At 32.0% G+C, this 71,842-nt stretch overlaps 1 protein-coding gene across 1 annotated transcript; it reads left to right on the top strand.

Annotated features, from left to right (window-relative positions):
• The first annotated feature begins 30,669 nt into the window (after positions 1-30,669).
• Positions 30,670-52,216, top strand: LOC127719854 (TAR DNA-binding protein 43-like). Its single transcript, XM_052226186.1, has 4 exons — positions 30,670-31,033; positions 32,884-33,080; positions 36,125-36,265; positions 43,619-52,216. Exons 1-4 carry the CDS (start codon positions 30,796-30,798, stop codon positions 44,387-44,389), a joined length of 1,347 nt encoding a protein of 448 aa, XP_052082146.1. The 5' UTR covers positions 30,670-30,795; the 3' UTR covers positions 44,390-52,216.
• The last annotated feature ends 19,626 nt before the right edge of the window (positions 52,217-71,842 follow it).

Genomic DNA, 71,842 nt, shown 5'->3' with positions numbered 1-71,842 from the left:
AGATTTAATATACAACGCACATAAGTTCGAAGAACTGCACCAAAATATAACAGAAGATGCTGATGCTATTAATAACACTGTGAATGAAATGAATGTTATTTTGAAAAATATTTTTGAAAAATACACGTCACATAGAGTAGAGAAGAAGAACGAACAATACTCTGTGATGATTTCACTGGTCTTTATACGAACGTTATACGAGACAAACCATGGATAACAGACGATCGTAAAATACTGTGTAAGAACTACAAGCATGCTCTTATTAAGTTTAACCGTAATCACTCCGAGGAAAATAGACTGAAAAAGAACTTAGATAAACCCAAAATACAAAGTTATCGAGAATAAACTGAAGCGGAATTATAAAAACAAACATGGAAGCATGTTTAACGCAATGAGAAAATCGTATCCGAAACGTTTTTACCGAAGGGGAAATTTTTCTGAGTTTTTTAACTGTGACATTGGTCTAATGCAAGGAGAATCATTATCACCTTTTGTGTATGCTATGTATGTCAATGACATTGAAATAGAATTGACAGGGTCGTCAATCGTATGACATGAGAATGCTCAATCTTTATTTATTAATATATGCTGACGGTACTGTTATTTTTTTTAAATATAAATGATCTTCAAAAAATGATAGATGTTGTTCAAATATGTTCTGAAGGGTATAATGTGCATATAAATATGTTAAAAACTAAGATAGTTGTATTTAGAAACAGAGGTGTTATCAAAGCAGAAGAAAAATGGTTCATTAATGGAGAGAATATTGAGTTATGTGATGAATTTATATAAAAAGAGTCTGCTGTTAAATTATAATGGTGTTTTTACTAATTTACTCAGAAAATGCTGTCAAATCAAGGTAAAAAGCTGTTTTCAGTTTATTTAGTAAGATTCAAGAAGACTATTTTAATACAGAGACACACTAACTGTCTTTATTTGATACATATGTTTCAAGCATAGAGAATTATGGTAGTGAAGTGTGGGGATATCATAAAGCAATTGACATTGAAACTCTTTACTTAATTTTTTTAAAGAGGACTTTGAAAGTAAAAAAGAGAACTAAAAATTACTTGGTGTATTTTGAACTAGGAAGAGTTCCATTGTATATGCAGAGGTACTTTTAAATGATGAAATATTGGTGTTAATTGTTAAAAAATGACAATTGTATTTTGAAAAATTGTTATGCAGAAATGCTGGCGGCTAGCAATGAAAAAAGTAAAAATAAACTGAATTGTAAAATAAGAGATTTATTGTGTAATTATGGCTTAAGTAATATATTGTTGACACAAAATGTTTAAATATAGAAGTTTTATAGCTGATTTCAAACAGCGTGTTACGGATAGATTATTTCTGAAGCATTGTCTTCTAATTGTCAGTTTTACAAATACATATATGACAGTCATGGATTGCTGTTTTATCTTAGTAGACCTATTTAACCATTAATAAACAAGTACCGTTTACATGCACATAACTTTCACATTGAAACTGGACTTGGTTTTTGGATATAAACAGAAATGCTAGAATATGTATTTACCTCTTGTTTCACATGTCAATGTGACGGAGTGTTTTTAAATAAAGCATATTGTATTGTATTGTAATTTGGCAGTGGTTAAATAATACAAAATAACAAATGTGTCAGGTTTTCCAGATACCAACTTGAACCAATAATTAATCATTCGTTATTTGATTAAAATTTCTAATGGATATCTTCCAAATTCACCATAGATCATAAAATCAGGAGTAGACGTATATGTATGTATATATATGTTGTGTACAAGTTATCATTTTGTACAAATTATAATTTGTACAAAAAAAAATGTACAAATTATAATTTGTATTTTGACTTTGTACAAATTGTAATTTGTACAAAAAGTGCCTGTACACATTATAATTTGTACAAAATAAGGCTTAATTTCACTTATAACTACAATATTTTACATAGAATAAGTTTCAAATGAAATGATAAAAAATAATTTTAATTTTAATTATGAATCAATATGAAACCCACTGATAACTCCATTTACAATATAATACTATAATTTAATTTTGGATGTAACGCGTCTTCTGATTGGCTGACGTTGTTTTGTAATGATCAGCTCATAGACATAATTTTGTCATGTGACCGTGACGTCATCAACGTTTTTTCATGGTTTACTACGGTTTAAAATGGAATTTAGAATTAAATTATAAGAAATGACTGTAATATTATTTCTGTCTATTCGAAATAACATAAAAAATGTGGTGCACACTTTAAAATAACCCGCTACGCGGGTTATTCAGTGTGCACCACATTTTTGATGTTATTTCTTCATAGACAGAAAAAATATTACAGTCATTCCTTAAATACATAATATACAATGCTCTTATTTGTTGGAGTAGAAGTGCGAACCATGACACCTCGAATTACACAATACATTCTGCTTTTTGCATTTACAATTCGAATTGTTACAATCGCCTTAATTTGCAAGAGAGATAACCCTGTCCACCGGTTTTTGAAATTTTTTTGACAGCTGCTCAGGGAAAGTTGTAAATCAAGAAACTGTGTAACAGACAAAAAAAGAGTCATTAATTGATTCTAGTTGGTTTCTGCTTAAGACTAGACTCCTGATATATTACCAGCTATTGTCCCTACACAATAGCCAACATTTCCTACTTCCACAACAACACCTTGTATATTCCTCGGATCGTTCGGTGCTCAGTCATATTGTGGAATTGGGACATTGTCTCCAATATATAACTTGCTCAGTTTCTGTTTTGTATTTCTTGTTAGGACATCCCCTTCCCAGACAATGTCCGTTTTCGACTTCCTCTGATACAACTTTAATAGTTGTACTAGTTGATCCACAAAGCGCAAACCTTCAGACACAATTGCTGAACTTCTTGATAGAATTTATCCTGTTGATCAACAATACTAGCCATTTTAGTGAACACTTTAACTTTTAATTTTGCAAATGACAATTTGAAAGACCAGTTTATCTCTGTATCGATGTAATGCATTGGCTTTATAAGAATAAAGATATAAAGACCAGTGAACAGGAGTTCAATTTATAACCCCAAGGCAATATACATGAATCAATATGACTTGAAAAATTGTATTGAAAAGTTTCTATAGTGTGTAGCACTTACGATTTGTACAAAGTCAAAATACACATTATAATTTGTACAATTTTTTTTGTACAAATTATAATTTGTACAAAATGATAACTTGTACACAACATATATATAGTATATGATGTTTACTATTTTCAAGGATTTGTATAGTGAGATCACTATCTCACTATACAAATCCTTGCTATTTTTAATGTAATATTGATACCTATAAGCTCTATTGCTTTCGGAATAAAAATATATATTATGCTTTTTAATTTTATTTGATATTCAAATAGAAATTTTCATCACACAAAATGTATTGTTGATTAAATTAACCGTATCATAAGTCGTTTTCTACATATACTTAAATTTCCTCTTTCATGCCTTATCAACATGAATTATTATTAATTTTTTTTTAATTTCATTTTCTTTAGAATAAAGTTTAGAATATAGCAAAGTACTCTCGACCAATGAAATTGTAGGATTGGATGCCTCTTAATTGTGAAGAATGAATGTAAATCATGTTCTTAGTAACGGATTATCCTATTATTTGGGTCTATTTACAGTTCAAAACAAAGAGTTTCTATAAATGAGTTACAACTGCCCTGAAGCACATTTATCAGATTGAAAGAATTTATCACAGAGTGATTGAAACTGACTAAAAGTTGAATTGTGAAACAAACAAAAATCTCAAAATAAGTTGAAGTTCACTGGTGCAGTAAAATTGGTACCGTGAATGTTATTATGAAAATATTAATAACTTCAGATTACTATAAAATTAAACAATACCAAAGCAATGCAAAAAAAAAAGGAAAAAAATCTTTCAGATAAAAAATAAATTAAATCTTTAGCTTTCCAAAACTTTGATTACTTGATCAGCGGTTGGGGAGAATAGTTATTTCCAATACATGTATTCCGATAAAAATAAACAGGAATTTAGTTTTGAACATATTAAAAACTTTTAAGGGCATTATTTTTGAACATTTCCCTGACATAATGAAACAGTATTTGATGTAAAAAGCCGGACCAAATTATTGGCTGTGAAATAAAATTTAGTTGTAACTCAAATGTATTAATTGATTTAAACTGTAAATAAAAAAAGGATAATTCCTCACTAAAATATTACATGATTTACATTCATACTCACAATCAGGAAACATACAATTCCTACCTTTTCTTTCTACTGTTGTGTCACCTAATATCTATAACGCATTTTTTTAAAAATATTTCCCAAATGATAAGAAAGTCCTCACATCACTAAAACTAATCCATAAATGACATGCCGAAAAAGGAAGTCATGCATCAATTATAAACATTGCTCTGACAATGAAACTAATTGATAGATCATTTGAGCCTTGAGCACTTTACAATATTCTAAGTTTGTAAGAGAATGATAATCCCTCACTTCATGATAAGTACTCGCTAACGCTCGTACTTATTCATGAAGAAAGGGATTATCATTCTCTTACATATACAAAGTGCTTACAATCAATGAAATTGTAGTTTTCTTAATTGTGAAGAATATAAAACATGTTTTTAGTAAGGATTATCCTGTTGTTTCTAAACAAAGAATTTCTCTATGCACGAATGAGTTAAAACAGCCCTGAAGCACATTTTTACGGATGAATGTTGTCTACTTATATAGTCTATAAAAACATTATAATAACATAAAAATAAATCATTTATAGGGTGCAAAAACATATAGAGAGAGAGAGAGAGAGAGAGAGAGAGAGAGAGAGAGAGAGAGAATTATGGACAGAAACCATTAAAAATAAAGAAAAATGGTCTAAAATTAAAGAATACAGAAATGTAGTACCCCCAATCCAGACCCTCATGAATGATATTTACCAAAAACATTAGGCTTAAAGCTTTCCTGAAATCCGATATCTGCGTCTGCGGTTAGTTTTTTTTGTCCATGCTATGATTTTTTGGCACATCGGGCAAGGAAAAGTTTAATAATAGGAATAACTATTTTTAACTGGACCTCTGCTGTTGTTTCTCTCTTACTAATCTACACAGACATAGTTTGTGTCGAAGTATCAATCAGCCAGTTAATAACTATTTCAAACATTCCGTACAACCAAGGATGATTGTGTAACTATATATATAGTAATATAATATACTATACAAATCCTTGGTACAATCAAACAAGAAAGTAAATTTATTTTTTTAATTTTAGGCAGATTATTTCCTCCAATTCTTATTTGAATATTTCAATTTTAGTTGATAACGTCACACAAAGCAGTAGCATTTGATGTAAACATGGTAAAAAGTGTATTAAATATTGAAATAGATAAAATTGTAAATCAGGTGGGTTTAAAATTAATTGATTTAATTAATAAACTAGACAAATCCTTATATATTTCAGTAATACTCACAATTATAAACGTTTACAATTTGTACTAAAATTTCCCGTCAAAATATAAGAAATTCCTTGCATCACTTAAACTAGCTATATAGCCCTTTACTGAAACGCCAAAAATGAAATCATACATGTACATTGATTTATAGATTCTCACTGACCAAGAAACAGATAAAAGGAGATCCCTGAGGACTTAATATAATTACAGCATTTAAAATTTATAAAAGATTTAACAATTTCCTTTCTTCATTGACCGGAAGCACTTTACATGCTACTTTCTGAATGGGATTATCATTTACTTTGTAATTATTATCCTATTATCCTTATTTACAATAACAGGACAAGAACGCGTTTGCGCAAATATTTTTGAAAATGCAGTATTTCATTTACGCTATACAAAAATATACTGCCTTTGCGCCAATCTAATTAAAATATTTAACTCTGATTTCGTTATACATCTTATATATACGAGCATGCGAGTTAATATAGATATAAATTTTAAGTAGATTGTCTTTGCGCCATTTTACAGGTAACATATGACGTAAAACTTTATATATACATTGTATCCTAATTACTAACTTTGTATAAGAAATATCCCCCCCTGGAAATTTTAGTGAGTTCTTACCAATTTCTCAAACAAAACTAAGAGTCACTTATAAGGTATAGACCCAGTTACATTTTGTTTATGTTTTAAAAGCATTTTCAAAAATGTTGTAAAAATATCATAGAAAAATATATCAAAATCACGTTTAAATGGATTGTAAAGCGTTAATGTTCATGAACAAGATAGATATTTATACAACCGGAGACAAACAGAAGAAATAAGTCGTTACTGTTTATAATGACCACACATTATATATAGGTGGAAGTCATATAGATGTACAAAAAAACACACCTTGCAAAGCCAGAATCACAACCGTGTGGAAATCAAAACCATTATGAAAACATTTTGTGAACACATCCACGGTGCAGACCAGCCGGAAGTCGAATCAAAGATTATCATACTTATATCGAAAAAGAGAGCGGACATACATGCTCAAAGGGCCAAGTGAGTTTTTTTCATCACTTGGCGTCCGTCATCCGTCGTCCGTCGTCCGTTAACTTTTACAAAAATCTTCTCCTCTGAAACTACTGGGCCAAATTTAACCAAACTTGGCCACAATCATCACTAGGGTATCTAATTTATAAAATATGTCCGATGACCCCGCCTGCCAACCAAGACGGCCGACATGGCTAAAAATAGAACATAGGGGTAAAATGCAGTTTTTGGCTTATATCTATGAAACTAAAGCATTTAGAGCAAATCTGACATGAGGTAAATATGTTCATCAGGTTAAGATCTATCTTCCCTGAAATATTCAGACGAATCAGACAACCCGTTGTTGGGTTGCTGCCAACTGAATTAGTAATTTTAAGGAAATTTTGCAGATTTTGGTTATTATCTTGAATATTATTATAGATAGAGATAAACTGTACACAGCAATAATGTTCAGCAAAGTAAGATCTACAAATAGGTCAACATGACCAAAATGATCAATTGACCCCTTAAGGAGTTATTGCCCTTTATAGTCAATTTTTAACAATTTTTCATAAATTTTTGTAATCTTTTACAAAAATCTTCTCTTCTGAAACTACTCGGCCAAATTTACCCAAACTTGGCCACAATCATCACTAGGGTATCTAGTTTAAAAAATGTGTCCGATGACCCTGCCTGCCAACCAACATGTCAGACATGGCTAAAAATAGAACTTAGCGGGAAAATGCAGTTTTTGACTTATATCTCTGAAACTAAAGCAAATGTATAACGGTTGCATTATTTCATGCATCAATTGTAAAGAAAAATATCAGGTGAGCGACACAGGCTCCTTGGAGCCTCTAGTTAGTGTATGTTACAGTTATGGGTAAAAACCCAGTAGATGTTTGATTTTTAATTATTCGTCAGTTACATCAGACGTCAGTATAGAAAATAATGCTCCTTCGACATGAGACTGTGAAACATCGAAGTTTAGATATGATCCCTATGGCCATGTTATTACAGGGACCTCAACATCGTTCAAGACCGAGAGGTTATAAACTTTCTGAAAAAAATATCGTCCACCATCGAAAATAAATTGGGAAGAGTGTCGTCAGGTTATTAAAGATGCTCTTTCATCCTATTGTAAAAAATGGTGTAAACGAGAAAAATCTGACAAAAAGTCACTTGATTACTATTTGAATAAATGTCTAAATATTGTTGATATTCGGATATCACATTTCGAAAATAATTAAGAAATAAATAAAAAAATAAGTAATACGCCCATTTCTAGGATTAAAGAATTTAAGTACTCGCAAAACGTTTTGTGTTCGTACCGGCCAACAAAGCAACCAACAATGGGTGGTGGTATGACGTAAATACTACGCGGAAGTCATTAAGAATGAAATTATACATTCAACTACATTCAAGGCCGTACGTTCCACAGAGAGTCATATAGTAAATAATCATGTCACTACTACAGCTCAGCTTAAGGCATCTTCTGAACATTTGAAGGTCCCCACTATGTATTGGTTACCTAAACTACACAAAAAAAACCCGTCAAATATCGTTTCATCACGGCCTCTATTAAATGTTCTACTACTAATCTTTCAGTGCTTTTAACGAGTTCCTTAACTACTATCAAAGAACTGATCATTATGTTTTGTTAGGGGCCTTTTATAGCCGACTATACGGTATGGGTTTTTCTCATTGTTGAAGGCCGTACAGTTGCCTATAATTGCTTACATCCACTTTATTTGAACTTTGGTTGATAGTTGTCTCATTGGCAATCATACCTCATCTCCTTATTTTTATATGAAAATAGCGGAATTAGATATAAGAAGATGTGGTATGATTGCCAATGAGACAACTCTCCATCCAAGTCACAATTTGTAAACGTAAACCATTATAGGTCAAAGTACGGCCTTCAACAGCAAGCTATAAAGGGCCCCATAATGACTAGTGTAAAACCATTCAAACAGGAAAACCAACGGTCTAATATATATAAAAAACGAGAAACGAGAAATACTTATGAACCACATCAACAAACGACAACCACTGAACATCAGATTCCTGACTTAGGACAGGTGCAAACAAATGCAGCGGATTTAAACGTTTTAATAGGCGCCAACCTTCACCCTACCTGAAACAATAGTGTAACTTCAAAAACATAGAAAGACACACTATAAAATATCAATTGAAATGGCTTAACTCAATCAAAAGACATGCATATTAACAAAAACAAGTGAATTAACCATTTTTGGAGTGTAAAAATCTTTGGACGTTTTAGATAAATTACGTGCTTTTTATTTTCCCTTTGATTCGGTTGACAGTTTTGACTTTTCCACTCTTTACACTACACTTCCACACAATCTTATCAAACAAAACTTTTCCTATTTAATTAAATGGTCGGACGAAAAATCTGATTGAAAATTTATTTGCTGCGACTCATAGAGAGCCTTTTTAAAACGAAAAAGGTAAATATGCTAGGTATTCTTACTGGAGGTGTGATGAGATGATTAAAGCCATTAATTTTCTCCTTTATTACATTTGTGTACGTTTCGGCAATTATGTTTATCGACAGATTTTAGGTATTCCTATGGGCACCAATTGTGCCCCTTCAATAGCAGACGTGTTCCTGTAGTGTTATGATTCACAGTTTATGGTCAAACTCAGTAAAGACCCGTCTAAATTCCATTTAATTGATAAATTCAACATTTGCCGTTATCTTGATGATATTTTTTCGTTAAATAATCAAGAATTCTCTATATATACTGCCGAAATTATCCTACAGAAACTTACCATAAATAAATCAAATATTAACAGCAATTAGTGTCCTTTCCAAGATTTAGACATTTCAGTTTTACACCAGAAACCCTACACAAAAATTTACGACAAAAGGGGTGATTTTTCTTTCCCTGTTGTTAATTTTCCTTTTTTGGGCGGAGATGTTCCTCTGGCACCGTCTTACGGGGTTTATATATCCCAACTCGTTCGTTATGCCCGTGTCTGTAGTGACGTTTTGGACTTCAATGCGCGTTATCTATGTATTACTGGTAAATTATTAAGTCAGGGATTTCTTTACTAAATTCTTCCATCGATACAAAGATTTGGTTTGCAAGTTTGGCTGTACCTTATTTCAGACGGAATAGAACATCCTAAATTTTACAATGATGCTGTTTACCGAGCCCGGAAATTTATATACGATCCGGGTAAACTTATTACTCCTTTAAATTAACTTATTCTCTAAGGTTATTAATTCAACACTGTAATTAGATCTTTGAATAGTGTTTTAATTGGTATAAATATTGATTGTGTTATCAGTAAATAAAAACCATACTAAATAGTATTGTTATACACATATGCACTTTAACGGTACTAAAATATGTCGATACCTTTATTTTGGCATTGCACAGGGTCATGTTTTTCTCTGACAGTTAATGAAGCCTTTACACTAAATCCATTTGATGATTGATGTGTACTGATTGATAGTTTAGTCTTAGATACATGATTTTTATTAGTTGTTATTGGCTTTGAACTAGCTGTCTATAACTGCGAGTACTCTCAGATCTGTACTTAATGTCTTTTTTGTTGTTGTTAGGGATGAGGGATGGATAAATACCCTGCCACGTTCGGTCTATGTTTTTGTTTGATGTTTTTCTTCTTTGTATCGATTTGATGAGTTAAGCCTTTTTCAACTGATTATTATAGTTTGTACTGATGTTGTGCTGTTATACCACTGTCCCATGTTAAGGGAGGGTTGAGCGCTCAAAAACATGTTTAATCCCGCCACATTCTATATGTGCCTGTCCCTAGTCAGGAGCCTATATTTCAGTGGTTGTCGTTGGTTCATGTCTGTCATATTTGTTTTCCGTCAACTGTTTTGTTATAAATTATGCCGTTAGTTTTCTCATATTTTTCATGTTGGGGCCTTTTAAAGCCGACTATACGGTATGGGTTTTTCTCATTGTCGAAGGCCGAACAGTTGCCTCTCATTGCTTACATCCACTTCATTTGAACTTTGGTGGATAGTTGTCTCATTGGCAATCATACAAAACCTCTTAGGACTGTAAAAAAATGGAAGCTGATTATTAATGTTGAAAAAACAAAATACTATTTTTTTCAGGTGGTAGATTTCCACAAAATTTGATTTTTTTATCAATGATAGTAAGAATAAAATTGTCAAAGACTACAAGCATCTTGGTATATTTTTCGCAAGAAGTGGTTCGTTTTTGACAAGAAAATATCTATATGAACAAGGTATGAAAGCAATGTACTCTGCCTTAAAAAATGCAGACAGAACAATCTATCTATAGAGTGTCAGCTAAGTAGATATTTTTGATAAAGCTGTAGTGCCAGTTCTTCTATATGCCTCAGAAATATGAGGTTTTAAACATTTTGATAAATTGGAACGTATCCACCTCAGATTTTGTAAGATGATTCTACATTTTAAACAAAGCACACCCAATTTTATTGTTTTTGCCGAGCTTGGCAGATATCCGATATCATTAAAGGCTAAAGTTTGTATGATAAATTTCTGGGGAAGATTATGAAATGATAAAAAAAGTAAAATATCTTGTCTACTATATTCACTTTTATTCATCAATTTTACTACTAGTATTTATGGATATCAAAACAAGTGGCTTGTTTATATCAAAAAGTAAAATAACAAAATACCGAACTCCAAGGAAAATTCAAAACGGAAAGTCCTTTACCAAATGGCAAAACCAAAAGCTCAAAAAAATCAAACGAAACGAATACAACTGACTTGGTACAGACATTTCCTTATGAAGAAAATGGTGGTAAACCTGGTTTTATAGCTAACTAATTTAAAACCTCACACTTGTATGACAGTCATATAGAATTCCATTATTTTGACAACAATGTGTTAGCAAAACAAACAGACATAATAGGTAAAAATGCCATCAATGGGATACAGCAGTCAACATAGTGTTATAATCTTAATCACTATGATAAAAAATAACTATTTCAACAAAGAAATGGCATTTAGACACTCTATAGACAAAGAACATGATGATAAGCAAAAAATGAAAGACAAGAAAACAAAAATGACAATAGCACAATTACACAGTGGCGGGATGTATAAATACCAAGCCATGCCAAAAGTATATTACCAAAAATGAACTAAACAGTAAAGGTTAAAAAATATACAAAGTCAAATAAAGAGAACACCACTGCGGACAGAATTTTTGTCAATCTAATGGATAATTCCTTTGTAGAACATGTAGATGAGCCAGCAATATACCGTTGTTTGTACGGAATTTTGTGAAAGTATCCAATACAAACAAGATAAGTCCTCTGATTTGCTGTTCAATGTAATGTTCATTGATTCCATGAAGGACTTATGATTAGCCAAAATCTCATCTCAAATGATATTTTTTGTGGGATTACCTGAGTGCTTAATTATTCGTAATTCATTTTCAAGACACTCGTAGTAGTTTCTCTGTATCTATTAACGGATTTTGGTCTATTATTCACACTTTTTTTTAACTTATGAATTCGACGTTTTGTCAGAGACCTGATTGTTTTGACCCATTCTGACAAAGTGTCCAGTTCAACTTCTTCTCCTTTAGCCCATGCTCTGGCGTAGTCCTCAATGGAATCCATTATTATTTTGCAGTTATGGTTCCAATTGATGTGTTGGAGTTCTCTGAACTTAGGACCATGATATTTCACCTTTCGGAGATGATCATGTTGAAGTATGTTTAGATCCTCAGTAATAATAACATGGCCAGAGGGGCTGTAAATATAAGGCGAGTGGGAACAGTCACATGTCAGAGGTTTGTTTTTAGGTGTTCTTCTAAATCAAGGTCCTGCAGTGCTTGTTGATAGTTAAATACTTTAAGTGCAATGGTTAAAATATTCTAGACAGTTGTGGAATGTCAACCATATGGCATATGCAATTTGCTGTTAAATGGGTATCAAAAAGTCAAAAAGACCAACAATTACAAGATCAATATAAACTGTCATGTTTGTCAGATATAAATACTTTACCGAAAGGGTTATGTTATAGAATTTTTAAGACAGAAATTAAGTTTGAGAAATATTCTAATATTTTGTCAACTAACCATTTGTATACATTGTGCAAATTTAAATATAGTAGTCATTGATTGCCAGTTGAAACAGGAAGATGGCATGGTCTTTCAAGCTCGAGACGATAAAGTATGTCACTTTGTGGCTCAACTGAAATTGGTGACGAATACCACTACATTATGACTTGTTTAACACTAAATAGATAGAACAAAATGCATATTTAATATTTTATTGAAAACTGCAAATACATACACATTTGATGTTTTATTCAATTCTTAAAATACTATAAAATTAGAAAAATATGTGTAAATTTATTAAGATTATTAGTGTGAAAGTATGTCCTACTGGTTAAACTATTATTTTTTTTCGTCAAACAAATTATGGGATTTTACTATCACTTCCTTTACTGAAGCATATGTGGATGCAAAGGTAATTGACAATACAAGGTATCCTCGTTACTTATATCAAGATTATGGTATTGTTTGTTTGCAACATCGATGCCAGATCATTTTTTAAGATATTAAAACTGCATGTATTCATTTTATGCGAAATAATGGTGCACACTTAGTAAAATACAACACCAAAATTGACCAAAAGTTTAATGGAGGTTTACAGTTACCTTATATTGAATCAAAGATGTATGCAGTTAGATTAAATATTTAGCCAGATTTTTAGACAAGATTTATAAAGTGCTATAGAAGTCTACATTTAGATATTTTATTTTAAAAAAAAATTGATATTAACTTATCAGAAGAATTATTATGCATGTCATTACCAGAAAACTTGATATGTATTCCGAATGTTTGTAAAGAAATAATTTAATTTTGGAGTGTAACACCTCTTCTGGTTGGATGAAAGAATTTTGTCTATCAGCTCATAGACATTTTTTTGTCATGTGACTGTGACGTCATCAGCTCTTTTTCATGATTTACTCTTTAAAAATGGAATTTAGAATTAAATTATAAGAAATGACTGTAATATTTTTTCTGTCAATTCGAAATAACCTCAAAAATGTGGCGCACACTTTTAAATAACACGCTACGTAGGTTATTCAGTGTGCACCACATTTTTTATGTTATTTCTTCAAGGAAAGAAAAAATATAACAGTCATTCCTTAAATGTTCAAAGGTTTTGATCTTATACGAGATAATGTTGAATTTGATCTTAGCACTTAAAATATATCCGATCAACCTTTATTTTGTAATTCAAATGTGTTGTTTGGTGGAAAAACTATTATATGGTATGATTTTATAAATGCTGGAATTTTTCAGGTAAAAGATATATGTTATGAGGTTATTTTTTTTTTACTAGAAATGGCTATAGTTGAAATGATAAAAAATATAACTCTTCATTGTGATATTAAAAATATTGTAAAAATATATGATATTTTAAAAGTAATATTGCCTAAAGAATGGACTGAAACTATTCGTAAAGATGTTCATAGGAGAAATCTATCTCGCTCTGTAAATGTTGCTGTTATTTTCAAATACAAATTGTCAGAGTTATCTATGTGTTCTACAAAAGAATTATATGTATTACTTACTATTAAACTTTATCAGTATCCTGTTTGCTATAAAAAGTGGACGGAACTTTTTTTAGATTGAAGATCATGAACTTTGTTAAGTGTGGAACAACGTCAATTCTTACTGGAAACCATCTATATAAATGGATCTTGATTTTAAAATAGCACATCATTGTATTTGTACTAATTGTAAACTTATGACTATGAAATTTATTAATTACAATGTATGTTATAACATTAACGGTACCAATTTTTCTGATGTATGTATGTGAAAAGGAAGTAGAAAATATCACTCATTTATTTTTATTATGTTCTGAACTAGTAGAATTTCATACGTTTGTGCAACAGAAGTTGTTGGTTTTATTTACTAATGGTAACTCTGATAAAATGAATGCAGTAGTGTATGAAGAAGTATTTATGTTTGGTTTAATTGGGTCATTTAAAGATGTAAATGTTAGCCATGTCAACTTCATGTAATTTATAGCATTTATTGCATTAACTATTTAATGATTATTGTTGTGTTGATGATATATGACATTATTGTTTTGTAAAATTGAGAATGGACATGGGGAATGTGTCAAAGAGACAACAACTCGACCATAGAGCAGACAACAGCCGAAGGCCACCAATGGGTCTTCAATGCAGCGAGAAACTCCAGCACCAGGAGGCGTCTTCAGCTGACCCCCAAACAAATGTGTATACTAGTTTAGTGATAATGGACGTTATACTAAACTCCAAATTATACACAGGAAACTAAAATTAAAAATGATACAAGACTAACAAAGGCCAGAGGCTGACTATTCTTGTGTAACATGTAACATAATCATTGTATAAAAATGTTTAAAAAATATTAGAATAAAGATAAAAAAAAAGTCCAACAATAGCCATCGGAAACATACTATTTCTGCTAAAACTGTAGTGTTAACTGTAGCTTTAATTACACAACAAGACATTCACAATTGCAAACTTTACATTTGGAACTTAACAATCTACATTCAAGACTGGAATTGTTTCTCTAGCTTATCATAACAAGTACCAGTTTTCAAACAACTCTTAAACAGTTTCCAATGTGGATACAATTTCAGTTTATCAGAGAATAAAGATTTTCTAATGCAAAATATTGACTTTAATGCTTTGAACACAGATGGCTAACTGTGTTAGAAAAAAATTCTAGGAGACTTAAATAAAATTCCAAAATATGTATATTCTTTGGTCAAATTAACTGTCTGATCATTGAATTTATGTTTTTAATTTTTAAAATCCTTCCCGACTTATTGAAAATCATTACAGTAGTTTTGTGTAGATTAAAAGTCAAATTCCACTTAACACAGTAAGCCAACCTCTGATTCTGATATTCTGATATATGTAAGTATTAACACAAACTCAGCTGCATATAATAGACAGACATTCCCCATTTCCATTCTCAATTTTATGGTATATTTTTGTCATTTAGTTTAGTAGGATCACATTAGCTACCAATATTAATATAGTGATTAAGTCTATGGCAAGCCGTTTTACTATTTATTCTAACTTCAAGATATCTCATATAATATATAAAATGTCTTATATAATCTTATTTTTATAAGATATCTTATATAATCTAGTTTTTATAAGATATCAGATATCTTATATACTTTATAAGATATCTTCTAAATTTTATAAGATATCTTATAAAGTATATAAGATATCTTCTAAAGTTTATAAGATATCTTATATAGAAAATTATATGAGATATCTTATAAATTATATGAGATATTTTATAAACTATATAAGATATCTTATAGAAAATATATAAGATATCTTATAAACTATATGAGCTATCTTATAAAGTTTATTAGATATCTTGAAGTTAGAATAAATTGTAAAACGGATTGCCATATATATAAGAAGATGTGGTATGAATGCCAATGAGACAACCCTCCACAAGAGACCAAATGGCACAGAAATTAATAACTACAGGTCACCGTACGGCCTTCAACAATGAGCAAAGCCCATACCGCATAATCAGCTAATAAAAGGCCCCGAAATGACAAATGTAAAACAATAGAAATGAGAAAACTAACGGTCTAATTTATTTAAAAAATAATGAACGAAAAACAAATATGTTACATAAAAAACAAACGACAACCACTGAATTACAGGCACATACAGAATGTGGCGGGGTTAAACTAGTTCGAAGGCGCCAACCCTCCTCTAACCTTGGACAGTGGTGTAACAGTACAACATAAGAAGAAACTATAAAAATCAGTTGAAAAAAGCTGAACTCATCAGATGGACAAAAATAGATATAATATAAGTCATTTATATACAGATAGAACAATGAAAGGCATTCAATGCACGCTTGTTTTTCTCCAACGGGATTCTGTTAACCCTTCGTTTAAGGTAACACGATAAAAATGACTGTACGTTTAACTTATAAGTTATCTTTCCTGACGTTATTGAACAACGTTCATAGATACCATTACCAGTCAATAGAGCAGGCTGCGTCGAGTTTCTGGCGGTTGACCACACACTACATGTAGGCTGTACTTTTATCGCGAAACGAAAAAATAATAGATTAACATTTTCAATAAACATTTTTATAGTATCTTTGCATAGATGCAGAGTGTGGAGGATTTGATGCAATACGTTATTTGACATTGATTGCTTCGTCGTCTTCCTCCCATTCTTCTTCTCATTCTTTACATTTAAATATATACGTTTTAAATATTCTGTAAGCATTTGTACGATTTATCTATATGTGTTCTTATGCATAGCAGACTGAGCTTTTTATTCTGGTTTTTTTTTTTTTTTTTTTTTTTTTTTTTGGAAATAAATTCTTATTAATAATGCACGCCGTTTCCCGATGAAATTTATTTTGAAAAGAATACAGATAGAATTTAGCGAGAGAAAAAAAGGACCGTACAAGCAGACGTGGAAACTCATACAAAAAAATGGTTTGTTGGCATGGAATGAAAAAAGAAGAGTTGAGCTATTTGGCCGAACAACTTTTCCTATGTTTCAAGTCTTTGAAATTTATTGGACCGTACAGAAGAAATCCGATATGGTTTCGGAATTAAGCTTGTTTAAAATAAACTACAAACATTGTAATCGTATACGCACACTCTACACAGGACAGCTACATCGGAACCAGGAGAAAGTACGCACACTCTACACAGGACAGCTACATCGGAATCAGGAGAAAGTACGCACACTCTACACAGGACAGCTACATCGGAATCAGGAGAAAGTACGCACACTCTACACAGGACAGCTACATCGGAATCAGGAGAAAGTACGCACACTCTACACAGGACAGCTACATCGGAATCAGGAGAAAGTACGCTCACTCTACACAGGACAGCTACATCGGAATCAGGAGAAAGTACGCACACTCTACACAGGACAGCTACATCGGAACAAGGAGAAAGTACGCACACTCTACACAGGATAGCTACATCGGAATCATTAAAAATTTGCACACTCTACACAGGACAGCTACATCGGAACAAGGAGAAAGTACGCACACTCTACACAGGACAGCTACATCGGAATCAGAAGAAAGTACGCACACTCTGCACAGGACAGCTACATCGGAATCAGGAGAAAGTTAGCAAAGACTTATCAATAAACATATGGGATGTCAACACTAAATATCCATTCAGATCCCCTTACATTTTTTTTTCAATTCCATTCTGAAATAAATGATTTTCACGAAATTTACAATCAAACGATTCATTAAAAATTTGTGACCCCACAATAAATGAATGATCGGTGCTTCGATGCAGGTATATCCAGAAAAGAGCGTCGAACGCAAACAAATTATAAAAAGATACTTTCATTAACCTATTTTATTCAAACGGCAAAAAAAAACTGATTAATAGAACAGAGTTCCAATGCTCCCCACGTTGTTCATATTATATCTGTCCATGGCCATTATAACTTTAAAAAAAAATTTGGTTTGTTCTTTAAATTTTGATAAATATCGTTAACAGAGAAATTCAGGCTTGAGAGCAAATGCAATGCAATTTCCGATATAATTAATATTTCCAAGGGGCATAACTCTTTTAAAAAAAATTGATCGGCACTGATTTTCGAAATTATCCAAGACAATGCTGATATAAACCTTTGATATACCCTTTATAAAGATCTGGCAAAAATTGTACACGTGAGAACGCTTACAATGCAATTTTCCGTATAATTAATATTTCCAAGGGGCATAACTCTTTAAAATAAATGATCAGCACTGATTTTCAAACTTGTCAGCGACAATGCTGATATAAACCTAATATATAAGTTTTATAAAAATCTGGCAAGAACTATATACGTAAGAGCGCTAACAAGACCGGACGGACGGAAGGACGGACGCCCGGTATTTCTTTGTGCCAACAACGCGTCGCGCGGGGGAGAAAACAACGAGATCATTTTGATTTTAGATTCATGTTATTTGCACTTGGGTCTTCGGGGATGGGTGTGTGTTTTTGGTGTTTTTAGTTGGACATGATATACAGGTACAGCTGATGAAAAACGCACCTTTTCGCAAATTGGGGAGACAAAAGACTCACAGACGATTAGCAAATGTGCCTTTTGGGTGGAGGGGCATATTGCTCACATAGGCGTCGGGGAAAGCCCGAGAGTATTCGCAGTCTAATAAGGAGTTTTTACAATAAGTATACAAGTGTGTATGTAAAATAAAAGGATTGTTTTTGTTTGTGTGCATAAATGTAGATGTGGAATATACAATAAAACAGCAACTGGCCAATTAACGACATACAAAACCAAAGAAATCTAGATAACACGTGACTATTGCAAGATGGACGAGTATTTTTTTACTGCTAATTTGTAGTTCAAATAAAGATTCATTGATCCCTTGAATTGGAAAGTTAATAAGTATATTTAGTATAGCAAGTATTAAATCTATCAAATTATAACATCACATGTTCACAACAAAAGTTAGATTTCAACTATAACAGCAACGTATTTCAGTCTCCTAGTACATATTTGTTAAAGTCTTTAAACTTCTTGTATTTCAGGAGAAAACTCAAACCATTATGAAATAAGGCGATGTGGTATGATTGCCAATGAGACAACTTTCCATCAAAGACCAAATGACATAGATGTTAGCTTGTTTACATTACTACATTTGAAATCTCCCAGTTACCATTCCACTCTGAGCTGCTTATTCAGAAAAATATTTTGCCTCCAAATGCCTTATACAATAGAACATCATCATATATGCTAATATATATTTTTTCTCCCTCGACAAAATGCTGGTAGCATATTGTTTTACCCGTGTTCGTTCGACAGTCCGTACCGCGCTTGGTATATAGGGTTTATACGGCTGATTTCTTAGGACTACAGAGGGCTAAATTATGTACCTGGTGTTAGTACATATACTTAAAATGCGCATCTTGTCAGATTTGATTTTAATGACGGGTTGCTGAATTTGGCATTTTGATAGTATATTGCGATAGTGTATTTTATCAGGTTGTTGGTTTTCTATATAATTTTTACAACTAACAGAATGTTAAACCTTTTTTGCTGCATCAAATGTGTGTTTTAGACAGAACTATTTCAAATTGTATTGTATCGTCCTGAAAATGTGTGAACTATTTGCCACTGGACGTAAAGCAACCATCAATCAATCAATTCATTTTCTACTTCAACATCACTGTTTACCAAATAAAATTTTTGAAGCACTTATACAATACTTCACTACCTATGAAAAATAATAACGTTATTAGATGTATTCAGTAACGACACGTTTTCTTTCAAATTTTAAGCGTATCGGTCAACTTTGAAGCAGTTTATCTAAAAAAAACAAGGATGGTGATATATGTGTTTCCATACATGCATGGATTCAGTATACCATCCTGGATATTATGTTAGTTTTTAGTCTTTCTCAGTATATAAGAACACAGCCATCCATTGAAAATCTAAAAATAATATGTTAAAAAAAGGCATTTTCCCTATATATCTATGTAAATTTGTCGCCAAAATTGACGTTTTCTAATAAAAGTTACAAAAAAACAAAAATGATGACCCTCATTTTTATTTCAAATTCTAATGTAACTCGAATCAAAGTTCAAGTTTGCCAAAAATTAAAAAAATCAGGAGATATGCCATTTGGTATCGTGTTACCTTAATTACACAGAATAGATTCCTCTACATATCTTTAAGAATGTTATGAAATGAGACATGATTTATATTATAAAAACATGGTTTGTACAAAAAAACTGTATTTCGATTAATTGTGATTAAATAAGTTTACATACATTGCTGTACATGAACATGAATTTGTAACACCATTAGCGCCACAAGCTTTGCTATTCTTTACAGATTGTAGTTCAAATATTTAATCCTCAGTTGGTTTGTCATTATTGAGTATACTGGAGTTAAAGTGGTCATAGACTTTATACATCAGAATTTTCTTAAAGTATTCGAGCAATTCCTGATCAGAATATCTGTTGGGTTTCAAAGTATATATATTTATGGCTCTTTAAAAATTCTTCAGGATTAAACTTTTCTGCCTCCAAAATAGTATCGAAAAACTTTTATCATAATTGCTCTATTATTAAACTCTATTTCTGTTGTAATATATATAGTCTCAAAGTTTTAACCGAAGGTGTTTCACAAAAACCTTCTAATCAAACTAAGCATTTAAGATTTCTGTACTTATTTTCACATTCCCCTTCATATCATGGTTTCTTAATTTTCCTCTTTAAGTACCATATTGATTTAGCTTGCAAGTGGATTAGCCTAATTAAAGATATTTTACCTTTAGAATCTTCTAATGTTCGCACGTTCGAATTATTCTTGACATGGATTCTGTACACATCTCAATGAGAAATATATTATATTATGCGTAATTTGTGCGTTTTTTCCGAAACTTCTATATTTTTTATAGTGAATGTATATAAAGTTCATGGATATAAGGAAGGAAATCATCTAATGTATCATCAACTTTGTTTTCTTTTTTTTTATAAATGAGAGTCTGGATGGGGTTCATTGAATAGAGAATAATGGGCCAATACTGCAGAAAATGGACAAAAAAAAAAGAATAGAGAAAAATAGGCCTAAAAAATAAAGACTAGAGAATAATGGGGTGCTAAAATATAAAGAATAGAGATTAATGGCCAAAAAATAAATAGAATAGAGAAAAATGACCTAAATTGTTATAGAATTCAGAAATGAAGGTCCCCTTCCAGACCCTAAAAAAAGATCGTAAAATCGAACTCATCGCATAGCATTTAATTTATTTTGAATTCTTGACACTTTAGTACACGTGTAATGAAGGAAGTAAAAAGCATAGACCTGTCATCCTCAGACTGGCTATAACAATTCTGATCTTAAATTTCTGAACTCAAATAACCATAAATTAAACTTTCAACAATAGCTAGAACAAAAACAAACACACACAAAAAAACTAGATTAGTTCACAATTATATGCAAACAATATAATAAGTTGACATTAAATTAGCTGCGTCGGATAGAAATCGACCTTATGCAAGTGCACGTATACATGTACATGTATAAGACTTTTGATTGATTTTGGGACATTCAAATACGAAATAAGAGATGGATTTTGGTCTGTTTTGTTGGGTTCTTATATCAACTCAATTTTCAAACAGTTAAACTCACGTCAGACTCCGCATAGAAATTTGTTCAACCCCAAAATAGGTTAACAGATGTATTGATATTGATTTGCATAAGGTCGATTTCTATCCGACACTGCTCAAATTAATTATTAACTTATACAGCCAACCATGCGAGACCAACGTTGTATGATGCATCTCTGGCTCGTGATGTTGAATTTTCCTATTTGTAATTTTGTCTTCCTTTTTTTAATAAATGGATGATATTTGCTAGTTTTTCGTGATATGTCACAGATTTTGGTAAAATTTTGCATACAACTTTGGCTCGTAGAACTATAACTGAAAATCGAAAAAATAATGCATTTATCTCTTTTATTATCTGTAACATTACTGATTGAATTCTTTCAAAATAGGTGAACATTTGTATAGAAAGCACATAGAATCGGCGAAAAAAATTCTTAAATTAGTCTTATAATCATCAAATCTCTAATTTCTAATACATAGATTTTTCTTGAAAAACTGTATGCTGTTGATACATAAATTTCCTTTTTAATGAATTTTTATATGTTCCTTGTCCTTAAACTTGTTTCGTTTTAAAATAATCTTCACGTATGTGCCTTTTCTTGTCAGTGGAGTTTGGGTCAAATTTCAGGTAAATAATAAATATGTAAAACTGACTGTATTAAATAAAAGAAATCGAAATCTAGATGACAATACACAAATCGAATAGCTGAGGATAATTTTACCTATTGCGTCCTATTACCGATTGTGAAATTTTGCCTGAGTTTGGATTCGTATGGCTGGTAATGCATGCCTGTACCAAGTCAGGAATGTGACAGTTGGTTTCCATTCGTTTGATATGTTTGAGGTTTTATTTTTGCCACTTGGAGTTCGGTATTTTTGTTATTTTACTTTTTATGAAACCAGGTGAATATAGGAACAAATTATATATCAAACAGTCTCAGGTTGTGCTATTCGTTTTGTACGTTTGAATCCATTAGAAATGGGTATATCTATTAAATGTTCCCTGAAAGTACAGCTGTAAAATACGTTAGTCAATTAACATTGTGAACAAACCAATTCTTTGGAATTAGTAAATGTATAAATTACTATACATGTTATTTTGTATTTAGTTATAAACATGTAGAACATTGTTTATGTATCTCATTAAACATGCTAAAAATTCACATGCAGAGCACGGAGAAAGCTTAATATTGCCTATGTATCTCATTAAACAGGCTAATACATTCACACGTACAACATGGAAAAAGCTTAATACTGTCTTTGTATCTCATTATACAGGCTAAAAAAATCACATGCAGAACACGAAGAAAGTTTAATATTGCCTATGCATCTTATTAAACAGGCTAATACATTCGCATGTAGAACACAGAGAAAGCTTAATACTGCCTATGTATCTCATAAACGGGCTAATACATACAGTCTTTGTATCTGATGAACATATAATAGTACACCCTGACATTCATAATATGGAACTCCAACACTGTCTTGTTATGACCATTTTCATTATATGATGTGCATTTACCTTTATATGATACATGCAAGGTGTTTTACATGTCCACAATAAGGAAATAGTATACCTTCGAGATAATTAAGTAAATGTACTAAAAATAAATTTTTATGAATGACAAATATGAGTTAAGCTAAGCAACTATAGCAAAATGCAAGAAATATCAAAATTCTACGCTTACCTCACATGTGATGCAACAATCAGTGGTAAATATAGTTATATCAGTTATTTCATTGAACAGTTATTTGGTTGATACAGTAACACCAGATACAACACACAGCGGGCATTGGTTAATATAGATACATCAGTTATAACACGCACTTCATTGTTAACATGAATTACTAAAAATTAGGAATCACAACTATAGTTTCCATGACAAAATTATGTCGTCATATTTATTGTATCTATCTTAAAGTATTGGTCAATTCATGATTAGCACCTATGATTCAAACATAGGTAAAAATCCAATACATGTAACATGACGAGACAACATCAGATATAAACTAATTATACTAGATACATGTATAATTCTACAGGCAAAACCATGTAATTTAATATAAGTATGAGTATGAATCATTCATATGTATGAATCTTAAGGGTATGTCGGGTATATGTCAATGAGACAGCAATACAACGAAAAATTAACCATCTACAGGACAAAACTACATGTATTCTTATAGTAAAATAAAGATGTATACAAAATCTCACGATGCCACCCTGCTGACTGCCATTGGCGATTGCCAATTAAACGGATCACCAGATGTAACAAAATGGATCTTACATATTAATTTAATACCAAACAGAAAACAATAATAAACTTGAGGAAAAGATGGTATACCACAAACAAAAGGTGCAAAAATTAGTACACAATATCCTGATTTCGACAATTAATGTCTCTTCAGTGATGTTAAGAATCGAAACGGTATTTGGAAAGCCATATAATTTACCTCAATTTAGGATAGACTCTTGAATTTTGAAGAGTCGAAATAGGATGAACGGATCATATAAACCCGAAGGCAAATATAATACAATCCCAAACGATAAAAAAATATAAACAAGTCTAAATTGAAAACAACGTTCAAACCTATGATTGCGTTGGATAAAAACCGCAATTTTTATACGTGTGCATGCAAAACAAATGTCTTGGTAGAGGGGTCTAAATACAGCACAAACAACATTTTCCCAAAGACCAAAAAAGTGAAAAAGTATATTTTAACAAAACGCATTTGACTAGCAGGTCGAACAACGGATGTTCTTAAACCCTGCTGACTGCCATTGGCGATTGCCAAATAAACGGATCACCAGATGTAACAAAATGGATCTTATTTATTAATTTAATACCAAACAGAAAACAATAATAAACTTGCGGAAAAGATGGTATACCGCAAACAAAAGGTGCAAAAATTAGTACACCATGCATATCCCGATTTCGACAATATATATATATATATATATATGATAAGCAAGTCTAAAAGGGTACACAACATCACCAAAAAAAAAATCCTGAACTAATGTTTAATTTTGTTCATGATTTTATTATTTTTGTGATGTTGTACCCTTTTAGACTTGCTTATTATATATTATATTTTGTAGTGTACTGTATCATGATTATATGATACATCGCCCCGTAAGATTTATCGTTGGCTATTATTCAGACATTTAATATATATATATACATACCGTTGTGCAAATATTTAGACTTATATATTTTTTCCTTATCTATTTTAGACGATCCGGTACATAGTAAATTTGCTGGTTGGTCCTTTTTAAAACACATATTATATATATAATAACTCTAAATATCAGCACAACAATGTTAAATCTGCAAATTTGCGCAAGCAAATTTTTGTTCTTCCCTCGCTGGGATTCGAACTCATGCTGTTGAGATATCGAGACAAAACCGCCTGCACTGTGTCCAGTGCTCTAGACCACTCGGCCACCTAGACTTAACTTAAAATTAAGCTTTCGGTGGCCTAGTGTTACCTTTCCTCGTCAGTAGAATCTAGAGTTGTAACACAGTACATGATATACTAAGCATGCAGATGGAATTGATTGCAGATTAGCTAAATTTGCTAAATTATCTATCGTAAAGGATCATATGTTGCAGTCACAGAAATAATTATTTTGATAAGTACGTCTAAACAAGTGACAACTCTCGACAGATCCATCCATTGGATCACCAGTGAAGGTGATACACGGCTGAAAACACATATAATATTCAAAATTACTCTAAATATCAGCACAACAATTTTAAATCTGCAAATTTTTGTTCTTCCCTCGCTGGGATTCGAACTCATGCTATTGATATATCGAGACGACACCGCCTGCACATATATATGTAGTCAGTTTTCGATGATTCCCCGTGAACGTCTAATTTTGTAAACGGCAATAACTCAAATTTCAACTTTAACTGAGTTTGTTATTTGCAAAAAAAAAAAAAAAAAAAACATCAAATGTGTAAAATGGTGTCGGTAATAGCTATATAGCAAAAATACAGAAAATAAAAGAATTTAAGGTGAAATCAAATATTTTGGCATCAAAGAATATTTAGTTAGCAAGCTCACGTACCTCAACCCCTCCCCCTTTTCCTCATTTAAATAAGAAACGATTTTAGTGACCTGATGACATAGTGTTTTTTTCTATTTACTCTAAGGTGTATGATTATTTTCTATTATGGTTTAGCCACCAACAATCAATCAATCAATCTATTATGGTTTAAGACAGTAATAGTGTCTTACACAAACGTATTTCAGACCAAGTGATTTCAAAATCAATGGGATTTCCACTTATTTTATGTGACCATATATCTATGTAAGGTTGCAATAGATTATGTAGTATTTAATTAATCATCCTGAAACCACTTTTCTGCAAGAATTCCGGTATATCGTTTAGTTACTTTGACCTTGACCTTGAACAAAGTGAAACGTTCAAGATGAATAGGGTCAATCTCCCTTACATAATGTGTGACCTAATATGTAGTACTTGATTTGGCATCTGGAAACCCTGTTTCCGTATAAATTGTAGTATATCATCGTAACTATGACCTTGACCTTGGACAAAGTGACCTGAAAGTCAGATCAATAAGGATCTTCCTCTAATCATATGTGATCATATATCCAAGCAAGGTTGTAATCACATATAAAGTATATGATTTAGCATCCGGAAACCGACATTCTGCACAAATTCCGGTCTATGTTAATAACGATGACCTTGATCTTTGAGGTATTGAACTCGAAATCAATAGGGAGCTTCCTCTATTCATATGTGATCATATATCCAAGTAAAGTTGAAATACCATATGCAGTATAATTTTCATGATTTAGCACCCGAAAACAATTTTTCTGCACAATTTCAGTCTACTAGTATTTATGGTAACTATGACCTAGACTTTTGACCTTATGACCATATAATAGATAGAGATTTTTCTTACATTAAATGTGACCATATCGCTTTGTAATATTGCAATCGGATTTGAGGAATTTATGTAAGCATCCGGAAACGTACGAAAATGACTGACCCTCTGAATGATGGATGGACGGACTGACTGACTGCCTGACTGACCGGCAAACAGGAAAACAAATGTGCAATCGGATTTTAGGTATTTATGTAAGCATCCAGAAACGAAAATGTCTGACGCTCTGACTGGTGGACGGACGAACTGTATACACCCGCTACTCCGTAGTGTGGGGTAGTATAATATAGTGGGATTCATGACCCAAGTAAGTGCATTTGATTCATATATATGCATATGCCCGTCGTGCATTCTGATATCGATATCGAGCGTTTTAAATTATAATGATAGTATCCGCTCGTGTTCGTTAACGTACAGAGAACGCTTATTTAATACTAAGTATCACTATTCCCAATTATGGAATTTCGTTGAAATTAATAAACTAACGATAGCAATTCCAATATGTTTGACGTACGGTACAGATCAAAAGGTCCAGAAAGTCAACAACATTTTTTGAGAGCATCAATACCAAAAACGTACTTGTGCAAATACGAGAACATGAGGGGTCATGTACGTCAATGAGACAACAACTGAACGACAAAAATAACCAAAAAAAGGCATGTTTTTACGCAGGATGGCCCTCACCTATGATTTTTGGCTAACGTTACTCTTTTCCAGCAACTTTTATTAAATGGTCTGCTATAGTATCATGAAATATAAACAGCTATTAATGTTTCTATGAAAATAATTGCGTGGGGTGTTGAGACAAAGTTTTTAGAAGAAAACCAAGCAGTTTCAACGCGATATCATCTAGCAGGGAGTGACTGTCTAGCATTATATCTATTACACGTTCTACGCAACTCGTCATTTATTCAAAGTATCCTGCAACAGGAATTATTTGAAAATCGCTTACAGGGTACAACTCATCATAATAAAGTCTTAGACCAAACATCAAATCATTACTTTATACTGAAGCTGTGTAAAATGCAACACAAGTTGTGCACGTACGGATGGACGGACAAGGTGAATGCATTATACAGAGTAGGAGTATACATGAGTGGGTGTATAATATCAAATCGTTGCTTTATTCCGAAGCTGAGATATATGCGACGAAAAGTTCCATGCTTAGTAGATTTGAAAAAATTCCCAAAACTGTTAAACAGGAAGTTAGTGCCCGGCAGATATGATAACCGTTCACACGGTACATGTTAAACAGAAAGTTTCTGCACGCAACAGGCAAATTGTTTACACGAAACAATTCACCTTTATAAAGTTCCAGACAAAATTTCAAATCAATCATTTCTTTTTCCCCATACATGTGGACGAACACTTTTCATATACAGTGCAACATAGAGCATCTCCTATAGCACCGTTCCAATACCGGTTATTCCGCAAAAACACTTATTATATATCAAATTTTAAGGTATTTCCTTTGTATCTTTAAGCGAAATCTTTCAGCATGCCCTATGGAGGTAAATTTACTGACGATAAGGGACTAATTCGACCTGTCTTAGAATGTGCGAGTAGCGTAGAAGGCCCTTATCAAATATATTTAAAGGACAAACTATAGGACAAACTAGAAAAAAGTTCAGGAAAGAGTAACAAGATTCATAACATTGAAATACAGATACGAACCAGGTAGAATGAATTCAATCCTATTACCAAATCAAACTAGAACCCATTAAAGATAGGCAAAGACAAAACAGACTGATTTTATTTTGTAAATGAATACACAATCTAGCCGAAGTACCAACCGAAAATCTTAAACGAACACAAAGAACATGCACACTTTCTCACTATTCCAGTCAAGATGGACACTTTGACTTTGACACTTTGTCTTAAACAGCGATTTAGAACAAATCTCAACATGGTCTAAAGATTGCCGGGCTAATTAATTTTAATCCTAATAAGACAAAGGCTATGATATTCTCCTTTAGTACTTCCCCAGACGATATAGAAATAGAATTTCAAAATCACGCAGTAGAATTTGTCTCCTGTCATAAACACTTAAAGGAATTACTTTTGATACTAAATAGATGGTAAATTCCATACATATATAGAAAACATAATAAATTGTGCAAACACAAGATTAAATGTTCTTAAAAAATTGAAATATGTATTGAATAGAAATTATCTTGCTCGTATATACTTAACATTTAATAGACCAATTATGGAATATGCATGTGAGTTATGAGATGGTTGTACTCAACAAGATTCCGACAATTTAGAACATGTTCTGTTGGAAACAGGAAGATTAGTAACTGGGTTGCCCGTGTTTGCTAGTCGGGAAGCTATATATTTCGAAAAAAGCTGGCAATTGCTGGTGGACAGAAGAAAGTCCAGAAAGCTCAATATGTTCTATTCTTTACATAATGGGACTGCCCCTGATTATCTCTGCGATTTAATGCCCCCACTTGTTCGTCAAATATCTAATTATGATTTGCGAAACAGTAATAATTATGTAGTACCCCGTTATAGACTAGATATAACCAGAAATTTTTTTTTCCATCTACTACTATTGAATGGAATGGCTTAAACCCCGACATACGTACTTCCCGAAATATAAATATATTCAAACGAAAGATGAAATATAAATTGATACAGCCACCCTCCTATTTTAGTTGTGGTGATAGAAAGCCTAATATTATTAGGGCCCCGCCTAGTGGCGGGTCGCCCTATAGTGATCAGTCACCGTAGGCTGTCCGTTCGTCTGTCCGTAACAAATTGTGTCCGCTCTATATCTAGAGAACCGTTATAATTTCATAAATTATACTTGACATGTATATTAACCAACACCAGAGGGTGTGTCATAATGTTTGTACAACTTCCTAGGTCAACGTTCGAGGTCAGCGGGGCCCACAGAGATGGCTCCAATCTCAATGATGTCTAGTTCATACACATTTGAGAAATATGTGCAGTTCTTTAAATGCAGATCTGTACCGTGTTAATATTAAACCCAATCCCGCATGCAGCTGTGACCATCCTGTTAATGATAGTATTCACTATTTTTTCGAGTGCCCTTTTCACAACGAAGCAAGATATATATTGTTTTTAAAATTAGAAAGATATGCTATATCAATTGAGCGGTTTTCTATGTTATATGTTTTGTGTACTGTTGTTTAGTTTTTTATCGTTTTTCGTTTTTTCTCATGGCATTGTCAGTTTGTTTTCTACTTATACGTTTCCCTTTAATATTGTTCGCCTCTTTTTTATATGATTGCTATCCTAGTCTTATAAACGCACAGAGATAAAATCAACATAGGATTCCAAAGCAACGACGACCCTTGATGTATGTTGCAATATTTCAACCGAAGCTAAGCCGCCTTTTATATTTAGAGTCGGCACATGAATTATATATAACAAAAAATTACATGACCTTATATATTCTAATAATGTTTTTTTTGTTTGTGAGAGAGCTGTCTTCCTTTTAACTCTTGTGGGTATAGCTGTCTCATTGGCAAGTCAGATGATTCTACATTGAGTCTCCTTATTTTTATTATATTAATTAGCTCGTAATTACAACAGGACTTTATAAAATCTTTAGCATATGTACACATAAACACGATATAAACAAAAGTATAAAAGGAAGTCAGAATGATCTAAAACATAGATACAAAAGCACAAATAAAATCGTACAAGCTATGACACTGACTAATGTAGCATACAAGTTAGCCATTTGAAATAGCAAAAACAAGTACTAAATAAATAGCATAAAGCTAATACCTCAATAAAAAGACTAATTAGCAAGAAAATTGAAATCCGCCAAAAAGAATTCAAAGCAGAATGAAAACCAAGAGATTTTTTTAGTAAGATATCTGTCATGCCCTCCCCCTTTTACTGATTTACAAGAACAAAGCATTACAGTATCTTTTTTATTACCTAAAAAAGTAGAACACAAATTGTAAATATTAGTAATAATCAAGTATTCATTATAAAAGAATCAGAAAGTCACAAAAAGAATCTTAGAACTATATAGATTCCAACGGCGACCGATTGAAGATAAAAGAACGACAACTCCGAAAGGAAAATTAAATTTTTTAGGTCACTAAAAGATGGCGCTGTTATCGCTTAAATTGTCAACAGAAGACGCCATCTTGGTACGCCGCGCACCTTCAGTTCGGGACCACAGTGGGTTACCCCAAAATTAGAGACATTTTTGATTCTCAATGCTTTGAAAGTGTGTCTAATTTAAAAGGGAAATGAGTCAGTATATTCAAGTCGCAGAAGAGGAGGGCGAAGAGCCTATGGAAGTCCCGAGCGAAGACGACGGAACTCTTTTGCTGTCTACCCTGTCAGCTCAGTTTCCTGGTGCCTGTGGTTTGAAATACAGAAATCCCGATACCGGTGCTATGAGAGGCATAAGACTTTCAGATGGGAGATTATATCCACCAGATACGGAATGGGCTAACAGGATTTATGTTGCCGTGTTTCCAAAATGTAAGTGTTTTCAAATATTGTTTACGAACTGGAACCCAGTTGGCCTCCGAACAGCAAGCAGACGCTTCGACAAAATCATTTAATTTTTCGATTTTTTGACAGAATTTTGATTAATTATTTATGCAGTATGATGCAGTAATTATCATTGCACATAACTGCATAGGTGGTTTTTGTTACAGTATCACTTAATATGCTGCTTTTTGTGAAATATTGAAGGTCGTTTAAAACTTTCTGTTTGACAGCTAAGGGAGATAACTGTATTGTTGACGTTTTGCTTTTAAATATTTCAATCTATTTCTCTTTAGCATTTTTGTTTATTACAAATTTATTAATTCAAAATTTTGAAAGGAAGACTTCCTGAGCTGACTACTTCAAAAGATGACTTCAGGGTCGCTTATTTAAGTTTTGCTTTAAAATCATAACATGACACCATAACATAATGAAGTCACTTGAAAAAAAGTAATTTTAGAAGTAAAAGTTTACACTTATGAAAATGATTATTAACTTTTCTCAAGTTTTTGTTAAGGCAGATTTTCAGTGTTAACAAATAGCAGTTTCACAGAAATGTACAGTTTATACATTTTTTCTTAATATTTAAATATGAACTTAATTTGATTTATCAAAGGCTGTATATCATGTTTGTTTTTTGTTCATTGGTTTGTACATAAATCAGGCTGTTACTTATCTTGTTTGAACTGTTTTACATTTGTCATTTTGCGGCCTTTTATATCTGACTATCATGACTATGCGGTATGGGTTTTGGTCATTGTTGAAGGCTGTATGGTGACCTATAGTTGTTAACTTCTATGTCATTTGGTCTCTGGTGGACAGTTGTCTCTTTGGCATTGATACCACATTTTTTTTTTGATATAAAACACTGACAAAACTTGCTTTCAATCCACACAAGGTGCATACTCTGTGTACATCTACATTACATTTCAAATAATCACAGAGAATTACATATACAAATGTACATGATATAGAATACAAAGAATATAATACACATGTTTATTGTACATAAAATGTGTGTTAAATTACACAATATTTACATGTATATATTTGGAATTTTGTAAAAAACATTGCAGCTTATACTTTGTCACGTTTGTTAGGTTAAAAAAGCATTGACTCATTTTGTACAAGACATCATGCTTATTGGCATGCTATTAAAAAAGATATGTGGAAACCTCATCCTGCAACTTTATAACTTACTGAATAAGAAATACTTTTGAAATAGATAAATTTAGTTGTAATAATCATATAATAAATTATCAAATTGAATTCTGATTGTTTAATTATACTTGAAAACATTTACACAAATTAAAATTACTTGAGTAATACAAACATGCATATGTCATGTATGCAGTGATAAGTTATAATAAGTATTGAATCACACAAAATGTAGATACATGTATTGAGACATAATAATCATTATTATTTAACAGTCATTCCCAAAGTCGCTGGACATTTGATGAAGGCCAGTAAAAAATGATTTGGCCGAGTTACATTTTGTAAGGGATATGCATTACTGGACCAAATAACCAGTAAAAAATAGTCTGGCCCAGTTAAGAAGATTTGATTAAAATAAATACATGTAACTCAAAACCAATCAGTGGGAATTGGAGTGATTAAAATACATGGACTGCTTCTACATGACTTTAAGACACATACATGTATAGAAATGTATCTCTTTGGTAGTGTGGACTGTATTGTTTTGTCAAAATTGAGATGTTTATTCCCTGTGCCATATGACATGAGATTGCCCAAATAGTCATTGCAACAATTTTTTTTACAAATATCCGTAGGGGGGTGTTGCAAGGAAAAATTGCATGTACCTTTTCATGTATTTTCAGCTGAAAACAAAAAGAAAGCCCATGCCACAGCTGTAGACCAAGAACCAATCAATGCAGATAATGCTGTCATTAACAGGAAGAAAATGTATGACAAAAAGAGATGCAGTGACCTAATTGTCCTTGGCTTACCATGGAAAAGTACAGAAGAAGACCTGAGAAAATATTTTTCAAATTTTGGTGAACTGTTAATGGTGCAGGTTTGTACATTCAGGGTTGAAACTTTTTTTATATGACCGAAAATATTAAAAAATTTTTTGTTGTATATTGGTATCACGTTGTCGTCGTCAGCGTCGTCCGAAGACAGATGGTTTCCGGATAATAACTTAATTTAAGTAAATAGAAATCAATAAAATTTTAACACAAGGTTTATAACCACTAAAGGCAGGTTGGGATTGATTTTGGGGGTTATGGTCCAAACTGTTTAGGAATTAGGAGCCAAAAAAGGGGCCCAAATAAGCATTTTTGTAGTTTCCAGACAATAACTTGTGTTGAAGTGTATGAATCTCTCTAAAATTATACCACAAGTTTCCATACTACAAAGGGATGGTTAGGATTGACTTTGGGGAGTAATGGCTCAAACCATTTAGGAATTAGGGGCAAAAAAAAGGGGAAAACAAGGGTTTTTCTGGTTGAAGTACAATTGAGACAATTTAAAAGCAGTGTAAGGGAGGTAATCCAAATCAAAATCCAAATCAATTTAAATAACAATGTTTGATTACCTCCCTTACACTGCTTGTAAATTATGTATTAAGAAATGATGATTGACTGAGATACTGACCATAACTTGAGGGAAAGAATTATTTTTTTGAATAAGGGAAAGGGGGAGGTGAAAAAAATTGGAGGAGGACAATTTTTCTCATTTCAGATTTCAGAAATTAAAAGAAAATTTCTTCAAATATTTTTTTTTGAGGGGTTAATATTCAACAGCATAGTGTATTGCACAAACGCAAAAAAACAGGGTAAAATTTTTTTTTTTTGGGGGGGGGTCAATTCGCATAGTGTATTGCACGAAAGCAAAAAATTGAATATAAATTCAAATCATATAACCAATTTGAAGTTCTTTGACTACAGTTATTCTGTGTCAGAAACCTATTATGTGTCAAAAATTTAATTACAATCCAAATTCAGACCTGTAATAAGCGTGAATGTTGTGTCTATTTTGGCCCCAACTTTTCAGGGTTGGACATCTGCGGTCGTATCCAGCTGCGCTCAGCAAAGCAATTTATTTGGAACATAATACTAGGTCGACCTGTCAATTTCAAACAGTTGTTTGTATCTTGCTTATGATAGAGTAATTGTTTAAAAAAGTATGAATTGTAAATTAAAGGATTAACTACATCATCTGAAACAAACAGGTCAGCACAGCCTATCTCTCAAATATTATAAGTCCTTATATTTGGATATGTTGCAAATATGAAAGTACAAATTAAACCAAGTTGCATGTTCCTAAACATTTATAAACAAATTAAAGGGTAAAGATTTAATTTCAGGATAAAACAATACATATATATGTACATGTATATTTTCAGAAAATATTTGATATATTTGTACTTGCTATGAAACAGGAGAAAAGCTTGCATTGGAGAGCTTGGCTTTTCATCCTGTTTATAAAGCTCAAAGGAATGACTTTTATATTTTCTGATAATGTACATATTTACTTAATGTACAAATGTAGCTTACATGATAAGTATAGATTTTATCATTTTGAATTATATTACCTGTAGATTACACATGTGTTTATGATGTCAAGACATTAAAAAGCATGAACAAGTTATCCAGTGAAACATTTGCAGTACATATATTCTGTGTCACTCGCCCTAGCATGTAGACATGAATACCAATGTGGACTAAGCTAGTAAGAAAATTCCATCCATGTGGTCCAAATCGTCTTTAAGGTTATCTTAAAAAGTTTGGTACAGTTCATTTCCACATTGATAAAGCTTCTTGGAACAAGGGAGATAACTTTTGATTTCTATGTATCTTTAAAAGCATGAACAATCTATAACTTTTCCCATCTACAGACTGCAGACAGCAAAATATATACACTGTTTACTGTATCAAGCATTCCAAATTATTGGACGTACATGTGCATTGTAGAACACAATGGATGCAAAAAACATGCAAGCTTCCCCCAAAACAAGAATTATTTAACACTATACAATGCACATTGTTTTGACTAGTTTTTGCAATTAATCATGTGTGAATGGTTAAATTTGGATAATTTATTTGAGTGAAAATGTCAGTGGGTGAAATTTTAAATGCACTTAACATATTCAAATGGGATGTACAGATTTCTTTTGCCTTTTTTTTTAATATCATTTTTGGGAATATTAAGGATGTTCGCTACTCTGTTTCAAAATAACAAGCTTTTTAAAAGACTGTTATAAATTGATATTATATAAATAAAGGAACTAAAAAAGCAGAAAAAAATGAATGGTCCGTGTGCTTGTTTTCGAGATATAAGCCATTGAAAATTTGGCGGGAAATAATTCTCTCTAGATTTTTCATACATTTTACATTGGCACCCTTTTTCTTTCGAAAATTATGAAAAAATAACTAGGATTTTATAGCATTTTCAAATATGGCTTTTTAAACTATATAAAATAAAATTATGAAAAGAAAAGTTGAGGTTAGTGGGAGAAATTTAAAATGGTACTACATGGATAAAACCAGAGGATTCCGAATATCTGGCAAAATATCAAAAACATGAGGAGCGAACATCCTTAAAACTGATTAATTGCCCTTTTTAATATTTTCCCCATAATAAAAAAATTGAAAAAAGCAAAGTTAATTTATATTTTATCCCATTTGGGAGTTTGGGTAAGCATGTTAAAGTGATGATCAAAATCATCATGGTGATGTCATAAACTAAAAAAGATATAATCAACAACAGAAATATCTCTTTAATCAGTTAAATTATTAAACAGCAACATCACAAACTGTAAAATAGTTAATGAGGAAATCATTTGAATAATTTTTTCCTTTGCCATGTTATATATCTGTATGTTAAAATGCTGTGATTATGGTCCTCCTACAGTTGGAGCACCTTCAAACATACAGATGATATGCCTTGAGAACCAAACACTTGGGAACTTTTTTGTATACACAATATATCCAGAGACAATGTTGACTGGACAAGAGCAACTGTTTATGGGCTGTGAACAGTTGGTGAGTTTTGGAATTCAGAATTCTTAATTTTTAAGTTTCAAGTGTATAAATCTATTTATATTTTTTTATTCAGGTGAAAAAAGATCCTAAAAGTGGACTATCAAAAGGCTTTGGTTTCATTCGGTTTGGTGACTATGAATCACAAGTGAAATGTATGACACAGAGGCATATGATTGATGGACGATGGTGTGATGTTAGAATACCCAACTCTAAGGTAACATGCATTTACACATGTATAAAGAACAATAATGGCATATCATGCTGAAAAAAATGGTAATTTTTGAAATCTCAAGAAGAGATTTTATATGAATTTATAGGGTTAAATATACTTACCAGGATTTACTATTATAGATATAGAATACGTTCCACGTTTTAGTATGTTCCCAATCGCAAAAACATCGAGGAGACCGAGATCTTTAAACATCCGGTATGTTATGAAATCTACTCACTCGATTCAAGGTAAGTTCAGTTTTATTTGGCGTTTAATTGGATAACCAATATACACCAAAAAGAAATTTATATCGGGGTGGTGGTGGTTCCTGGTAAGTATATTTAACCCTATAAATTCATATAAAATCTCTTCTTGAGATTACAAAAATTACCATTTTATATGAATTTGGTTAAATATACTTACCATGATTTACTATTATAAATATAGAATACTCACTGATTAACAAGCAGTGCTTAGCAGGTGGCGGATAAATTTCTTGGATATGAAGAAATATTCCTCAGAAGAAAACACACCAAAATACAGTTCCATTAAAATGTAAAATACTGTCGCCCAATAAAAAACTTCCACCAAAAACAAAATAACTATTTACAGGATACTACTAGTCATCATCCTGAAAAATTTATATAATAAACATTATGTAATACTTTGTATACATGCACTATATACATTTGTCCATAAATAAAATTGTATCAATATCATATCAATTTTATAAAATTAAATTATGTAAAACTTTTTTTATCTTTATATACAATAATTTCTTTGTGGTATATGTTCTATTAACAAGTCTTTTGTAATACTTTGTCAGAATCTATATCTCGTAAATAGAATCTTACAAAAGTTGATTCAGATGACCAATCTGCCGCATCTAAAATTGATTTTGTAGAAGCTCCCTTATATAAAGCCCAACTAGGAGCAATTGCTCTTGTTGAATGACCTTTGACCTTTAATTTGTCATTTGAATAAGCAGACCTGATTGTTTGGACAATCCAACTAGAAATTGTCACTGCTGTTACAGGTTTATGAGGTTCTTTCATTGCTAAAAATAATTTGACTTTGTCAGATGCATCTAACTTCTGTCTTATTTCCTTGGTTTTATCCAAATAAATAGTTATTGGCCTTTTTGGATCTAAAAACTCTCTTTCTGCGAAATGAGGTACATGAATTTTTGTTCCAAAATGACTTTGCCTATCTTGTTTTGAAAGTCCATGTCTAATGAAAGTTATACCTTTGTCCTGAACCCTCATAGACTCTTTATCAATTCTAAGACTTTGTATATCACTGCATCTTCTAAAAGTTGTTATAGCAATGAGAAAAACTGTTTTAAAAGTAACAAACTTTAAAGATGCATCAGATAAAGGTTCAAAAGGTTCATTCTCTAAAGTTTTGAGAACCATCTCTAAATCCCATTCAGGTAATAAATTAACCTTTGGAGGCCTAGAATGAAAAACTCCTTTTATCAGCCTTGAAATATAAGGATGTTGACAACCTGATAATTTTCAATTGGTGGTAACACCGCTGATAACATAGAGCGATACCCAGATATTGTTCTGTACTGCAGACCTAATTCAAACAGATAAGCCAAAAAATCAGCAACCTGATTTAAAGTAGCTTTATAGGGATTAATTTGTTTCTCACCACACCAGCTATTGTACTTTTCGAATTTTGTAATATAGTCTTTTCTTGTACCCTTTCGCCAAGACACGCAAGATGCATTGAGCAAGTTTCTAGCCGATTCAGAAAATCCTTCTGCTTTGAAGTTTCTGTCGAGAGGAGCCATGCAGTTAAATTCAACATTTGAGAATTGGATGGCAAATTTGGGTTTTGGGCTGAGTCAATAAATTCTCCCATTGTGGAATTCTGATAGGAGGAGCTATCAATAACTAGAATGTCCGGATACCATTGTCTCCTTAGCCACTGAGGTGCTATTAAGATAATCTGACAATGGAACTGCCTCATATATCTTAATATCTTCGGAATCAGACAAATTGGAGGGAACACATAGGCAAACATGTTCTCCCATGGAATTGTTAATGCATCCAAAGCTAGTGCATTGGGATGAGGAATCCATGTACAGAAAACCTCTGTCTGTCTGTTCTCCCAGGACGCAAATAGATCTATCACTGGAGTACCCCAATGATGAAATATTTGATTGACAATTGTCTTGTTCAATGTCCATTCTGTTTGTCGTATTTTTATTCGACTTAATTGATCTGCCAACACATTTTTCTTGCCCATTATATGTGCTGCCTTCAAAACTATCTTGTTCTGAATGTCCATCTGCCATAATTCCCAAGTTAAAAGACAAAGACTGGTTGATTTTGTCCCTCCCTGGCAATTGATATATTGGACAACACTTGTATTGTCGCTTCTGATGAGAACACACTTGTTCTCTAACAGACTCATGAAATGTTTCATTGTCAAGTAAACTGCTTTCATTTCTAAGCAATTTATATGCCACTCTTTCTGTTGTGGACTCCATTCCCCTTGGAATAATTGATTCCCAACATAACCCCCAAAACCACTTTTGGAAGCATCTGTCGTGACTGTAACAGTGGATATTGGAGATACTAAAGATCGGCCTTTCAGCGTGTTCACTGAATTTGTCCACCATAATAGATGGTATTTTAGATTTTGAGTAAATGGAATTTCCAATGTCATATCTCTGCAAATTGGATTCCAAAAACTTAAAAGGTGTAATTGTATTGGTCTCATGTATAGACGTGCATTTGGAATCAACTCTATACATGATGCCATCACACCAAGAATCCGAAGAAAATCGAAAGCTATTGTCTTCCAATTCTGCATGTTCTGAATTAACATTTGTAATTTTTGAATTCTCTCTAATGTAGGAACTACTATTCCCTTTTGTAGATGAAAAAACTCCCCCTAGGTAAGTCACTGATTGACTTGGAATTAAACTTGATTTCTCTTTGTTTATTATGAAACCTAGTGAGACTATCAGATTGAGACATTTCTCTCGATCTTTTAATAATTGAATTTTCTCTTGATTGATTATCATCCAATCGTCCAAATATACCACCATTCTCACATTCTGAGCTCTGAGATATGCTGCCACCACTGATACAATTTTTGTGAAAATTTGTGGTGCACAAGTTGGACCAAAACACATTGCTTTCCATCGATAACATTGGTTTTGAACACAGAACCTCATGTATTGTCTGTGAAATTGATAAATTGGGACGTGAAAATATGCATCCGATAGATCGAGAGATATTGCCCAATCGTTTGGTTTCACTAAATTTATTACTTTTGGCATAGTGTCCATTCTGAAATGAATTTTCTTGAGATAACTGTTTAGGGGTTTTAAATTTGTCACCATTCTTAACTTCCCATTTTTCTTTGGGACTAGAAATAACGTGCTGTAAAAACCTTTTACATAATGTGGAAAATGAACCTTTTCTATTACGTCTTTTTCCAATAAAGCATTTATTTCTTGCATAAAAATACCTAGATGGTCTTTTTGTACAAATGTCTTTCTTATCCCCGTCCAAAGAGGTTTTTGAATGAATTCTAGTTTGTATCCCTCTTTTACAATTGAGAGAACCCACTGATCTGATGTTATTTTCTCCCAATTTTGAAGGAATTTTTGTAATCGACCCCCTACAGGTATCTCTGGAAACATTAAAAAACTTACTTCTGAGTCAGCTATCCTTTCTCTTGGGGATCAGAAAAGAACCCCATGAGGACTGTGTAGCACTCTTGCCAGACTTAAAGCCGGTCTTGTTTGCATCTTGTCCACTCTGTCTAGGTGCTGATGCTGTCTTGTCTTTCTGAAAATTCTGTGCAGGTTTCCTATAGTTGGGAAATGTACTAGTAGCATTAGAATTTGATTTCACATTATTATTGTTCTTAATGTTTTGCCCACCTGACACACTAGAATACCTGGAAACCTTATTGTTTCCCTTTTCACGAGCATTATTTTCAAACTTTCTCTTTCTACTGAATTCTGGTAAAAGATCAGAGAGTTGTTCTTTTTGCTCTTTGCGCTTTTCCAAAGCTATTTCAAGCCCTTTGCCAAATACCCCATCATTTGTAAGCGGTAGATATTGGCATTTACTGCTCATATCTTTCAACCCTGTTAAGCCTGAATCCTGAGCTGCAGCTTGCCTACGGACCAAATGTAAAAAGGCACCTGTACGGCCTGCTTGGTCAAGTGTTTTAGTCGACATGGCAAAAACATCTTTAATAGTTTGACAAACTTCATCTTTCTCAAAATCATCACTCTCAAGAGTTTGTAAAAGTGAACCTAGAGCTTGTTGCATATAGAGAACAGAAATAATGTTCATTCTTGCACTTAATTGCCCCTGAAAACCCAATTTCTCTATCTGTTTGAGTGGTTGTGAATACAGTTGCCTGTGATTGTCCCAAGATTTTACAGCCTTTTCACCATGTGTCTGTCTCAACATGGGTTCAAGTAAGTCGTCTAATTTTGCAACTTGCAAAAATTCGACCGAACTATCATGAATAGGGGAAACATTCTTGTATTCCTCTTTGTAAGCAGAAATTCTTTCTGGGTTTTTAGAACGCCAGGAATTTTCCAATATATGTACCTGTGCCTGGTCTAACACTAATCCAAGACTAGATTTGTCTTTAGCAATATCTTCTTTAAATATTTTGGCTAAAAAGTTAACATTCTTATTGACTGCCTGCCCTTGTTCAGACTCAACATTCTCATTCAGGGGAAAACCTTCATTTGAGTTTTGCACATGATTAATAAATCGTTCACATTTACGATTATTTACATTGTCATTTTGTAAAATAAATTCATCATTGGGTTGTCTAACTGGACTACCTCCAGACCCACTATCATAATCTGATCTCATATCTAAATCATGCCTTTCAGTTTGGTGTACATGTATAGATATCTCTGATCTATTATCAAAATCTTGGTTTCTAGAAACTCTTGGCGACCCCAGATTTAGGTCCAAGTTTGGTTCTAGTGAAATTAATGGCCTACTCTCCCCAGACGGGAGGTTACCCATATTCACACAATCAGATCTGAGCAATGATTCCCTTTTCTGATTGTTTGATGCTAACAAACCAAAAAGTTTGTCTAACTTGCAATTAAAGTTCTCCTCCATACTTTGGAGTTTTCTGTCATATTCGGACTGCATTTTTTCCGATTTTGACACCTTTTTCTTTTTACCTGTTGTTTTCAGCGGCTCTTTGCTTGTGCTTGCAGACTTTGGTGAAACAGGTTTTATAGTAATACTTTCCTGCGTGTCTTCGTACAAAGAAGACCGGTCCATATAGTTGAAAATCGATGTAATTATAAAACTTTGACAAGTTATACTAGTTATATATTAAATTACGATGAGAACATCCGTTCAATTGAACGCAAAAAATAAAACTGAACTTACCTTGAATCGAGTGAGTAGATTTCATAACATACCGGATGTTTAAAGATCTCGGTCTCCTCGATGTTTTTGCGATTGGCAACATACTAAAACGCAGAACATATTTTATATTTATAATAGTAAATCCTGGTAAGTATATTTAACCAAATTCATATAAAATTGAAAACAACACGTTTACTAATTTCAGTGTTAAATAATGTAAAAATATATCAAAATGTTGGTGTTACATGTATATTCAAGATATAAGATAAACAATTGTTAGTTCTATTGATCAAATCTAGTTAATTTTGGTTTAGTTTGATCACTTAAATAACTGACATCTTAATGTAAGTTAGCATTTGTGACACAAATTCAACACTAAGAATTCAACATAAATGTATAAATAAATCATTTTACTTGAATGTTTTGGTTGGGTTTTGGGATTTGTGACAACAACCAACATTGACAATGGATAAAATAAATTGAAATAAAGGAAAAATTAGCTGATGTAAACTTGTAGCTACCATAATTGACTTTCATGCTACATGTATATACACATATAACACATAAAATCCTCAGAAAAAAAATTATGCTATTTTGATTTAAAGAAAAAAACAATTGAGCAAAGGCATTAGGCCTTTTGATGTCAAATGAAAGGAAAAGAAAGGAAAAACTTGAATGTGTCAAGAAATTTCCTATTTTGTATTAATTTGTTTATTATCTCCCCTTCTTATAATGTTGGACAAAGATTGCTACTTACACAAAAAATATACCTTAAAAAGATTTTCATTTGAATTCTGAAAATTGTATGACTATTTTAATGAAAAGCAGAAGATTGTCCTTCAACATTAGAAATTAATTTGTATAAGGGTGAATTTGTGTACTTGATAGAAACTAGAGCTGCTGGTTTATAACATACAAATAAATGATAAACTTACATCAGATGATGTGTCTTTCTGCAAATTTCAGATGAAAATAAATACAAGTGAGCTCAATTATTTCCTCTGAAATTTTCATATAACATCCTGGCATAAATGAAATTTTGATAAACCACTTTTCATAATATCTAAAAGCACCATGTCAAACCAAATTTTTATATCTAAACTTTTGAATTGATTTCTGATAAGATCGGAGTAAAAAACATATAGCTGAGTACGTCAATAACAAAATCATCTTAGAAAGAACTCGGGGCTTGCAATTGGCGAGCCTTATTTTTATTTAGGTATAATATATAAGTACAATTTAAAAAGAGCGGTTTGCTTGAATAAGAAGCAGGATTTAACTTATAACAGTTGCAGAAATGGGATAGGAACTCTAGAAACTTAAATGGAAACAATATTTTTTAATCTAGAGTTTATATGTCTATTTCATCATAATATGATGCAACAAATCTGGGAAGGGGAGATAATAAACATTTAAAAAATATTACTCAATTATGTTGGCCTTCAAAACTGTTGTTGTATAATTTTCTTCATACAATGATAGTGTAAAGCATTTATTGGTATGTTATTGTCTCTAGTCATACTTATCTCTCAGTTAATATGCCTTAAGTACGGTAAAAAGTCTTGTAATATTCTATAATATACAGCGAATGAGTTATGTTCTACAGACCTATCACAAGTGAACATCTTGATATTTTAAGTATTTTACTATCAAGTTCACTAGTATCTTCTCGCTTCCTGAACAGAAATGATGATGAAAATGAAAATTTATAAAGCACCCTATATATAAAAATACTGAAAGGCCCTGTATGTGCAGCATGGTAATTAAAACAGATCAGCAAGAGAAAAAAACTCAAAATATGCAATACATCAGAAATACATATGCAATAAAAATCAGGGGGTTTCATGTTCCAATTAAAGTTCATAAAACTTTGATAACATCTTACATAGCATGTTTCAATTTAGGATTAAGCTGATCCGAAGAGTTGGGATGTCAGAATTTTTACAGATCTAAGAAAATTTTACTGTAATTTCAGGAAAATGCCCAACAAATGATGAACAGAAAAGTTTTTGTGGGAAGATGTACAGATGACATGACAGCTGAAGATTTACGTCACTATTTTTCTAAATATGGGGAAGTAGTTGATGTATTCATACCCAAGCCATTCAGAGCATTTGCCTTTGTAACATTTGCAGACCCTGAAGTCTCACAAAGCCTTTGTGGAGAAGATCACATCATAAAGGGGGCAAGTGTACACATAAGTAGTGCTGCACCGAAGAACTATGATCGTCAAAATGACAAGAAAGTAATCAACCAGCCAGCTTACAGCCATGGCTACAACCCAAATCACTGGAGTCAGGGAGGACGGGGAGGAACCCAGGCTATTGCCACACAGCCTAGTCCCATACCTGCAGGGAACATACCAAACAATCTAGGACTAAGTAACCTCAGTTTAGGAGCTTTCCAATTGAACCCTGCAATGCTAGCAGCTGCCCAGGCCATGTTGAGTGGGCAAGGTGGATGGGGACCAGTTGGACTTGTTAGTCAAACTGGTGCCACGCCTGGTGTGGGAGGAACACCAATCGGCACAACACAACCAGGTGGTGGTGATTCTTCCAGTCAGACCAGTGTACAGAGCTTTGGGAGTATAGGAAGTAACAGTCAAGGTACAGCAGCAACCGGTGTTCCTGTTAGTGCAAACAGCTTTCTTGGTTGGGGCAGCTCTCAGGGGAGTGAACCAGGCAGCAGTCCAGGTGTGGGTGGGTGGGGCACACCCCAAAGTAAGCCAGGTGGCGCATGGAACTGATTGTATGTACAGATATGTGGTGTGATTGAGAAAATTTTTATCATGAAAGTTAATTTAGATAACCAAAATCTATTGACAAATACAATAACCCTGCTGAAGAACACTGCCAAAATTGACCAAATCATCCCCTGTATCATTTCTTCTTTTTTTCTCTCTTTTCTTTGCCTCTTGACTTTAAGTAAGACTCCCAGTGCCATTGATTATTAAATGTTTGATTTGAGAAAATTTGAAGAAAACATTAAATGCAGTTAGTTGTTGGAAAATTGTTAGTATACAGCATCTAGACTTATAAGATACAAAAATTAAACATCCTGATAATCAAACAAGTATAGATAGAAACGTGTACAGTTCATTATATTGTGAATTTTTTTTTCACATTTTCATAAAAAATGGTAGGGTAAAATGTTTGTCAATTGATATGTGGTTAGTGTGTTGGATACAAGGATTTTATTATAAATTATGTATATTTTTTAAGTACAATTGTAAGCCCTGGATCAAGGTACTAGATGATTTTTTGTCTGATTTTAAATCTCGACAGTATGACTTCTGCTTTCACAAAACTAGTGCTTTTTAATCATTGTTTATTGTAAATTGAGTTATCACCCTTTGAAAATAAGTCATCTAAATGTCTGGCAAGTAATATTCATTAGTACATTTATCTTCTGTAATGAAAATTTTTCTGTTCTTTTCCCTTTTTTGACAATTGAAATTATGCTTTAATATAGTAATTTCATTATATGTCAGTTTTAATGGGGGTTTGTTAATTTTTTCAAGAAAGTCAAATAGATGTAAGTAAACTATATGTAAGAGATGCCATATTTACCATGTTTGTTTTTATACAATATTACGAAAAGATTAATAAAATAATGGGGTTTATTTGTAAGCAAATTAAATTGATTGGCATCTTGACCATCAACCAACTGATCAAGAACAGGTTTTCATTTTTTTGGCAAAAATAAGTTTGATTTACATATAAAAAAAATGCATTGAAGTTGAAACTATGAAAAAACAAAATTATAAATGGTTATTGCATTAATAGTTCTGAATATTGTCTGCAGTAGAAAAACATAGCCTTTTAGTGTAAATAATGCTTTACAAAGGATGATATTCACCAATATAAGAATAACAATGTCATTGTATGTGCAAAACATTGGCTACTGTTACACAGGAGTAGATATAAAAAGTAATGTCCAACTGGTCAAGCAAGCAAGTTCCTTTCTAAATTGACTTGCTCTGTAAATAGTGCGTACATGTATTTAATTGAAATTCAGTGGCCATGCTGGCAAGTTGAATTTGGGTTAAGCTTTCCCTGCATAAAATCGGCTAGCAGGAGACATTTTATTTCTACCCCCAGCACACAAAAATTGATTATATTGTACAGGGTAAAATCATGGAAGTATTATTTATGTCAATTTAACACTTCCATGGCAAAATGAAATACACCAGACATTTAGGTGATTTATATTCCGAGGTATATATTAACAAGTTTTGATTGGTTTGCTTTTGTCTGATTGTTTGAAAGTGGAATTATTTGTTTTATTTTTTGTTTTTGTAAGCTTACACTGAATAAACACCTTTTATATAAATGTCATAACTGAACATTGTATCATACAATTTTGTCAGCATTAGATTTATTAAAAAAAAACATCAGGTATGCCTAGGTGGTGATTTTATTGAATTTATATTATTTCATTGCTTATTGAAAAAAAATATTTAAAGTAATCATGTAACGGACAGCATTTTGAGATTAACATTGTGTCTAGTAGAGAGAAATGACAGCTATGGTAATATATACACCTGCAAAAGCAACTACAACGTTACACTTTTTTGCTCGATATTCTTTAAAATTAGAAATATTTTTATTTTGCAGTAAATTTAAAACAAGTGTATGTTTGTAGAATAAATCCGTAAATTAATTAGATTAAAACTAAATGTATGAATAGCACAGAGAAGATGTAGAAAATTGAAGGGATCAATATCTGTTTTAAATTGTACAAAAGAAGCTGAAAATATACCTTTAAGTTATTTTTTTTTAACAGATGTAACAAATATAAGTGGTTTTTTATGATACCTTTTCCTTTAATACAAAATATAGAGATTGAAAAAAAGGCACTACCTTTGACAAATGTGGGATACCATTTGCAAAAATAGACTTTAAATTTCATTTATCGATATTTAGATAATGATTTTGGGAAACAAAACTTATTTGGTTATTTTATATTAAAGATTATTTCTATTTTTACAATTTCCTTGCAAATTATTTGCTTGTATTCCTTTTTAAATAAGAATTGAAAATTTGCCTTCAGATTCATACTTTAATTAAAACATTGAGGTTTATTTCAGGATCATTTTATTTAGTGATAAAGACACTATGGAAATAATGATAGTTTGCATAAGATAAAGAAAGAAAATCCTTTAAAAAAGCACTTCAGTTTTTTATTAAATTATTTTGATAAAATTTTTTATTTAAGAAGTGCCTCTTAAACCCTTGAAATATTAATCCTGGAATATCCCTGTACCATTGTCTAACATTAGCTGAGTATACATATATATATTTTTGGTGTTGAATAAAAACTATTTAGATGTGTATTATTGAATATTTGTAAAATAAAACTATATAGATGTGGTGTTTGCAATTAGAAAAAAATATTGAGGAATATATCTAGACTAGAATGTTTGTTCATGTTCATTATGTAAAAAATTCAAATTCATGGAATTGTGATAGATGTTTTAATTGTTAAAAAAGATGTAACCACCAGACTTTAATAGTCATTTTAATTATTTATCATTCTATCATTTTATCACACTCGTATGTTATAAGTAGTATGGTATTTTTGTATTGAAATGGAGTAACAGAAAGTGAATTGGTTAGATATCAGTAAGAATAGAAGAGCCTTTAGAAGCTTGGATAGAATTTCATTTGTATATTTTTCAAAATTGAACTATGCCTACAGAACTCAAAATTTTACCCTTATAACATTTGTCTATAAAATAGATGAGCCATATTTTATAAAGTCGGAAATAGAATTTGCTATATCAGGTTGCATAATGCATACCTAATTATTGTGAGAAATAAAACCTAGTCCTGCAGACAACCTGTGTACACCTAGAGTCAATCCAAATAAGATGACATAAATTAGCTGTTAGGGCTACAAAGTCAGTATTAAAGTAAGTTATAGACCATTCTCTTTAAATGTGGCTTATATTTCCATGATACTGTGGATTCATTTATTTTCGTGGGTACCAATTTTCGTGGACAAAGGAAAACTTACATGTTCGTTGTTATTTAATTTCGTGGTTTTGACGAAATCTGCATACAAGCCTATGGAAAATGTATTATTCGTTGAACATTTAATTTCGTGGTTCACCTGTACCCATGAAATCCACGAAAATTGGTATCCAACGAATAATAATGAATCCACAGTATTTGATATACAGATTCTGGAAAATGTTTTTTTTGGTGAATGAATATAAATTTTATGTACAAAATTGATAATCTTTTGGGTGATTTTTTTTTACATTTATTGTTTTCTTGAAAAAAGTATTGTGGGAATAACTTTGTATGTTTTCAAAATTCTGTATAAAATCTGATTGGTTTGCAGTAATAATGGTTTTTATTTATCTCCCCTTAATTGATACAATTTACTTCTCCTGACCAAATATACATTTCGATTACTCAATACATTAATAAATTCTTGTGTTTTTTTTCCAAAATAATGCAGTCCAAAAATATAAAAATATGAATATTTAATTCTTAGTTTTGTTATTTTCAAAACATATAAAATGGAATAAGTTAGCAAAATATCCAATGTGTTAGAAACCTTGAAAGTCTGTTAGATGTTCAGTTGGCATGGTCTTTCTCCCTTGAATTTGAAAAATTGTCTTCATGTTAAATTACAGAACAGAATTGAATGAAGAACAAAAGTATTTAAAATTGAACATGTGGTACATTAAAACTGATAGTACTATTGAATAGTATGTATGAAATTAGAAGAACAAGTATAGCAAGTTCTTTATGTTTATTTAATTATGAGAATTGTATGTTAGGATCAATTATATATATATGTAATTTATCAAAAGAGAACGCTTAATAGATAGAAACATCTGTTTAATATCTGTAATGTATTTCAAGCTGTAAACTCTTCCTGTGGTTGTAATTTATCTGTTAATTATTTTTGATTCTTTTAAAGCTTCTTAAACAGAATAAGAATTCAAAACACATTTATTGGTAGCAAATTTTAAGTAGTTGGTAACTATTTTCACAAAGAAGGGTTGAGGGATAGCTTTTTTTCTGTATTTTTCTCAACCTTTTTCCTAACGTTGATGTTTATGGCAGGAACAAATCTGAACTAGCTACTTTGTCAAAAGTCTTTTCAGAATAGTTTTATTTCCTGTGTCTTTTTCCTTTTTGAATTAAAGCCAAACTGTCATTTGTGATGTAAATTCTATGAATCTATGTCAGAGGCAAGTGTAACTTTGAAGAGGAAATTGAAAATTGCATTAATTTCAGTTTTTAAAAGTTTAAAGAAAAACCATATGTAAGCAAGTCAAATGAATATCATAACAAAAGACCTAAAATGGCCAGAAAATTGCAATCAAAAATGAAAAACTTATTTTAAGTGTGGTTTGCTTTGTTGATAAAATATTTGGGATACATTTATTGATATGTTTATACAAGTGCAAAATAGATAACAGTTAAATTGGTTTATAAAAGTTTGTGCGTTGATAACCAACATAGTAAATGAACAGGAATACATGCATGTATCGAATGGACGGTTATGTCTGATGTCATAATTTATACCGAATGAAAGCAGGTCACAAGGGAATGTGTTCAAGAATGTTTTGTTCATATGTTGTGACCATTAAATATCATGATCACACAAACAAATCTGAGAATTGTAATATAAATCATAGAGCAATTTACCTCCATCATTTAAATTCATTGAGAGTATATTTTATATGGAACCATAGGGCTGTTGTTTTTAGTGTGTCTGCACATTTGTTAAAGCTTTCATAAGAATGGTTGCACATTGATTCTAAAATGAAATGTATAAACTCAAAAGTACAAGCTAAATGTTGGTATAAGGAAATAATAGACTTTTATTATGCAATGAAATTTAAGGTGAATTTGAGCTTTAAATGTAGAGGGATATAAATGAACTGTTAAAATTTTTTCAAATATTCATAAATCAATTTTAATGATTTTTATAAAGAATATGTAAATACTCTATGTGGCCTTTCTTATTTAAAAAAATCTTTTAAAATGAATTCAGTGGAATGAACTTATTTATTATTAAGGTGATTAGAGAAGACTTTCAGAAATTTGACTTTATGGGGAAATGTTTTGACAAAAATAGACGATAAAAAAGTGTTGGTAATCTGATTTTTTAGCGTTTATTTCAAGCACAGGCACTTCTTATATTACAACTGTGTTTATGTAGAGCACTCCATAATGAGAAAGGTTCTATAAATGGTATGTTGTTAAATAAATAACTGAGGGATAAAACTATTACTTGGTTGATTTGTGGTTAAAGGAAAGGTTATGATTAGATGATATTGTGCTGGAAGTAGACCATAATTCATAATATTATTTTAAAGATGAAAGTAACATGCTTTAGTTTGGATGTAAAAGTTTTAACTCATGGTTTATAAGACAATGTTAGTTATAAGAAATCTGCTGAGGTTTGAATTTTGAAAATCACTAACCAGTGGTGAAACTGTTTATGATATGAAGCTTAGAATATGAAATCAATGAGTTTAATTGCAATAGGTCTTTTTTTGTTTATACTCCTAAATATGCATGGATATTTACCACTGGCCTATTTTATGAACTATTAGCTTCTGTTTCTGTATGTGTAAGATGTCCACATTCCTTTTGAAACAGTTTGAATAATCAAACGGAGGAATATGCCTCCAAAAAAAATTCTTTTTACAAAATTTACTTTTTTAATGAGGTTCTCTGAATGAAAACATTGCTTTAAATAAATTGACTTAAAAGTATCTAAATGAATTAAATGTAGATTTTTGTGTAGCCATGCAAATTAGGTTTTCTTTAAGTCTAGTTTCCTCCATGCAATTTAAACAATAATTATATAAACAAAATTATGAATGAAATACAATATTATTAAACCAAAAAAACTGTTTGCAGTTGTGACACAAGAGTTTATATGTCTATGGAACTTGGCACCATTACATTTTCCAAAATTTGACACACATTTGATTCACAACTGTCTAACTTTGCATATCAGGTATTGAATATGGTAATGATTTGAAAAGTATGCAAACAATTTTGCACACAGATGTCATATCTTAATTGTTTAAAAAAATTTGTGCATAAATCTTTCTATAATTACAAATTAAATGGTTGGTCCATTAAGGTGTAAGATGAAAATGGGGAAAAACCAACATATAATGAAAATATTCTGCTATTTTGTAAGCATCTAAAGAACTGAAATCATATTGTCATGACTTGATATTATTGTAGGGATCCTTTATTGTAAAGAAATATAAGAACTTTTTTAGCTATCAACACAAGTCAAATTGTTTAATTTGTAAGTACATCAGCATGATTTTTTACATGTTGAAAACTAACAGCCACATTAACATTTCACGTATTATTCAGCATATACATGCAAATAAACATAAATAAGTGATGTAATAAAAGGGAAAATGTTTATTTCATCATTCCAGAAATATTTTGATCGAAGTTAAATTTGGAAAAATATATGAATTTGAATGCAGAAAGTTTACAAGTCATTAATTCTTTATGAAGATATCCACAGAACTGAAAATAGAAGAACATTAGGTTTTAAAATCTTTGAAATTGTTAAACTTAACTCAAGAATAATGAACGGAGAAATTGTTAAATTGTTGTTATTTGTGTGTATGCTTTTAACGGAGTGAATGAATTGTTAACTTTATGTATCATAGATTCAGATTATTTATAATTGTACGTCTTCTTTGTTTTTTACATAATTAAAATGGTTTTTATAGATAAAAACATAGCTGCTGGATGGACAAAAAGAAGTGTGAATTTTATGTATGTGACTACTTGTTAACAATGCTATAAATAGTATGGTTTTGTTTGTTTTGAATGAGTTTGTTATTATTAACTTTTTTAAAAGGTACATGTGAAGGGTTTAAATCTGGAAAAAATCTCTGGTTTTGCCCTGAAGACTGAACATTTTTATCATTGATTTATTTTTTATGCTTTCTACTCAAAAAATGGAACAGATATTTTATGTTAACTTACAAATCATTAGATTAACCAACAGTTTGTGTTTAAACAAAATTTGAATTTAGAAAAAAATAATTTATTTATCATTTAACTATATTTGGCATTTGACACATTTGAAATGGTAAAACCATGATCAAACCAATATTTACTAACTGTTTAAATGATTACTGTCTATGACCCTTGTCAAGTAGTAAAATGTAAGAAAATGGACATATTTGTCTAATCAGATGATGAGTTGACTGTTCACCTTTTTAGGTTCAGTACAATTTCTTTAAAATATTTTATGTTAAAAGAAAAAAAGAATAAGAAACCAAAAATGTCTGTTAGATGCAACAATACATTTTTTTTTCGTTTCTTAGTGAAGCACATCAAAAAGAAGAAATAATGGGAAAATATAGCATTTGAAATATTTGTAGTTAACATGAATTTAATTTTTTTATAACAGAAAAACCCTGTCCATTGTATGATTGGGTAGAATTTGACCACCATGTTAAATGATACATTTGTTTTTATTTACATCTGTGTGAAGTGTGTTGTCAGAAAGCAGCTATGTTAATTTAAACAACAAAATAAATGAAGCTTGTGCTATCTGTTTGTCTTATTCTATATTTACTATGCAATCTGACAGATCTTGGTAAAATTCTTTACACTTTGTGAAGGTTCTACATGCCTGATTTGTACAATCGATGATGATTCTGAGATAGACATTTTTTTTATACAGGTTTCAGTACATACAACACGTTTCAACTATGTGTAGGAGTCTCTGGTTCTAATTTTTGACCCAGTTAAAGACTTAATTGACTTTTGCTGTTGTATATCAAGCTCTTGGCATTAAAGAGCAGGAACAAAGACAGTTTGGCTCAGTGACAGAATAATGTGTCCATGTAGGATGACAGGTTCTTGTTTAGAATGTTACCCTGAAACCTGCTTCATTTTAAATCAGGATCAGTATGTGGTCTGGTACAAAGGATGATGGGTTCATAACACAGTAAAATATTATTGTCATGAATATGCATACAATAATTACCACTGGGTGTTAAGCAGTGGTCAATTAATCAGTCATATGTCACTTTTCGTTGTAATGAAATTTCTCAACATGTATGCTCAAGACCAAAAGTTTTACCAAATTGCTTTTAAAAAAAAATTCCAATAGGACGGTTAATGCTGGATACATACTTGATGTAAAACTGAATGAAGTCCATTGTCCAAAAACATCAAAATTAATGCCCTGCTTTGAAGCAGTATTATTTTGAGAATTATTCTCAATCACTCAGCCAACTCCAAATGGTATATTTGTATTAAACGAGATACTCCAATATAATGCAGATGGCAAAAGGTACCTTTTGTACACGCAAAGAAGTCGTAAATTCAATGGTGGGATGAATCGTGACTACTACAGCGGATGGTCTTAGATATCTCAATCAATAAAGCAATTAGGTATTTCTGTAATATTTGGATATACAACTGACTTGGCACCTGTGAAATAACCAACTAGAGAGATACAATTGATATAAGGTCAACGTCTAACATTACCATTAACAATTTAGAGTTTTAAGAAATTAACATTTCCCACTTTCTATCGGGTTTCCCATAAATTAGGGTTACTAATTGGAAATTTTCACACTATTCAATTGAATAATACAAATTGTATTTAATACAATAAATTCCAACATCCATTCAAACATAGCAAAGTAACAAAAATCCTGCATTCTTTTGGTAGTCGTCAGCTTTCCACGCATAACCATGTACATTGTAAAAAACTGTTGATGCAAATCCCTAATCTTCATTTAAATTCAGGAACCTAACAAAAATTCAGCGTTTTCTGTTCAGTAGCAAGCTTTTTACGCTACACCATTCTTATCGAGGAAAACAATTTAAAAGTAAAATAAGATGGCAACGGGAGGATCTTTGATTTCTTAAGTCCATACTCTCGACCTCTTTAGCAGCAGTTCGTTGGTATAGCTGTAGCTCAGAAACCTAACAGAAGGCCATTGCAAAAAATGAAGTGATTGTAATCCACCTCTCGTACAATACAAAATGTAACCAAGAAAAATTAAAATCTCAGCATAAACTTCAGTTCTGCTTCATATGAGTTGGCAAAATACTTTCTAAACTGCAAATTCGAGATGAATAAAGGCAACAGTAGTATACCGCTGTTCAAAAGTCATAAATCGATTGAGAGAAAACAAATCCGGGTTACAAACTAAAACCGAGGGAAACACATGAAATATAAGAGGAAAACAACAGAACAACAGAAACACTGAAGTGCAACAAAAACAAACGCCAACATACATAGAAACGAACATGGATGAGTTCGCAATTGTTGAAAATGGTGTGGACAAATCCTCAGCCATGGTTGAGACAAGATTTAGGCTGTACAACAAAAATAGAACTGACTGAATCTGGAACCAGCACACATTTACAGTTATTGTTAAACACAACATCTTAAACCCTGACCAATGATGCCAAACCTTACAACTTGAGAGAAAGCCAATGTTACTGGAATTAATTTCAGACATTGACCAGAACTTGACTATTAACATGACATTGAAAGATCTTTGAAACATATTGAAGTAAACAAATGGAGTAGAATCTCGCCTCATAAAGATGTTACTTAAGTAGATGGACATAGAATAGTACAAAACAGCATCGAGTGTATATGCAAACCTCTCAAAATGTCATCTACATTTGTTCTATGTGTAAAGAAATAGCAGGCGAAAGTACTGTTGCGTGCAAACATAGTGATGAATGAAAACATTTCTTCTGTGCTGGACAAAAGGTCAGTAACACATAAATAAGATAAGTGCTAAACCTTTTGTCTGTCCTTTATGCATAGAAAACAACTCGTCTAGTACTGAAACTATTCAGATGTTTGGGAAATACTTTTTATAATTAATCATTCACTACGATTTCAACATTGTCATTTCGCTGAGAGAAGACTTGAAAGGCCTGCTACGAATCACTCCGACAATCGAAATTTACGACATAACAAGTGTCAGTGGGATGACAACCTCAGAATCGTATTAGGGTTTTGAACGGAGCCATGTAATGACAAAAATGAATGAGAGAATTGCAACAATAGAAGTTAAGACAGCCCCTAAACCTTCATACCTTATCAATGCCTTCATGTCAACACACGCCGCGCACTCTATTGGAGAAAACTAGGAATGCCTCGACATAATTTTAACATCCAGAGCAGATATGATCAATAACACTATATAAGATTGAATGGAAACGTCAAAGAGACAACAACCCGACCAAAGAGCAGACAACAGCCCAAGGCTACCAATGGGTCTTCAACACACCGACAAAATCCCGCACCCAGAGGCGGGCTTCAGCTGATCCCTAAACAATGTAAACTAGTTCAGAGTATTTAATCTTTTGTGGAAATCTAAATGAGTCCTTGAAATCGACAAGAAACTACTAAGCATAATAATTCAAAAGATTATTACTGCTACCGGTTTCCTTAAAGCAAACGCAAAATATCATTAAGAAACCAACATATTTTCTAAAAATACCGAAAAGCTACCTCTCAAATAGACAACATTCTATTTAATAATGGCATTCAACAAGTAACTAACATATACATCTAGGATTCTGTCAACACCTCAAGGCATATACCAGTAAAATATGCGCAAATCTGATTTAAAAATGAATAAGGATATAGAAACAAAGAAAAACCCAGTAGCCTATACATTAACATGGGAAGACAAAAATCAAACCTATACGTGAATGAACTTAATAAACATCTTCAACACATACAAACACTTGAAACTGCAACAGGTGATAATTTAAGGTGTGTCATAAAAATATTAGAAAAAGCTACTAATACAGCGGTATCTTAAATAATTATTTAATCAAATGGCTCCAAAAGCAAAGCTTCTTCTAGTGTTAAAAGACGAAATATAAGAACAGACTCTATAACGCTGCAAACATACCATGAGATAACAATCCTCTGTTGAAAGAAAAAAATAAGAATATAAAACAACAACTACCATAAATATCATCCTTTTTACATCCATCCGCAAAATAAAAAAGCTATAACAAAGACGTGAAAACTCCATGAAAACCTGAAGATGACGAGGCATTTCAAATGGGAAACTATATAAATAACACATAGCTGAGAGGGTGATAGAGCAGATTGTTACCCAGAGAAAACATTGTCAACTGAGGCGAAGCCAAAGTTGACAATGTTTTTTTTCGAGGGGAAACAATCTGCTCTATCACCCTCTCAGATATGTGTTATTTAATTTATCATACTGAATGTTCTGTTATTACTGTCTATTAAATTTCAAATTCGAAGTAATAAAATATGACGTCTTACATAACAATCATCAGTATTTATTAAAGCGCACACTTAAGCAAGCGTCTCCGTGAAGGGTAATAGAGTATTTGCCATGGGATAGAGTAAATTGTCACCCTCGTATTAACCAATCAAAATCTGGCATTTTGACATGAAGTATAATAAAATAAATAATCTTGTTCTCACTCATTTAGGATTAACAAGATCATCTAACAATTGCAAGTAATCCAGAATACACGCAGATGGCCACACCAGATAAACAAGTCTATAGTCTCTCACAAAGACTGACGTTCACAGTTCAAATGGTATATACGGGCTTGGAATATTTCATGTAAACACCTTAATAATGTCTCTATCCAGCTTCCTTCTCGATATTTAAATAAGGAAAATACAGTCACTCCATAAAAGGACAACCTCTGTATCGGTATACTTACTACCGGTAACAATTCCACACAAAACACAACACAGCCTCTTGTTTGGAATTATCAACAGGAAAAACGAAAATATTGGATCTCTTTAATATGCGTCAATATATTTTTGACAAATCAACAAGATTCTCTACTAAACAGTTGAAATTCCTAGAGCTGCACTACCTACCTTTCTTTATTCAAATATTCGGAAAAAAAGAATTATGCCAAAATCGAATGTAAATGAATGAGAAAATAAGCAGTTCATGACTACTGAACCAGGAAACTGCTCTAAGAATGTGAAGAAAGTCTTCTCTACAAAACTTAACAATCTCAAAATAAGAAACAGGTGTGACATATCCAGTTTGGGCTACAGTTTCTTCATCTGTTTCGTTCATTAGAAAAGTAATTACAGAAAGTCGAATGTAAACAGGAACCTATTTTTTACAAGCTCTTTGCTGATCCGTTCAAATTGTTGAAGTGAAACTGTTATTCCTCTTGAAGTACAATTTTAACCATTTCTTTTGGGGGTGTTTTCGGCAAACTCTTTAGTAGTTAGAGATGAACTGTATATATACAGAAAAATCTATCAACAACAAAAAAGACATTTTAGTCCTGGATTACATACTTGTGTTTAATCCATAGTGGTCTTTTATTAAGATGCATATTTACTGAGGTAAGATGGAGATACTTCCATGACGAGTAACGTTAAAAATCTTGCCAAAATTAAGTTATCAGGTTAGGGGTAGGGTTGAGCGCGCATAAACACGTTTCACCCCGCTCTTTATGTAACTGTCCCAATTCAGAAGTATGTAGTTCAGTGGTTGTCGTTGGTTCATGCCTGTTATATTTATTTTTCTTAAACTATTTTGTTATAAATTAGGCCGTTAGTATTCTCGTTTGAATTGTTTCATATTTTTCATGTCGGGGGCTCTTATAGCCGACTACACGGTTTGGGTTTTCTCATAGTTGAAGGCCGTGCGGTTTCCTATAATTGCTTACTTCCACTTTATTTGAACTCTGGTAGATAGTTTTCTAGGCATTCATACCACATCTCCTTATTTTTATATTAAGGGAATGCTTAGTCTGTTTTTGACGTCATCGATACATTTTTGGGCGTGACGGTAAGGAACAACTTTGTGAAATAGTTTGGATGTCACCATTTTAAAAATATATATACTGAATCGCCGTATCGCCCTTTAGGTCCAAATGGGCCCCAAAAGATAATTGCAAAGGATTTGTTTACATCTTTGTTCAAATAAAATATCCAACCTCACCGTGTAGAACGCCACATGCGGAGTGTTGGCTATGTTTGACACGAGGTGGCGATTTTGAAGCGGAGAAAAAGCTTAGGTAAAAGTATCAAATTTCTTTTTTTTTAGGATAAAGAACTACTTTTTGCAATTATACAAAAATTAAAATTATTTCCTATCATATAATTTAACCAAGTTCCAGCTTCTTAGTCAACATTTATTGGTTTTAAAGTTAATTTTTCATCGAAATTGAATTAACAAATAATACAAAAACAAAAAAATGCAAACAGCAACCCTACCAACAACCAAGGGTGAAATAAGGAGATCCGTGAAGCGTTTTGCCATGTATGAAACTGACATTCTATAGTGGTCAATCAGATTGTGGTGAAAACCGTAAAATTTTTGAATAGACGAACTCAATCTGTGAACAACATTACCTTTCATTGTGGCCTTTGCGTGAGCCGCTGAACCATTTCAAAACAATCTGCATACGGCCGCAACAACTTCAAACAAAACATTAGTTGGGAGATAAATACTCTATGGCTTTACAGTATACCCCCCCTCCCCCCCCCCCCCCCCCCCCCCGAAAAAATAAATTAATTAAAAATACGCAAACATACCTAAGGAGTAGTTAAAAGACAAACCGTAGAGCAGACATAACTTGGTACAAACCACAACCACAAACATAACATAAAACATAGATCACTGGAAACTTGAAAAACATGAACCACGCGAACTCTCATAAAAATCAGGATTAATCTCAGGTGCTCCGGTGTCTCATTACAATATGATATTACATCTTTTGACACCCTGTATGTGGTTGACTTTTTAAGAAAAAAATATAAAAAGTATGTTCCATTTTTGTAACATTTTGGCAAATTTTAAAGATAGTCTATTGGAAAAATATTTTAAATTGTTTTATAATTCCTTCAGAAAGATAATGTTTTTTTTTTTCCTATCCTCGAGGAAACTCTTCTTCCATCGAGAATCACATTCCGGCATATTCGAGAAAATATCATCTTTGCTCGGAGCTCATCTAGATCGGAGGCTCAGATTCCTTTTGTAATGTTTACTTACGGCGAGACTTTCGGCTGTGAAAAAAATTACAGGGATTTTCATATAACAAGTAATGGGAACTTTATTGACCTTATCATATATTTTTGATAGTTTTCCCCACCTATTCACACATTTTCAAGCTGGGAAATTTGACCTATTCCAGTGGCACGTCCTATCACCTTGTATATAGGAAATGGCCCCTGGAGGGCATTCCTACCATAAGTCAAGTGATCATCAGTGAAGAGACATTTTTGGCCGAAGTGCTTTTAGTTGAGTAACAAGTATCGAGTTATAAAAAGTGAGTATCGAGTAGCAAAAAAGTGAGTATCGAGAAGTAAAAATGAGTATCGATTAGCAAAACGTGAGTATCTAGTTATAACAAGTGAGTATCGAGTAAAAAAAGGTGAGTATCGAGTTATAAAAAGTGAGTATCGAGTTATAAAAAGTGAGTATCGAGTAGCAAAAAGTGAGTATTGTGTAAGAAAAGTGAGTATCGAGTTATAAAAAGTGAGTATCGAGTAGCAAAAGTGAGTATCGAGTAGCAAAAAGTGAGTATCGAGAAGTAAAAATGAGTATCGATTAGCAAAACGTGAGTATCTAATTATAACAAGAGAGTATCGAGTAAAAAAAGGTGAGTATCGAGTTATAAAAAGTGAGTAACGAGTAGCAAAAAAGTGAGTATCGATAAGTAAAAATGAGTATCGATTAGGAAAACGTGAGTATCTAGTTATAACAAGTGAGTATCGAGTAAAAAAAGGTGAGTATCGAGTTATAAAAAGTGAGTATCGAGTAGCAAACAGTGAGTATTGTGCAAGAAAAGTGAGTATCGAGTTATAAAAAGTGAGTATCGAGTAGCAAAAGTGAGTATCGAGTAGCAAAAAGTGAGTATCGAGTAGCAAAAGTGAGTATCGAGTAGCAAAAAGTGAGAAGTTAAATTAATAACCAACAAAAAAATATTTTTGTAGATACAATTGTTTTAACAAACAATTATCCAATTTATTAATCGAATCATACTATCCAATTTACAACATAGGGATCCGGGTTTGATTCTGTCGCATTGCTTGCATTTCACCAACTGTTCAACTGTAACAAATATTCTCGTCCTTCGATGGAATATGAAGTAAGACCTTTGGTTCTATTGCATTTCTGTGATGTAGTTCATTTAAACAAGACTTAAAATTATGTAGATAAGGAATTACACTTAACTGATATATTACAGGTTTTATATAAATATGAACAGGTAATGTTTCATTGACATTTTGTCTTGGATGGAGAGTTGTCTCATTGGCAATCATACCCCATCTTGTTATTAATCACTGAATTGAAATTTGCACAATTTATAGTCTGATGATTCTGTCGACAGCATTGTTTGTTCTGCATCCGTTGGTAAACTGTAACAAATTTTCTCATCATCCTCATGAATATGAAGCAAGAATTTTAGTTCCATTACATTTTGTGATATAGCTGATTTTAGCATAAGTTTTTTTTCATAGTTGAGGAATAACACTAAATTATTTCGAGGCTGTCTTAGGATTCGTGATTTAAGTAAAGATGTCCTAAACGTGTTGCAAATTAAAAAATAACATGAATTTATGAAAAAACTAAAATAAATATATAGTCTATTTTTCCTTAAATTTTGCTAAACGTTTTGATGAATATTCCCATAATTAGATATTTTGAAAATTGATTTATAAAAAGACAAAGTGTAATTATAAAGAATCTTTTAATTAGACACCAATATACATATGCAAATTAAAATGAAAGTCGAGGTCCTCCCCAGAGTAATGTTGTTTCCAATGCAACAATAACATTTTGGGAAGAAACTTAATTCATTTCAAAACCAAAAGAATTGCAGTGTTTTTATGAAAAAGCATTTAAGGATTCAATTTGGTTTATTTATTGACAAAAAATGTATTAAGAAATAGATAATACTATGTTTTGTTAGTTGTCGTTAATCTATGACAAGGTTTGTTTGTACATGTATGTCAAATGTCAGTGAACTACTTGTACTGAGAAATTTAAAAGGTAAAGATAGTTTATTAAGTGTTAAATAATATGTTAAATTAAATTTGCATTTAATGATGCATGTTTCAAAAGAAAATATACTTTATAAAAATATAAGATTAGTGGGTAAAATCAACAAAAGTATAATAGGTAGAAAAGCCGAAATAAACGAATCTCTGTTGCTTGTCTTATTGCTGATGCAACATTAACCCTTGCATCTTCTAAAAGTGATACATAGGTATCTGGAGTCGGTTTCACAAAAACACTTACGACTAAGATTGATCGTAAGTATACTGAATTGTTTATGACTTACGATCAATCTTAGTCGTAAGTTTTTTTTGTGAAACCGACTCCTGAAATACTTGATACTTTTGCATGTCCCGCTTCTGCAAGGTTTTAAGAAGGCGCATTTTCCATTTTAAACGCACGAAAAATATGTGATCGTCAGTCATGCCACCACTTGTACCATGCATGTAATTATATTATACTATTAGTCTTGAAGAATGTCTCCATTTTTTCACAGGCGGCATTGAACTGGTTTATGGTCTGTGCATGTAACATAGCATTTGCAAGATATATGAATTCGTTTGATTTTCTGATAATTTTCGTGAATGTCGCTGAACGCTTTGCTTATAATGAAATTCACACGAAACAGCTCTTTCCAACGTGTGAACTCAATAAATGTCCCTTATGCTACACCAGTTTGCATGGTTGTCACCGACTATAAATCCAAAAGGGTTGAACAGTTCTTACCAGGTACAAGCTTCAAGCATTTCATTGAGAAGTTCCCAAACTATTGTAAGATTATCTGTGTTTTCTTCTTCAACTTCCATTATAGCCAAGGAAACTAGTTTTCGTAATACTTGGTGATACATCCATAATGTTTACGTTTTAAATCCGCGGCATCGATTGTGTTTTGCATCAATGAAAGCAAATTCGTCCACCATGACACCACTCCCATCTCTATCCATTTCCAGGCAAATATTTGCCATTGCTTGAATAGATTTAAAAACAAAAAAAAGTTTTCCAATTACTAGTCAAAAGAACAAAAATTACAATCTAAGATTCCAAGTACTTTTTTAATATCTACCAATTTCAAGTTCCAAATTATGATCACATATTCTTAACTTCGTAATGAATTTACGAAATTCAAAATGTGATGAGTAAAATTCTCTCCCTGTAACTATTTTGAGATCCTTGTAGCGAAAAAGTTTATTTTGTTCACATAGTTTTTGTGAAGTTATTTATTGAAGTTTATATAATTGTTAGAAATTTCAACCTTAATTACTTGTTTCAGAGATATGACGTATTTTATAGATTCACATGCAGACAACTGTTTAGAGTCCTCTGTGTATTTAGGGCTAATGTATTTGGCAAATGTTTTCAAGGCATATACATATTATGCATCTACAATCGTAACAATGTCAAAAGATCAATGAAATATTACTTTCACATTAGTTCTTCCAAAATGGTCAACAAAAAGTATTAAGGATGCAAAGTTAATGCAAATTTCAAAGAGATAAATGAGGGAAATTGACTATACTCTGCGATGCATTTATATAAGATAGAAATCTATCAAATGTTTTTGAAATATTGCAAGTAGTTATTTGAATGCCTGGAATTGATCAGTAATAACAAAAGAAACAATCCATGAGATGATCATTCGTTAAAATAATTATTTTACAAACACAAAAATTATAACTTTTGTTACTCGATACTCACTTTTTACAACACGGTACTCACTGCTTGCTACTCGATACTCATTTTGTATAACTCGATACTCACTTTTTATAACTCAAAACTCACTTTTTGCCACTCCATACTCACTTTTTACAACTCGATAGTCACTTTTTACAACTCGATAGCCACTTTCTATAACTCGATAATCACTTTTTACAACTAGATACTCAATTTTTGCTACTCTATACTCACATTTTATTACTCGATACTCACTGTTTGATACTCGATACTCAATTTTTGCTACTCGATACTCACCTTTAATAACTCGATATCACTTTTTGCCTCTCAATAATTACTTTCAAAAACTCGATACTTGCTAATCGACAAAAAGAAATCATCCACTAGTGTAGCATAAAATACCACATGTACCATTTTTGATTTTCCTGTATCTGTCATATATTGCCAATGTAGAATAATAAATAATGAAATATTCATCGTAACATCTATTTAAGCAATATAGACATGAAATTTAAGAGTAGTCAATATGACTTTCTTAATCGAATATCTGTATTGCAAAATTTCAACCACAAGTGTCAAGAAAAAACAAATAAATTACATATGTGTACAAGAATACAACAAACGAATATTTTAATAAATACACAAATGTAAGATGATCTACTACATAATTATCATGAATCAATGTTGTGTGCGTCGCCCTCTGTTCTTAATGCCAGCCATAATCTTATCATCAAAAAGGAGATGAGGGAATTGTTTGTACATATTTTTAAACACTTTTTTTGTACTAACAATTTAACTAAGATTTTATGCAATATTAACTTAGCTTACTAGGGCCTTAGAAGCCCCTGGTAAAGACGATAAAACTAAATCATCTTGAAACTTGAAAATACGAATACCTGAAGTATCAAGAACTGGAGGATTACAATTATTATCAAAAACTGTATGTAAATCATTAAAACAGCAAATAAGCAATGGCATACTCGGGCTGTCTCCTTGTCTTTCACCTCTTAGAATACCAAAATATCAATTTATACAACAGGCCATTATGCTAAACATAATCCACCAGCATCTGTAAATAAATTGTATTCTTGCCCTGACTTAATGCATATATATCATGTGCAATAGTTAATTTGTATTTAATTATTTGAATTTATTCTTTCACATCAAGTTCTTATATATTGTTATTATAACTTAATTTATAGCTTTTCAACACTGAATCCAAGATGGTAAGGTCCTCAAGACAGTTATCACACTTGACTCAATCTCCATACAATTATGCTATCAAATGTTTTCAAGAAGATCCTTTGTACAATATATTTGATGAGTCCACAATATTCAAAATTGCCAAAGCTGTTTCTGATAGTGGTGAATTGAAGACATTTTTTATGACCTGTTCAGTAAAGTCTTCACACTCAAATCATAACTGAAGTTTTTATCATGACAAAGAGTTATCCTTCACAAAGTTTAAAGCTTTAGGACTCGGTGATTCAATTAATAAAGGATACACAGAGCACTTCAGTCAAAACGGTTTTGCATAAAACCAGGTTCAACCCACCATTTTTTCTCAAAATGTCCTGTACCAAGTTAGGAATATGGCAGTTGTTATCATATGTATGTTGGCGTTTGTGTTTGTTGCACTTCAGTGTTTCTGTTGTTCCGTTGTTTTCCTCTTATAGTTGATGTGTGTCCCTCGGTTTTGGTTTGTGACCCGGATTTGTTTCGCTTAATCGATTTATAACTTTTGAACAGCGGTATAATACTGTTGCCTTTATTTACACCACTAGACAACAAAAATGTCATCCAATTTTTTATGTTAGAATTATTAAATCAGCTGCTAACTGAACAATCCAAAAACAGAAACTATCCAATATATATCAATCAGAGCTCAGTGAGAATGTACAAAACATATTGTTTTACATATGAGGTTATAATATATGTGCCTACACAAAGCTTAAGGGTGACCTAATGTCAATGAATATAAGCTGTATTTAGCGATTTAGGACAAGACACCATTCGACATTACTACCATTTTAAACAAATATAACAATTGGACAGAGAAGAAAGACATAGGTGGTTTGATAACACCATCCGGCAATTTCTATATTTGTTGACCAGAGAATTAGACAGTGGTTAGGAAACATCTTGGTGACCAAGAACTAAATGCAAAGTCTCTCTTATGTGACAAATTAAAAGAACTTATAATGGAGTCATTCATGATCATATATTAGTATGATAAGGTATTTGTGGATATTGACTACGACAATTGTTTCAATCTTGGAGGACATCATTCACGTGTTTTTGACAATCCATGGTTTTTCTATTGCCAAAGTGGTAAGAAACAAAATGATAAATGACAAAGTCACAACAAGGAGATCGTTGTGTCTGAGACAAGTTTTGAAAGTACATGACAATTAACTCTATCATTTAAAGGTTAAGAACATCGGTTAGGTTTACAGTAATTCTTATTTATTCTGTTTTTATATTTATATGTTCTAATCAAGTTTGTTGTCATTATCATTAATTTACAATGTGCATGTATATAATGATGATTTATGTTAACATCACTGATTACAAAAAATGCTGCAATTTTACAATTCTTAGACATCCACTTGCAATCAAAGTGTATATTAAGCAGTAACAATGTTGTCTTCTTTTCCTTGTTTCAATGATCACTACTTTGTATCTTTTACTTATCTCTATTGGTTTTATTATACCTGTATTGTGGTAGTTTGGTGTTGTCAATAACATTTTCAATATTGTTAACATTGGTAATATTTCCACGCTATGGATTCAACGCTTGAGCTCAATCGGCACGTAACTGAGTCACATTAAATCATTAGGTACACTAGGGTTGTTATTGGGTCCTCATTTGTGTCTTTAGTGACCAGCTAAAGTTTCTGCACTTAGTTGCATAGTTAATTTCTGAGATGTTGTTACGTTTGGTCTTTGCATGACAGACTGATTTCATTCCTTCAAATAATTGAAAAAAGGATGATTTCAACCAATTTTCTCGAGGATCATCTGCTACTGTCAAGGGTTCCAAATCATGATTTATCTTGATGTACCCCTCAAACAGATTTCGCACATTTTGGCAACCAAAATGTGTGTGTCTCTGACACACTGTCATCAAACAACAGTTCTAATGCATTTGCTACGCTGTCGCTTAGAATTTGAACTGCCAAATTATCCTTCATGCACATAATGCTGCAAGGTCTATGTGGCTCCTTATAAAAATAATGAGTTGTGGTTTAATTGCCAATGAGACAGCTATCCACCAAAGTTCATATGAAGTGGATGTAAGTAATTATAGACAACCGTATGGCCTTCAGCAGTTAGAAAAACCCGAACCGTATAGTTGGTTATAAAAGGCCCCGACATGAAAAATATGAAACTGTTCAATTGAGAAAAGTAACGGCCTAATTTATAACAAAACAATTAACGAAAAAAAATATGACAGACATGAACCAACGACAACCATTGAACAACAAGCTCCTGACTTAGGACAGGTACATACATGATGTTGCGAGGTTAAATATGTTTGAAGGCGCAAACGTACCCTTAACCTAGGACAATAGAGCAACGACACAACACAAGAACAAACTATACAAAACTATAAAAAGAATTGAAAAAATCAAATAAACAGCAATAATCGATAACCACTAAATTACAGGCTCCTGACTTGGGACAGACACATATAGAATGTGACGGGGTTAAACATGCTTAAAGGCGCCAATCCTCACCTTACCAGTGACAGCTATTCCAAATGTTCTCTCAAAGACGCACAATGTGTATCCATGCGATGTCCTTTCCATGTTTCCATACTATTCTAGAGTTTTTATGCAAAAAGGAATTGCTGAAGCATTTTATGGCAGTTTTAATCAAATGAGGAATATTTGGTACTGATATAAATTTCTACTGTTGGGTTCATGGTAAAATAAACTGGTTCTTAGGAATTATCAACCTTGTGTAGTTGACAAAACGTCATTGCCTGATGCTCAATCGCCAGTACAAAATAAAACTTACAACTTTAACACACAATCTAACAATGAAACGGCCTTCAAGATGGTGGAATATAAAATTTCAAATTACTGGTTACACCTCTTACCATTGTCTCTAGTATGAACTTTGCAAGCGTAGTATTTCTAAGAAGATTTCCTAGGTCCACCTCATTACCAATGGAGTCTTAATCGCAATAGCTGCCAATCAACTCTTCAGTGTGCTTTCCTCTAGTATTTCTATTTCTTCGTTGTCTTCATACATAATGGAAAAAATGAAATTCTGCATAGAATAAAATAATGAAGCCGTTAAATGCCTAATGCCGACCTCCATCACAGAAAATGATCACACACCACTCTATTCTTGAAAAGTATGTATTTTATCATATTTTCTTCTAGCGAAAAACTCTTTCATTGAGCAAAGTTCTGTTATACAGTTTTAGTCTAAAATGACTGGTGTAGCAATTAAATGTGAACTATTTCTTGTTAATTAATCTTAAAAAAATGTTCGCATGACAGTACTGAATACTAGGGCTTCTGGACTTGTGATACCTTGGAGGACTTACAGTCCATTAGCAGAGGTATTGTGCCCGTGAAAGTAAGATATGCACGAGACAAAACGTTTTAGATATAGTTAATGTACTATACTAAGATTACAATCCTCTTTGAAAAAAATTGATTTATGATGATTTTGGTGGTTCTGTTTAGGCCAATTAAGTTTTTTGTTTACCTGATTAGTGTTTCGTGTAGTTAGCTTTACAAACATTTTTTGATGTAACAGCAGGTTTTTTTTTGTGGCGGAGGACGCCAGAGTATAACGAGAGAACGACTGGTTGCAAGAGAAAAAAAAATTGTTTCGAGCATACCTTACTACCACTGGGTTGATACCTCCAGCACCACCAGTTGTTCAGTTTTATCATAAAAACACGGATTAGTTTTGTTGTTTGCTGTTTTAGAAATTAGAAAATACTTTAAAATCAGGAATGAATATCCCTCATGCGTAGCTCTGATTTCTTGTCCAGGCTGGCAATACATTTGGTCCCTTTTCATTACTTCAGCTCTTCAACGTTTCTATGTGGTTTTGAGTTTTTTAAATTTGTTGACCTCGAGCATCACATAATAGACAATAATTGTCGAAATGTACACCTGGTGCATTAACAATGGCAGCGTTAAATGTAATTACACAGAAGATGCGAATTGCTTAATATCAGGACCATCATAATGGACATTGTGTTAACTGCCTTCGATGATCTGGGTTTAGAATGCCCAACTAAGTGAACAGCAGTCAATGATTTTCCCTGTTAAATGCAGATATTTGATATTTACTTTATCGTTGACTTTAAAGCGGCAGCTCATATGTTGCAATAAAAAGGAATCGACGGCCAAAAATATTCAACTTTCAAGATAAATATGAATCAAATTATGTTCATTGAATGGACAGGAAAAGGGTTAAGTGACCAGTGATGTGACTATAGATTTATTTTTTTTGATTTAAAAACTTGTTTCAAATTTTAATATTATATGACATTATATCTAGCTTTATGTTTCGACCGAACACATCACATCTTTTAATACATTTAAATTTAGCAAACACGATATTGGTAGCCAAAATATTTAAAATCACGACTGTTTGATTTGTAGAATGTCAACATAGCTTATGTAATACGTGTAAATACGAAACATTTATGGGTCAGAAAAACGGGTAGCAGAATGACTAGGTGCATAACTTGATACCAAATATGCAATAACTGTGACACAATACGAAAATAGTTTATTTATGTACACATGTCAAGGAGAAGCATTTATGTGACATACATCGTGGATAATTGTCTAATTGGCAATCATACTACATACCATTAGTCATTTTGTAACCGCTTTGAATTAGCTTTTAGAAATTGCGAGTACTCTTAAAAATGGCCCAGTCTCAGATATTGACAAAATTACTGCACAAAGATCACTAACTAGTGTAGTTCATTACATGATTCGCATTAGACTTGCAACTGTGTTTGTATAATTTTCCAGGGCGTCAGAATAGACCATTATACAATGATATTTTAGTCTTTTGCGCGTAACGTTAAAATTATTTTCCTTAATGTTCCAGTAACTTTATAATCTTTTACCACAAGAATTATTTTTACAAAATATTTGTTGAATCTCGTCCATATATCTTGTTTCTTTTTAACTCTATTAACAGAAACTTGCTAATATTTAGCTTTAAGCTGCAAATAAGCGCTTCAATTACATTTTGTATAATTGGCCCGAATACTCGTTTTCTGCATTGATATTCACGAAATAGAAATTGCATAGACCATGTCGACAAAAACATTATTCTACAACATAGATTTAATTCAAAGTCATAAAGGATTTTCATATATAAGCAATGAATGCCTTCTATTTGACAAACGGAGTTTTAATTGAAACCTGTATAATATCTTGACGAGCGAAGTCCAGTCGTAAAAAATGTATGAGGATAGTTAATCACACCACATCATCTTATTTTCATATGGAAGAAACAAATTTATTTTCTAGTCAAGAAGTAAAAGATGAATACACAGATAAAAAGATAAACAATGTGTATAGACAGTACATAGTAAACATTATAATTATACAAACGTAATCAGACACCAGAATCGCACGTGCACTCATAAACATCACTCTCTTTCCGGAGGATCACATGCGTACTCTCAAATCAGCATTCAGAATTAAACATTTGTATGAACGATAATTTAATTTAATACTGCCATTTATACATCACTGACCACATAACATAGTACTGCTCTCTCTAATTGTACCTAAAGCACATGAAATATGTAAAAATAAAATATGTATCCACCTCCAAAATTAAAATGGAATTTACATTAATTGTTAAATGAATCCTTTTTATTTTTTCCCAGAACTTTATACAAGTAATATTTTAAAAAGATAACACAATTGACAAAATGCTCATTCTCAGTTGTCCATTATGGATGATTTTATTAAACGATTTAGCTAAGTTCAATTGATCTATCCGATTTTTGCATGTTTCCATTAATTACGTTTAAAAGGACACATACTTTTATTGTTTTATGATTGTGTTCTCGTTAAGTTTTAACTGAAACTCTTTTATAAGTTTTTCACAACTGTCAATTTATTCTAAATAAGTTATCTTAGCTAGTCGTGCTAGTGGACAACGTGTCCCTGTAATCCACATGCAACCATCATTTTTATCTCGAAAAAAAGTTGGAGTGTACTTTGTTTTCATCATTTGGTCAAATTAAACAGAATCATGCCTCAATCCGTATGAAAATAAGAAGATCTGATAGTATTGCCAAGAAGACTACTTAAACTAAATACCGAACAAGGTGCAAGGATGAATTTTAAAACAAACAGAAGTCGATGAATATAAGTTTTCTTATATGGTGTTGATTGTGGGGATATAAGTGTATGTAAGCATTTAAGTAATGTATTATTCAAAATTATAAAGAACTATAATTTATATACAAGATCAATTATTTTCGTCTATATGTTTCTTTCCTTTAAAGTGATATGAAATGTGAATTATGTCTCATGGATATGTTATATTCACCAATAAAATACTTTAAAAGTTTTCAAAAAGATGAGCAAGAGGAATACTGAGATAAACGTCAATGTGATAATAACTTAACAATGATGAAAGTAAAATCCTTTTCTTCAACTACAATCTTCTCACTGTCACTTTCGTCTATGACATGTGGGATAAAGAAAAGCTCCCCAATTCTGGACTCCATATGTTATGTCCTGAATATGTTTTGCATACTATAGATACCCGAGCATAGAGGCAACGGGCGCACATATTCTTACTACATGCTCTGCATTTACAGTACTATGCGGTAATGTAAGCAGACGTGCATTCAATCCATAAGATGAACAAAAACTACATCTAGGCAATACACTGTATTTAAACAGTTTGAAGGTACACTCAATCAAACTACAAATGTTATAATAAGCGGGGGAAACAGTTATGTAAGAAAATAACTAATTAAATGCGCATAAAAATATACAGCTATAAATAAAAGATAATTTTAACTATGATTATACGTAAAGTAATATTTTCTAAGGCTGATATATACTAGTAAAACATTTATTATCACATTTGTCTGTTTTAGTGCGCATTAGTAAATATTAAATATTCATCTTCAAAAAATAACATGCATATTTTGGCGCACAGCTTTCCTAGGTTAGGCATTCCCCCCCCCCCCCCCCCCCCCCCCCCCCAGTTCAAACCGCATAAGACAAACAAACTCCGATTCGGTTGTAGCGTGGTAGCGTGTTTGTCTCGAGTGCTGGAGGTCGTGGGGTTAAACCTATGGCCGGATCAAACCAAAGAGTTTAACAAAATATAAAAACAGGTACTACAGATTGAACACGAATCTCGGGCCACCACAAAAACCGAAAAAAAAAATCAGAAATGTAAAGATATTCTAAAGATTTTTATTTATAGAAAGCAGCCATTTTTGTTGGTAGGTTGTAGAATAATCTCATCTAATTTTAAAAGAGATCATCAAAAAGGGATCAAATAAACAACTGCTCCTTGTATAATATAGTCTTACAAAGTATGACTTGGATGGAGAGTTGTTTCATTGACACTCATACCACATCTTCTTATATCTATTTACCAATTATGCACCCTATCCCGAGTGAATATCAGATGTTTATTTGAAGTTACCAAAGATATATCATTCTGTCGGATAGTTTTGTTTCATCTTTATTACAGTTTTCATTTGCAAACAAATATTTGTTTTGGGTAAATGTTACGGACAATATACACCATGCCCTCTAAGCCGACATCGTTTTTTTAATTTTAATGAAAAGAATTATTGAAAAGATTCTCTAAATTAAACCACTCTGCAATATGATATCAAAATTGTCACGTAGTTTCTTCTTATGTCCTACGAATTACAATGTATGTAATTGTTCTGTATCCCCCCTAATCCCTAGTAATTATTTGAAATGTTAACTTGGCATGCATACTTGATAGAAATGCGGACGTTAAGGAAAGCGTCAACAAAAATACAAATAAATGATTTTCAACATGAGATTACATTCCACGGAGGTAACATTTCGACGATTACGTCATTTATAAAACAAAATACGTGTATCCGAAAGGTGAATTTGTATTAAAGTTTAATGTTGATACCGAAATCTATCTCCTGGATGTAGAAAAAAGTATTTTACGGAGAAAAACTACAGCTCTAATTTAAAACTGCCCTCTTTTTGTTTGCATAGCAAAGACCAAAACCTTCTTATATAACGTTTAGATGAACTGTAAAATAACTTATACATTCACAATAATTGTTATTTCCACCAATTTGTCTTGTATTCTAATAAAAGCCGTTGTAAGGACATATCTATTCGTGTTTAAAAAAAAACCTACGTCGGCGGTTGACAAAGAGCTAGGCAAAATACAAAGACTTGATAGTTCATTTTTCTTCATTTTTGGTTTATCTGTAAATTGTTTTTGACTTGATATTCTTCAAGAAAA

This window comes from Mytilus californianus, unplaced genomic scaffold (assembly GCF_021869535.1).
Source record: "Mytilus californianus isolate M0D057914Y unplaced genomic scaffold, xbMytCali1.0.p SCAF_11, whole genome shotgun sequence".
Classification (NCBI taxonomy): Eukaryota; Metazoa; Mollusca; class Bivalvia; order Mytilida; family Mytilidae; genus Mytilus; species Mytilus californianus.
This window is presented reverse-complemented; position numbering and strand designations above follow the sequence as displayed.

What these genes read in the sequence shown, in the direction of transcription:
- LOC127719854 (XM_052226186.1), top strand. Translation starts at nt 30,796, where the DNA reads ATGAGTCAGTATATTCAAGTCGCAGAAGAGGAGGGCGAAGAGCCTATG. An exon ending in TGTTGCCGTGTTTCCAAAAT is followed by an intron (nt 31,034 to 32,883) that starts GTAAGTGTTTTC and finishes ATGTATTTTCAG; the next exon opens with CTGAAAACAAAAAGAAAGCC. An exon ending in TTAGAATACCCAACTCTAAG is followed by an intron (nt 36,266 to 43,618) that starts GTAACATGCATT and finishes CTGTAATTTCAG; the next exon opens with GAAAATGCCCAACAAATGAT.